Source organism: Sylvia atricapilla, chromosome 1 (genome assembly GCF_009819655.1).
Source record: "Sylvia atricapilla isolate bSylAtr1 chromosome 1, bSylAtr1.pri, whole genome shotgun sequence".
Lineage (NCBI taxonomy): Eukaryota > Metazoa > Chordata > Aves > Passeriformes > Sylviidae > Sylvia > Sylvia atricapilla.
The window spans coordinates 45,551,767-45,622,206 of record NC_089140.1 but is presented as its reverse complement, the minus strand read 5'-3'; the positions used below and the strand labels follow the sequence as shown (position 1 = coordinate 45,622,206).

Below are 70,440 nucleotides of genomic sequence, written 5' to 3'. Positions count from 1 at the left end.
AGGGAAAAACTAATTGGAAGGTGAAATTAACAGAAACTGGAGTCTCTAGGCAGGAAGTCAGAAACTTGTCAGGCTTACTTTGCTTAGTGTGACAATACAGGGCACCTCATCTACGTTGAGTCGAATACAATCATAAGGGTCATCAGACAGCTCAATCTCTTTGGTGCCTTCTTCATCCTCCAGAACACGGACTTTGGGTATTCTGTGGAAACAAAAGGTGCAGAGTCACTGCCAGAACACATAACAAATACAACTGTTATACAGTCACAACTCCAGGAAGTCCCTGTTCTTCTAAATGAGGCAAAATGTTTAGAAGAACAGTATGTATATGTGATCAAAGTATTAACAACTCACTCCCTGAGACTACAAAGAAAACTGTAAGTGGGAAGATATTTAGGATAAGATCATCTTATTTACATCATTCAAACAGTTAAAATTTGAGCTGTTTTTCTCACTATTACACAAGGGGAAATTAGTTTGGAACTTGCACAAATCAGTTCTGAACAATTCTTTGTATGTACAGAAATGCCACAGATGTACAGGAGACAAATTACCAAGACTGAATCCTTTTGTTCTGTGGTTCCCAATCTTGCAGAGAACAGTAAAATTGTCAGGATTTTATCAGTTGCATTGCCTGGCAAAGCTGTGACATCAGTAACAAATACAAGTAGTAAAGCTGTTCAGGAAAGAATAGCACCAACTAAAGACATTTGGAGTGAAGAGAAAAGGTGACATCAGTAAAATCCTTTCTCTAACAAGATGAGAAGATTGGCAAGATACTCTACTGTTCTAAGGACAGATATACAAGCAATATATAACATATCAGGACAAAGCAGTGATGAAAACCCAGGCAGAAATCCAAGAAATGCTTTCTTCTCAGTTGTGAATGATGAGCTCTCTCACAAATGAGATAGACAGGCTCCTTATCAGTTGTGCATAGCCATCTAATGGAAGCTTTATGGGATGATTTAAGGCAGTTTCCTTAGCATAATAAATAAAGTGATTTAAAACAATTTAGTAGAAGATGGTATCTCAAGCTGCCCAGAATGTCAGCATCTTATACCCCCTCATTTATCCAGGTGCCAGCTAGGATGGACTACTGACTGAGAGACTTGACATTACTGGCCAGTAAAACACACACAGAGCTCACTCACACAGAGCTACTCCCTCTTTCACACATTTGCACTTGAAAACAAAATATTTGAAGATGCCCCAAAACAGCTAACTTCAGTAATCACAATCTCGTTTTATTAGTGCTTTTACAGTAGCATTGTGTTTTATAACTAGACTCTGGAGGTTATATTCTTTTATGCCCTCTGTAACAGATTGCTTCCTTTAAAAGAGGAGGACATAGGGACTGATTTAATGAACATTTGCTCCCACCAACACAAAGTGATTTTGATTGATCCTTGGAAGAGTATTTTAGTTATTTGTGGCTAAAAGTCGTAGTGGCGAGTACTTCAAAACAGCTAACCCTGCTCCAGTGAAAACAAATTCCCTACAAGTGCACTGGCCTGAGCCAACCCAAAACTAAGACTTGAAGTAAGCAGAACAATTGTGATGTGCACTCTTTCCAGAAATGAAACTCCAAACGTTTTCCAACTCATTAGAAATGCATCGAAGTCTATTTTCAAGTTAAAAATACTCCATTAGAAGTTGATGGAATAAAGTCACAAGATGACCAACCCTCAAACTACACATGACAGTGGACAACAGTGGACAACACCCTAGTCATGCAAGAGGTGTACGTGCCACAGTGGTGTTTGAAAAGCATATCAAGATTTTAAGAAAATCTGTGAGATTAAGCAATTTTTAACTCCAACCTAAAATAGCTTTGAAACCAGAGCAGTGTTTGGTCTGCAAGAAAAAGTTGCCAGAATTAATACCTGAAAAATGCCTGCAAGGAGCTTTTTTGGCCAAGAACCGATGAGAGAAGTGTAAATTAGAAATACTCCAAAGGCAAAAAGATCAGACACAAGCATCATAGTTGCATAAAAAGGGGGTATATATGGACACAAAAACTATCCAAAGTGAATGTAGCACAAAGCTTTTCCAGAACACTGTAGATTTCCTCTCCCAGCTTGTCAAGATTTATCTTAAGAAATAGCTGTACATGTTTACTTTGCAATTTTTCTTTTTCTATTTTGATTCCTGCAACTAATCAGGGCAGAGATCTGTACAGCAAGACTCAGTCATGTAACAAACAGTTCTCTTTTCTGTGTGTGCAGGTCCAGATTTCACAAATGCAAAAGCAGTCCCACCCTTCCAAGCAGGCCATCATTGTGCCTCAACCACGCTGTGCAGCAAAAACTTCAGTATCTCCAGGGCTGTTGTGTTATAAACTTTGTTGGTTTTGTAACTTGGCTGTTTTCTAGAGACTTGGTTGCAAGCAGGCACATTGCACGGGACTAAGCTTAATGTCCTGACACAGTAGCTAACTGCACATTTTGCAGTATCTACTTCCATCATTAATAAATTCATCCTTAAACATCTGGGAGACATGGGTAAGAAGAAAGTCTGGTATCTTCTATTGTGCATATGATCTTGATTGTAGATTTTAGAACTTGATGAACAATACAAAACTGCGAGGAGCAAATAAATATTCCCCCTAAACCAGTTCCATTGTCATGGTTCCATGCCTGAAGGGGAGAGAACAAGTCAGGTCAGGCATTCAAAGGATTTAAATCCTGTTAGTCTTGTGCAAAATTCTTCAAGTGGTGATGTTGGATTTACTTAGCTCTAAAGCAAGATGTGTCCACAGATATTACAAAAATGCTTAGAGCAAGATTTTAAATTGAAGCTGAAGTTTTCAAATGCCTATCTGAATATCTAAAATTTTGTAGCTTCAAAGAAACAACAGCAGCTTTAGCTCTCTGCTCTTTGTTCCAATCCTCTAGTCAAGGCTGGCAAAGATCTGAAAACATTTAGAACAAAGACGTGGTTGTAAACAGAGTAGGGAAAGCAAGTAAGAGTCAAAGAGGGACACATGTCAAACACACTTCAGAGCACTTAATCTGAAGCAATCTTCAAACTGACATCTTGTCTTGTTTGGAGAATAATATTTTACGGAGAACAGGCAGCTACTCTTAAACAATCTTGTGTCAATCCAAAGAAAACCCAGTAGCTACAAAGGGAAAGGTAGAGGAATAGCGAATGAGGACAATGGGTTTTCACTTTCAATTTCACCTTTTGACTTTCTTAGCTTCTATGAAATGTGCTATACTAGCATTCCCTGCTCAAATGAATAAGAAAGGGTTTTTAAAGGTAAAAAATGAACAGGCTGTGTCATACTGTGCCACATTTCGAAATGATACTCAACTTCGACAAGATGTTTGTCCGTAGTTTAAAGATTATATAAAAGACACAGTTGTCAGAGGAATAAAAATAACTAAGAAACATTAAAATAATTACACCCTCCATCATGTTGTCCATGTTCCCAGAGAAATAGACTTTCTTTTATTCACTTATTTAATTCATTACTTTTTATATGACCGTCTCTCTTTATTCTGGTTCAAGTAAGAAAAAAGACCTAGTTATCTTATAAATAAAGTATGAGCTGTAGATCTGCAAAACAACTCACATGGTAGCAACTGTTTTAACTATATGACTTTTGCATCCTGGCAACTCACACACAGAAATACAGGCATTTCCTCTTTTTACTATGCTGCCAACTCCTTTGTGAGCCATTACATTTCTAAAAGTATTTCTTAATGTCATAAAACCAATCTACTGTTAAAAGTTACTGCTGAGAACTTGATTAACATGAGAAATTTCTCAGTAGCATATACAACTCCTGGTATCAGATGGATTCTCCCCTTATCCCTTTTAAAGTGTTTATAACCTGACATACTGCCTGTCTTCAAAAGCATATTTTCCTCTTCTTTTTGCATGTACTTTTCCAGATCTAGTAGTGTGCCTTGATTCCCTGTAAATAAGCCAGAACTACACTAGTGACTTTAGCAGATCTCTAATTTAATGCTGAAGAACAATTTGAGATCCACTTTTAAAACATTTATGCTTGTAGGAGTTTAGGTTTTGCACCTCTACCAGCTATTTTTGCCAAGTAAGTTTTTTAGCAAAGCTATTCGCTAGGTTGTTTTTCTCAAGGGTGATACAAAACTCTGTACTCCTTTTCACCTATGGATAAAGACAAAAAACAGTAGAAAAAATAGTAGTGAATCTTATTAAAAACAAACACAGAAGACTTGTATCATTCATTCTACTAGATTTTACTTTTTCATTCTTTGAATTAAAGTGCATGGGGCAAAGTTCTTTTGAAAACACATCATCTCCCTTTCCCTACAATCTCTCACTATCACATTTTTCCTCTTGGTTTTAGAAAGAACTGTAGGCTGACAGTTAATGAGAACAAAATCAAAAGTGGAAAATCAAGGCTAGTTACAAATCAGTAGTCATACCAACAGAGGGTTTCTTATTCAGGAGCATCACAGATCAGTAAATACTTATTTCAAACACACAAGGCATCAACACCAAGGCCTCCAAATACTTGCTACAAACCCACATGGTGAAGACTATTTTTTCTGGATCTAGCTACAACAGAAGTTATATTGTGAGCGTGATTGTGCATAACAGGCAATATGACACTTGATTATTAGAAACGGAATTAAAGCAACATTAGTTCATGTTACTTGCATGCAAATGACTGGCTTGTATCTGAATGCAAGCTGTCTGGGGTACTTCATATTTAAATAATCAAGCATTAAAAATGCTTTGCTCACAGAGAGTACCTCTCTTCCACTTCCCATACTACTTCCACCCACATGAAATGAGATCTGTGCTTTACCTTGTGTTAAAGAGAGCTGCCTTCACTGCAACAGAGATAGCATCGAAGATGTTCCCACCACATTCCAATAACTGGGGAAGAAAAGAAGAATCTCTTTAAAAGAAAACCAGGCTAGGGCCTTTAAATGAAGTCTTTATTTTATTTAAACCTACTTGAAAAGGAAGAAAATTAATTACCAGAACAGGTTTTTAAAAAACAAAGTTGTCTTTAAAGCCTAACTATGAAAAGAAACAGATAGGAAATTAAGATTTCAGCTAACTGTATTATACATGCAAAATAGAAGAGCTAATGCACTTCATAATAAAATTAATGATAAAATTTAATAATAGAAGCTGAAATGAAACCACCAGTGTTCTTAATCTTCTTGTGCTAAAGTTCTGAACTAGACTATGACCAGAATACCCTTTATAAACTCATCACATTAATTCTTTAGTGTTACATTAAGCAAATCAATTTTCTATATTTCATTTCCAAGAGGAGCCTTTTTTAAAATATCAGCTGGACAAAACCAACTGGGAGAACTGCTTTCACAGAAGAAACACACTATCATTGAGAACATGGTATGGGAAGCTAGTTATATAAGGTGCAGTTATGAAGGCACATCATGATTTATTCTCTTTATGGGAGTCATCGGCAGGTTTGTCTCATAGCCGAAAGTGATCTAAGGAGAGCCTGATGTCAAAGTCTTCTTCAAATGAGTGTTATCAACAAGCGAAGTGTGTGGAGAGGGAGCTCAACTTCTTCCCTTGAATATCGGCAGTCACAGGGAAAAGGAGCATTGCATACAAGGAAAAAAGAGAGGGCTCTCAAAACCACTAATACTTTCTGCAGGCTGCCAGACAAGTCCGAGACATGTCTGTCCATAGCCTACTGTCACTTCTCTGACAAGCTCAGCTCTCAGCTGCCAGTACCATTTCCTGAGAACACACACACAGAGAGCAGGCACTTGGAACTGCTTCAGCAAGAACATATGGATGCTTCTCCGTGACATCAATCTACGCTGTATGATGAGAACAAAACACGTTCTGCAATCCTGATTGCATTGATTGTTATTCAAAAGTAATTTAAAAATGAGATAAACTCCTGCACAGGGAGCAAATAATGAATGAGATATTCTGTAAAGACAGTTACTTTTTATGGAGACAGACTGAATAGTGCAAAAAGAATAACAAAAAGTTGGGATAGAAAGCTAAATATTAAGGTGATCAGATTATTTCTTTGCAAGCAGCTGCTGGATACAGAAAGGTTAACCTGCCCCTTTCAGTCATTATTGGACTTTACTCAATAACACAATCTGCCCCACAATATCTTTGTTATTAAAACACAGTAATGGGATGTGTCTGCACTGTTTCTAGGCTTGTGCTCAGGCTGCTGTTCTAAAGCCTTACCTGTACTACAGCGGCTCCTAGAGGCAAGGAACACTGCCTGCAGAGCATGGTGCAGCAATTCCTCCACAAGGAAACTGATCCTTTTCTCAACTGTAGCACCTTGTACTGACATCTCCGCATTTATTTAGTTATTTTTAGGACTAAGAAAGTCTGCACAACTGCGAGTTATGGGAAGGAGAGGGGTCTTCTCTGCTTTTAATTTACTGGTATGCAAATGAAAAAGTTACAGGAAAGAAAAGGTAACACATTGTAGACCACACCTTATTCAGAGAAGCTTTTCCTCCAAAAGTAGAGATTCCTAACTACTTTTTAATCAGACTGGGGGAGGAGTGGGGGGGAAATAGAAAACATAAGGAAATCCTGGAAAGTGCTCAGTAGTGAACTGCAAAAATTTCAAGAGAACCCAATGCACCCTGTGCTCCTAACACACTATCAACTGTGACTGGTTATGGAATGATAAAAGATTGCACACTTTGATTCTCCTTGCTTAGCCCAGCAGGCTGCTGGGGCAAAATATGGGGAGAAGACTATACATATATATCAAAACCCAATCAAAAATGCCTAAAAGCTTATTTCTGACATCAATGGGTTGCTTAGAAAAGGAAAGAAATTGAGGGAAACACAGAGAGGGTGAGAAAAGGCCTTTGTGGTACTCCACATTGATAAGCTACTATTTGGAAGTGGAATGCCTTCCATTACTAAGAAAGAAAGCATATACTCTGAAAGGTCAAGGTATATATTCTTGACCTTTGACACATGTCTCAGTTTGTCTGTAAGTATGCATTTTTGTGGTATGCAGGATTGAAGTTATTTTTTTCCAGTCTGACTGTAGAGAATTACAGCAAGTCCCAAGTATACACTGATCACTAGAAAATATTTGAAAGATGTTTTTAATTGATAAAGCTGCATGACTGCAAAACACACTATTTTGAAGTTGCATGTGTCGAATTTTGTTCACACATAGGAGCTGAACATGTATGCTTCAATCAAAGTGCACATAGCTAAATTGTGTAGCAGTGGAGTATTTCCAGGCTCATAACAGTCTTTATGGATCTTTGTCTTTTGGAATGAGAGACTTCCAGACAAGTACCTTCACAGCTGACCACAAGGTACCAGTATTTTCAGCCTTGTGACAGATTTAAGGTTTATTTTCAGTACAATCTGACTATGCAACACAAACACAAATGTAAACAATTTCCAGGAATTCTGAAGGAAACTATCACCCAAAGGACTCTCTGTGGGTGTTGTTTTTATACTCAGAATCTGTCTCCCTCAAATGACGAATAATATGAGTTGCTCCTTACATTAGCTCAAGTGCCATCCTTGCACTACACCCTATAAAAAGTAGAATTCTCTAGGAATGATTCAGGAACAGCAGCTTCAGGAAAACCTGTAGGTGTCAAGCACCTACATTAGGTATACACTATCACAAATAATATACATGTCTACTAGAAAAGGAAACATTACAAATATGTCAAAAATGTGAAAATACAGAGGCCTGAGGTGGAAAAAAAAAAGGTGGGGGTGGAACAGAGTAAGAGCGAAATGTTAACAGTATCTTGTTGTAAGGGTACCAACAGTTCTTCAATGGCTCATACACGAAATCCCTGCAGAATATAACATTAAAAAGACTCATCAAGTTTAGAGTCATAATTATGAATCTGCAACAGATTCTTTATTGGCACTGTAAAAAGAGCTAAATGTAAAATTCCTCACGTAACATAAGCCCTGATGTTCATAATTCTGATACAAATAGTAGCTTGAAAACATGGAGGCTGTTTTTCTCTGTAATGGTAGACACTCAACAAACCTGTCCAGGAAGAATCAGGTTGTATCTCAAACAAAAGCTAAACAGATTAGTGTGTATATATATATAGATATGTGTGTGTATATATATACACACACACACAGAGACAGACCCCTTTATGTAAGTCTTTGTTTATGCAGTGCCTATGTAATGTTAAGCAGCATGTTGCTTAAATAAGCACAGCATTTAATATTCTGTAGCTCTGCTTGTAATTACCCAGTAACTAAAAGCCCCAGTGTGATTTCTCAGAACTAACACTTCATTCTCCATTAAGCCACGCCAAGCTGCAACAAGCCAGTGACTGGGGCTGTTAAAGCACTCAGCAGAGGGGCACACTCCATCATTTTGGAGCTGAACTGTCATACCATATCTACTATAATTAGGCTAATGCTACTGCTTTTTAAATACCTAGTGAACTAATTTTCACATTTATTTAGGTCTTAGACTAAATGTTCCTGTTTTGTTCAACAAAACCCTGTATTTAATTTTCTGGCCATACAAGCTTAACATTTTGCATATTATTTCACAGACCTTAATGGATTGCTGTAAGATCCCTTAACATATTTTCACTTCCAAATCTGACAAACAGAAACTCAATTTTGGACCAATAAGAATTGGAAATAAAGTTCAGGAGAGTCTGACTTGCAGACTTCTATTGAAATTCCCATGACAGAGTGCTTCAAATGCAGCATATTTTGGAAATTGAGTTGCTTCATGCATCAGATTTGTACACATAAAATTCACTTTCCATTACTGTCATGGGAACAAATATTCAGTTTATCTTCTACGTTTAATACATGTATACAATTTTCATCAAAAAAGCACCTAGGCTAAACTTAGCTTTTGCCAAAAAAGTTTCTATTTTACTTTAGTGAATTAGTAGTGATAAGAGTACAAAGAACCAGACAGAGGGACAGTTCTGTTAGGGCTAACATTCACCCATGATAACTTATATTCACTTGAACAATATATTTGCTGTTACATCTATCTTGGAAGAGACATTTATCCTTCTTTAGTGGCAGTTTCCTTGTCAGTATAAGAGCACTGATTTTTATCTGAGACAGATTCGGAGTACTCAATGTTTCATTAGTTCTGCAGTGGAACAGCAGCATCGAGAAGAGTAGAAAAAGAGCAAGCTGAAATTAGGGATTAACTACTATAAGTAGATTCACAAGACAACTGCCATCCATTCTGTGATACATTACATCACGTTATGAGAAGCTTTGTTTTTTAATAAGAAAATACAGAAGGTTACACTAAGTCAGTGTCTGCCTTAGAAACATTTTGCTGAATCTTAGTTTTCATTTCTGTACTTACCAATACATCCACATAGAGAACCCAGCAGTGCTCTTTGGGATTAATACAAAGGGACTTCAAGTCTACACTGTTCTCACAGCTGAATACTCTGTACAGTGTATTTGCTATATCAGTGCCAAGCTCCTCTCCTCCCCGGCCTTCCAACTCAGGAGAATTTGAAGAACTAGATAAAGAAAGAAAAGAATACTTTTACCTCTGAAGCAGCAAATACCCAAAGAGTATTTCTTAAATATAAAGCTTTAGAACTATCTAAGGATTTATTTGTACAAGAATAAGCATCCTATCTGAAAAGGAATTATTTCCATTTTGCATAAGAGAAGGTTTTGATGCAGATAATATACTGACATTTTGTTACAAATACTAATACCAACTAAATCCCACTACTATCTTCAGTTCCCCAGTTATAATCAAAGTAAAATTTCATAAATTCTCTCAGACATTATTTCTTAAGTACTGTCACTTTCTATCACTCCAACTCTTTAAAAAAAAAAAAAAAAAAGTGGAACATCTGTACTAAGTTCACAACAGCTACCAAGACAGCCTAGTAAGAGCTGAATGTTAAATTATTAAGACAGTGACTAAGAAGAGAAAGATATAATGATCTGACAAGTAGAATACTAATTTCTTATAGGTAATGTGACTGCCTGACCTTAATTGGTAATTTCTTTACTGAGTGTATTGTCTGCTAGCAAGCCCTTTAAAGAAAGCATGTCATTACCCTCCACAGCTTATGGAGAACTGCAACTAAATGTCATCTTTTCATGAAGGGAACTGACTAAGTGTGTGGTCTTCACTTCCCTGATTCCAATGTAAAGAAGTCTTTATAAGCAGTAGTGCAAGAAAGTCCTTAGGTGCTGGGGCCTGGTACACAGCTAAGAAACTTCTAACAATAAAAAAAAAAAAAAACCAAAACCAGGTCTACCAACAAAACCCAAAAGCAAAACTAAAACCAAACCAACCAACCAAATAAATAAAATAATAATAATAAAAAAAGAACAAAAACCCCACTCCAAAACCCAACCATGACCAAAAAAACCCCAACAAAAACCTGAACAAACAAAAGCCAAACCAAACTAACCAAATGAAAACCACCCCTACCAAACAAAAATGCCTTGCCTCCAAAGAACAATAAAATAGAGCAGAAATGTCCAGAGATGCATATACAGCAAAATAATGAGCAAAGACTGCAAATCCAGCCTCTGGTTTATAGAGAGGGCAAGAATATTCCTAAGCAGTGGACCTGCAGCAGCATCGCAAATCTTGTTTTAAAATAAACCCGTCAGACCTCCACCAAATTAATTTCTCATTAGAGAACATATCAAAAGAAGTGGTTATACAGAAGTAGTTTTGGTGTGCTCAAAATCTATAATGGCCATGCCTCCATATTCTCCTGGTAGGACACCTTGCAGGGCAAATTGCTCATGAATGTTCTGTGTCTACATAATGATACATTAGCACACCAGGTATACAAAAAAAGCGCAGAAAATTAAGTTTTGGAATATAATTCCTTCACTTTTAAAAAAACCACAACTAAACAACTAAAAATTCACACTAGCAAGGTGTGTTGAAAGAGCTGTGCCAACAATACTGCACAATCTATATGTTTACAAATCATTATCTACTATTATCTTTATTTCACAGTAATTCTCCCAACTTGTTGTTCTGCAGAGTTGATGAAAACTCAGAATGCCAGGAAGACCTACTGGGTTTTATAGATGTTATTTGCTGCTACTAAAAACAGACAGCAGTATACTTGTTTAAAAATACAAAGAAACATTACTGCCAATTAAGCACTGATCTGCGCTTGCAAACTACATCTGCCATGTGAATAAGCACTTCAAGTGTGACACACAATATTATTCAGGCTTTTTAGACACCAGTTTCATGAGACAGGATCTTACCTAAGTATAACTCAGTGCTGAGTCAAGTCTTCAGGTTGTGTTAAACAAGCACTTACCCATGAAAGCAGCTTCTATGCAAGTTAACAAGATCATTCTGTTAAAGTCATACTTATGCAAGCATTGTGATCCCTATGGCAAGTGGCAAACTACAATCTATGCCTCATTATTATTTCTAAACACAGAGTTTTATCAAATGTCATATTTTTGATTACAAATGGACACTTTCTTTGACAGTGAGTAGAAAGAACCCTAGACTCAATTGGAGTATCACTGTACATTTCACTGCATCTCAATTCCGTTATTATTTTAACGCTTCATTTCCTTGCAATCAAAGTGAAATAAAGAAGTAAAGTTAACAGGATGTTATTATAACTGTTTGGTAAATACTGCCACCTAATGCCTACAGACTATTGCAGTGACTTATACTGGGCAAAATTTGGAAACGGGATGTCTTAACACACTAGAAAATGATGAAAGACTTGGCTTATGGAGAATAGAAAGAACTCAGCAGTGGTACAGAATTTCTACACCCAAGCAGCATGTAACTTTCAAGCCTATCAAAATTATTTCAGTGTCACATAGCCTAGAAATCAAAGATTCCTCCTAAAGCATAATGACACTTCTACCACAGATCTCTGCTGAATTTCAAAACTCTTCCTGTTGCCAGTCAAAATCTTTCTGATGCAACAGTTAAACATTTCCCAACTACTGCTCAGGTCATTAATATACTGTAATCTACAGATGGTCAGATCTGGACAAATATATTCCTTGCTTCCCTAATTCCACAAACAAAATCTGATGCATTCAAGGAACTCAGATGTCTGCTTTACTTGTTGTTTCTATTTCTCACAGTTTGAAAGTGATAAATCAGATCAGCCACAAAACTCAAATTTGAGAAAAGCAGACGTAGCAGTCTTCCAACATCAAGGGCCAGGATGAATGCCTTCTCAAGTGATGATAGGCAGTAAGAATACCACACAGGACATAGACTTGTTTTATAATAATTAATTTCTAGGATCACAAATCAGTGTCCCAAAAAACATCTCTTCCAGAGACTCACATTAAAATCTGTCTCAAAATGGGACTAAGTGTGCTCCTCAGATTTCATGTAAAGGACTCAGAACAGAATAAAGAGAAACAGAAGTTTGGAGCAGAGAATTATACACCTGATACAACAAATTATTATTTTCATTAGTAAAGTAAACCACAAAAGTTTCAGAAAATAAGCATTTTAAGGTAGTAATCACTGCAGTCTGAGTTTTTATTATTAGCTTCAACAATATAAAAGCCAAACAGAACACACAGGAACTTCAGCAGAAGATTCAAGGTATCCAATTATGCTCAGTTACTACCACCCAGTGGCAGTCTAGAAAAGCATCAGGGTACTGACAGCAGCTTGACAGAGAACAAGCTGCCCCCACTTCACTTTTTGTCTTTTGCATCTCTCTGGAAGTTAAAGGACACCTTTCCCCATGCCACAAGCATGTGAAAAGTGACTACACTCCTCTGAAGTTCAGGCCCTTGGATTGTGTTGTCACAGAAATGAAAGATTACGTATTTCCTGAACTGACTAGATCCAACTCTCACAATATTGATGCACATCTCCCTCCCATCCCATGAAGCAGAGATTAACAGAAAATACAACCTAACATCAATCTAATAAGTTGAAGTTTTTCTAATATTTATTTACACACACAGAATTGCCACATGTCCACAGACCAATTTTTTAGGAAGGAAATATCTCTGCTGTCAGTAGACTTTCTTCATATGGAGATAACCAGAAAAAAAATCCAAAACAATAAACATGTATCATTTAAGACACTTTATACATGAGTTCTAACAGCAGGACAACATTCAAGACCATATTCCCATCTGATATTTTTAAAGAGCAATTGTAAACAAACCATCAATTCACAGGTGAGCATTTTCCTTTAAAGCTTAAGTTTCCAAAGTACTAAAACGTACTGATGTACAGAGACAGTCTTAGATAAGGCTGATAATGTGACAGATCAATGTTAAGGCAGACACAAACAATTAGGCCAGAAAGATTATCAGATATACATTTAGTAGCTCTCATACCTTAGCTTTAACAATGGTATATTGGTTTAATGTCAGAGTAGCACCTTTTTTTTTGGTTTGTTTTTAATAAAAATGAAAAGATGTCACATGCAAAGCAGCCAAACTGACAATGCCAAGGCTTTTATGAGAGGTCACTAAAGCAATTTAAATCATAAAGAACAGTTCTGGGTAAATCTGAAAGACAGGGATAGTGTAGTCTCAGGCTGCAGACAGTCTAGACTTAACACTGACATGTCACTGTGCTCTCTCAGAGCAACCTGAAAACAAGAGTTCCCAGTTTTCTTCTAGCTTCTTCCATAATTCAAACACTATGAAGACTGTAAGGATAAACAACAGTCCATTTGTAGCAAAATGCAAGAAATCTGATAAAAACAAACACCCTTTTACTTAATGAAAGATGGATTCACTGATAAATATGTAACTAAAATTTCGAATCAGCGTTTGCATCTGAAGTTTAAACTGGGGTTTTTCTTTTTTTAAACAAAAGAAGTTTTGTACTAAACACACTTCAAACTTTTTACCACTGTTTTCACAGACAAGCAAACCATTAAGTACAATTAAAATACAGTCTGTATTGGTCAATTCTTTTCTTCCAATTTACTTTTTTGAAAGAGATTTTCTCTATTTTATCATGGTAAAAACAACAGCTGACATTTTAGTCATGAAGTCCAGTTCCAAGCATGTGTACTTGAACCACTACTCTTTTCCAGCTGCAGTGATGCTATGCAATTTGGGATTGTTTAACTTAACATGTTTTCATTCTTTAACTCCTGCTTCTTTTGGGTTTGAAGGACCAGCAGAAAATTTCTCAACATTCATTGCTGCTGAAACGGTAAAATAACTTGTTTCTATTCCTCAAACACCTAGAGGAGGTTAGTGGAATAAAGGCATAAATTTCTGAACAATGGCAAGACGTGATTAGTCATTTATTCCAAATAAATAAATACTAGATCTATTTCATTCTTTTCTAGTATACTAACCAGTCAACAAAAAATTCCAGGTAACCTTCATCTGGTTTCTCCAACTTCGGTGTCCCCATTTCAGCTTTTATGCCTACCAAGATATCGGTTTCTCCCTATTAAAACAAAAACATAATCATACAATTGGAACTGTAATTACAAAACTATTTATTTGTCTATGGTAAGCTGACATTTCTATCTTTCAATTATAGGATAATTCTATCAGAGTGAACATAAACCCCCTTTTTTTAAAAAAAAAAGGCTTTAGAAGGACAATATTAAGTGTAAAAAGATTCTTCAAACAATTACCATGCATATCACCTTTCTCTAGGTTAAAGAGACACTCCTAATATCCAAGATTACTTCTGTCATTTTGGTTATGTAAACAGCTCTTTCTGCAGCTCATTCTTAATAATGGTGCATAGTACATTTATTTTCTTCACAGTCAATACGTCAGAAGTAGTTCTGCTTCATTTTAAAGGAACGGAAATTTTTGGCTCCCCCCAGGAACTAGGCACAACAGCAACTTCAGCTTTCAAGATTAAATGTTAGATTAGTTCAGACCAAAGGCTGTCCAGGCACTTTACAGTAAATCCAGATCACATCAGCCTGAACTATTTATATATCCTGTCATTATTTCCATATCCTATGGTTTCAGTTACTGCTGTACACACACATGTTATTACACACACAAACCCATCTACAAACACCATCAGCTTAACTAGTCACATGAACAAGCAATTTCATCAGCAAGGTACTCAATCCCTAAGAAATTTACCTACCAGCTTCACTCTTGCAGATCCACTTGTGTTTGATACAACCTCTGTTTCTACTTCTGCACATCTGTAGTCTTCACAGCCTCGACCATCTACACGAAGGTCTTCCTAAGTATGACAGCCAAGATATTGCACTTAAGGGAATCGGTAACGCGAAGTAAAAACAAAACAAGCAAACAAAAAAACCCTGCCACACACCAAGAACTCTGTAACTTTAAACTTTCCTTCTATACCAAATGCAGCAGTGAAGAGGATATAAAAGCAATAGCCTGCAGTTTCACCATGGAATACAAAAGAACCAACTGTACTTTATCATTTATATCTCATTTATGTACAGCTTGCAACAAGCAATCTGCAGGCAGACATGAATTGCACCAAGTCCCTCTAATTCCCAAAAGAAAGCTTCAGATTTCAGAACTGTAAAGGTCATGGCTTTAAATGGTACTTTACCTAACACAACCCAGCTCTTTCCTGGGATAGGCAAGTTCTGTACTTATACATCAGTAATTAGGACCCCAGCAGACAAAAATAATATACCAGCCTTCCAAATGCTTTCATCCATTTGTATTCCACAAACAGGTATTATGCATCCTCTGATACTATACAGCTCATTCCTATAAAAATAGGTTGTTTTCCAGTAAACTTCTGTAAGAATACAGCTCTTTTGTCTTTGGACCTTCTCCTCAGACACGCTTCACTCTTCCTTCCTCCACTCATGTTCCTGCACTAAGTTACAGGCTAAAACTCTATCCAATGGCAATAACTTGAGGAAGAGCCAGGGAAGAGCAAGGAAAGAGGAGCAAATGGGGACAGAAGAAGGCTATTAAGCTCTTCGAGAGCATCCAAAGGAGGGCAATGAAGATGTTGAAGGGCCTTGAGGGGAAGTCGTTTTAGGAGATGCTGAGGTCACTTGGTCTGTTCAGCCTGGAAGAGACTAAGGGGAGACTCTGCAGTTAAAACTTCCTCATGAGAGGAAGAGAAGGGGCAGGTACTGATTTCTTCTCTCTGGTGACGAGTGACACGACACAAGGGAATGGCCTGAAGTTGCATCAGGAGAGGCTTAGGATGGACATCGGGAAAAGTTTTTCACCCAGATGGTGTTCGAGCACTGAACAGGCTCCCCAGGGAAGTGGTCACAGCGCCGAGCCTGACAGAATTCAAGAGGCATTTGGGCAATGCTCCCAGGCACATGGTGTGATTCTTGGGGTGCCCTGTACAGGGCCAGGAGTTGGACTTCGATGACCCTTGCGGGTTCTTCCTTCCAACTCAGCATACTGCGTGATTCTGTGAAAACAAATCCACGTCCCGCTCTCAGCCTGCTTCCCGTTCCGATGCTCGGTGCGCTCTGATGATCACTACTCCAGAGGTTCGCCACCCGACACAATGCTGGAGCGCTCCCTCCTTCCTTCCTTCCTCCTCCCCAGCCCAACCCGCTCCCTGCCGCCCGGCGCCCGCCCGCGGTACCTGGACGCCGTGCACGATGTAAAGCTTCTCCGCCTCGCTCAGCACCACGGACGCCATTCCCGCCGCCTCCCGCCCGCAGCTGCGCAGTGCCGCGCTTCCTGCCCGCCTTCCTGCCGCCCGCCTGCCCTCCATCCGCCCGCCGCGGGGAGGCTGCCGGCTCTGCGGGGCCGCTGTGCGCCCCGGCACCGGCACCGGCACCGGCACCGGCACCGGCACCGGCACCGGCACCGGCACCGGCACCGGCTCCTCAGCCTGATGGCAGAGCGCGGCGTGCAGCCGGAAAGCTGCAGAAGCCTTTCACGTGGAGTAGGCGCAGCGCTCTGATCGCGGTGCCCACTTGGGCACGCCGTATCCCGGAAAACGTCCCGTCCAAGAAGCTGAGAAAACCAAAGCTCCCGCTTTCTGCCAAAAGCTCCTGCAGGAGGCTGTGGGAATATCGCAGTTTCAGAAATGGATCGCGTAGTCATAGTCTTCTGCGTTTTCTCACTTCCCTTGCGGAGTTTTTAACCTGAGAAAGGTCCAGGCGAGGTGCGGTGCGCGGGGAAGGCTGATGCGGCAGCAGGGAAGAACCCAAATGCTTTCCTTAGGAGATTCTGCTGATCCTGTGCCAGAGATCGCTGGGAAGGTGGCGTGGGAAATGTGATTAAAAACTCGCACTATATATTAAAACAATAGTTAAGAGCTGGTGTGGTTTTTTTTTTGTTTTGTTTTTGTTTTTTTTTTTTTTTTTTTTTTTTTTTTTTTTTTTTACGGCCTTAATTGAAAGTTTCGTAACAGTCATTAATGTAAGTTTGCATGCTTTTTTTGCACAGCTGTGTGTAATTTTCAGCGTATTTTAAAAGATGCTGTCTTGACTTCACTCTGATGCTTGCTTGGCTAAAAATGATCCATGGCTCCCAAGGATTACACAGCACGCTGTCGAGTTTATCCAGCTTTCCACAACTCCTTGGCCACTCAAATGTACCAAGCATTGCTGGCTGTACCTGCTTGGGCAAGGTGGCATGATGCAGTGAGAGCAAACTTGAAGAGCAATGGATGGTTTTGGAAGTTTTAGCTTGGTCTGGTCCTATTGTGGCAAGCTGCTTATCAATTAGCAATCGAGGCAGAGCAGATGCATTTCTGGGACTCTTTCCACGGCTTACCTGCATCTAAAAGGAACCACATTTCTGCACACCAGCGTTGTTGTATGGGGATTCCTTACTGCTTCTTGGTGGGGAGAGCCAGCAGTGGAGCCTGGCAGAGCTGGGGGCTTGGGTACCTTGTCCTCCTCATTCACCCTAGGGAGGTGAGCAAGGCCAGGTCTCCCTGCTGGCCTTCTATTGCTCCCATGCATAAAAGGGCCCTGGTTTGTATGTTCTCTCTAAAATAGCATCTGCCAGTGCTGCTGTCCAGCACAGACTGACCCTTCATTTGACTTGCAGTGAGATACTTGTGTCCTCACATTGTGAACCAAATATGAAGTAAGAAAAAATCAGAAACTCCCTGAAAATGTGAGTGAGTTCTTGACCTGAAACAGTGTTAATGCAGATGCACCCTGTAATTTCCACTGAGAGCATAGGGAGATGATATTCTGGCCCTCATCTTAGTTCCTGACTCTCAAGGCTTAGCCCACAGCAGCTAACAGATACAGTTGCCAGGAAATAGTGATTTGTTAAATTTTTCCCACTTCTGCCATCCCAGCTTGGAGTCTACCTAAGTCAAATTCTTCCACAGTCCAGAGGCTCAGTTAGCGAATCTTGTTCACATGCAAACAGCAGTTTTTCAAAGGTGGAAGGAGCCCAGGTTTGGCTCATTTTTCCTCAGGGAGGGCAGAAGGCAACCTCTTGCCCTAAAGAGTACTTTTGAGGACATTCAAATTCCAGGACAAGGAAGTAGTGAAGCTTATCGTACAAGAAGGGATGCCACTTGTTTCTTGGGTTTGTTGGGGTTTATATGCTGGGTTGTTTGTTTGCTTGTTTTTTAACAGAGGCAAAGCAATACCTTTAACTTCACTGTGGTAAATAAATGACATGTGTTGGCCCTTGTCATGGTTTGACATTGGCCAAACACCAGGCACCATGAGAGCCATTCACTGACCTTCTCTTGGTCTCAGCTGGGCAGAGGAGGAGAAAAAAAATTAACAAAGGGCTTAGGAGTTGAGATGAGGACTGGGAGAAAACACTGTGAGGGCAAAACAGGTTCAAATTTAAAAGTATAAAGTAAATTTATTATTAACAGAGTCAGAGGAGGATAGTGAGAAGTAAAATAAACCTTTAAAGCATCATTTCCTCCCCCCAGCCTCTCCCTCTCCCACCGACAGCACAGAGAGACAGGATGTGGGGGTTTTTAGTTAGGTTGTCACTTGAGATTTTTTTCTGTTTGTTCAGGGAGGGGAGTCTTTCCTCTGCTATGCCCTGGGGTGCCTCCCATGGGCAATCTTTTCAAAACTGTTGCAGTGTGGGTCACTCCTCCACCTGGTGCAGTCCTCTAAGGATAGGCTATTCTAGCTTGGAAGCAAGGGCCCTCTTTCAGGGCCCTCTCTCTCCATCTGAGTCTCCCACTGGATCACAGTTTTCTCCGGCATCCCCCCACTCCAGTGTGAGTACTTCTCTCATGGGCTGTGGGTGGATCTCTGCATCCCCCATGGACCTCATGTGCTGCAGGAGGACAGCTTGTTTTACCATAGTCCTCACCACAGCCTGCAGAGGAATCTCAGCTCTGGCGCTTGGAGCACCTCCTCCCCTTCTTTTTCCACTGACCTGGGTGCCGCCATGTTGTTCTCCCTCACATGTGCTCACCTCCTCCTCCTCTCCTCTGACTAGAAGAAAAACTGCTTCTTGTAGGTACCATTGCAAACAAGTTGCACCAATTCAAAGATTCTTGCAGGACCTTACAGCGCTGAGAGGTTGATCTCGTCTAGGTTCTGTGTCAGGGAGTTGCTCGCCATGTTTTCGCCGACCGCTGGCCCGGTGGCCCCACAGCCACTGAGTGGGCAGTGGTGGCCACCGTGGCACTGGCGCTATTTAACGCCTCTCCTCATGTGGGGCAGCCAGAAGGAGAAGCCACTGCCACCACCCCTGCCCTTCTGCTCACAGTACAGCTGGCTAGGGGCGCCCAAGCAGGCAAGGCTTGCTATGGGCAGCACCGAGATGGTGGCAGCCACAGCACATCACCCTGTGCTGGGATGGCCCTGGCAGCACCGCCTTGCCACCCCTGGAAAAAAACTGCCTGTGTGCTGTTTTGATTTTCTTCTTAAATATGCCATCACACAGAGGCATTATCAACCTCTCTTAACTGGGCCTGCAGCATGTTCATCTTCAGAGCCATCAGAGATTGGCTCTCTCAGACATGGTGAAAACTTCCAGCAGCTTCTCAGGGAAGCCACTTCTGGCCCTCCCCCTCTACCAGAAAAACAGTCTGTGACAAATCAACAGAGCACAAATAAAGCCAGCCTGAGGCAACCCCCTGAAATGTGAAAATTTGCACTGCATGATTAATACCTGGGTAAGGCTGCCAAGCTGGAAGCAGTGACTTGACGTGGAAAGTGTCAAGCAAACTCAGCCCTTGCTCTGGCTCTGAACATGACACCTGCAGTGGAGTGCTCTGTCACAGAATCACAGAACGGCCAGGTTGGAATGGACCACAGCGAGTCGTCTGGTCCAACCTCCCTGCTCAAGCAGGGCTATCCTAGAGCATATGGCACAGGATCCTGGAGACAGTTCTTGCCTCTCCAGTGAGGCAGAGTCTATAACCTCTCTGGACAACCTTTTCCAGTGCATGGTCACCCACACGGGGAAGTTCTTCCTCATGTTCAGGTGAACTTCCTGTGCGTCCGTTTCTGCCCACTGCTTCGCCTCCTGGTGCTTGGCACCACTGAGAGGAGCCCGGCTCCATCGCTTTGGCACATCCACACCTCCCTCCTTTTAGACATTTATACACATTAATGATGTCTCTTCTGGAGACTGAACAGGTGCAGCTCCATCAGCCTTTCCTCCTAAGGATGACACTGCAGTCTCCCAAGCATCCTCACTGTTCTGCACTGCACGGCTCTTCCTCGGGTGCCAACAGATTTTGGATACCTCCAAACCTAAACCACCCTGAACCTTCCTAGGGCTCAGAGGTACCCGCTGAGGCAGAACCATGTTCCCATGTCAAAACAAAAAAGTGCGGGGTTTTTCTTCACAAAACCCGCATTTCGCCCCCAGGCACCCGCACGCCCGGGCCATTAAGGCGCAGTCGGCACGGGCGGCCCGCAGCCGCACGGGGCCCGGCGCCGGTGCCCGTCCCCGGGCCGGGGAGCCCTTGGCGAGGCGGGGAAGGGCAGGGCCGGGGACGCGCTGCCTGCCGCCGCCGCCGTTCACTTCCTGGTTCCTCCCGGCGGCCGCTCCACCTCCGCGCAAGGGGCGGGCGGCCGGCGGAAGGGGGGTGCGGGGCCGTGCCGTGCCGCTGCCGGCGCGGGGGCGGCGGGGCGCGCCGGACCCGCGGCGGCGGCGGCGGCCACTGGGGTAGGTGGGTGCGACTGACAGCGCGGGGCGGGGGGTGCTGGGGGCGGGCAGGTATGTGCCGGGGCGGGAGCGCGAACTGGGAGCGGAGAGCTGGGAACCGGGAGCGGGCCGCCGGTGGATGCCATCCCGCCGCCGCCTGCGCCGCTCCGCCGGCTGCCCCCCGGCCCCGCCGCTGTCCCTGGTGTCCCTCGGCCGCGCGGGAGCCCGGGGATGGCGCGGCCGCCCGAGGGCCGCGCGGTGCTCCGCATCCCTCGGCGCCGGCCCCGGGCCAGGGCCGGGCGGCGGGTCGTGTCCCGCAGCGGCGTCCCCAGGACCTGTGGGCATCGGTCGGGAAACGCGTGGAGGGCTCCCGCTCTCCCCTCGCCGCGTTACGGCGCCAGGCTTTAAATGCTGGGAGGATGAACACGTTAAATGATACCGGGCTAAATACGCGGTTTAGGTCTGCTCCGCGGCCTTTCGGAGCAGCGTTGAGTCCCCTCGGCAGGAAATTTAAAGTCGGAGCCTCCAGCGGTTTCGTCGGGGTCCTGTGACCTGTCAGTGGATTGCAGTGGCCCTGTAATTTGCTGATGCGTTGCAGCGATGGGACGTGCTCGCCAGCGAGCAGCTGGACAGCGAGTGGAGCTGACCCTGTCGCCTCTGAGGTGGCCCTGGTCACCAGGCGTGTGGCTGAGGCTGGCCCGTGGCACCATCGGCCGGGTGCGCCCGCGGCTTCGGGAGTAATCCGTGGCGAAACCATCGGTCCTGGGCTGTGGCGGGTTTAGTTGAAATGGATGGTGAGTTTCCTGTGGCAGTAACAGGCGATCCGGACTGGGTTAGAACGGCACCTTCTAAGTGTTACTGCAGTAGTTGTGTAAGGTAAATTTTTAAGAAGAACAAGAGTTCGTGATGGCTCATTAGAAAATAGTCTTCAAGAGAACAATCAAGGAAACAGGCCTTGGGGAGGAGAGGGCAGCAGTCTGGTCCCTGATGGGCTCTTCACTCGATGTGTACCATTGAGGGATGTGGGATGAACAGCAAAGTTCGTTTAAATCTCTTTCCCTTGATCCTGATTCAGAAAAGATGAACTGTGCTTTTCAGCATGAGAGAGAGCGACAGTATGCCAGACTCCTGGCACAGGAACGGTGTGTGTGCAATGTCAGATCTGTAGGAAAGGAGCCCGAATTTAGGTGGTTGTTCTGATACAGTGGAATCACAGAGCTGATACAGTGGAATCACAGAGAAAGGAGGGACTGGTGAGTTACAGTGAGTGACTGCATTGGGTGTCTCGTAGTGTACCTAGTGAGGCATTAGTGAGGACCATGTTTTTCTTTGCTAAATGAGAGCAACAAGTCTTTCATGTAGTGTTACAGGCATTTCAGCGATAAGAGTCATCATAAGGCGAGCCACGCCATTCTTACGTCTTTTAAAAATGCAGCCCCATTTGCAGTGAAGATGTGCTTCTTCAAAGCCCGTGACTCTGTTAGCGTTGCTCTTGGTGCTGCCTCACTGATGCAATAGTGTTTGTGACACCAGTGGGACCTGCTGCTGGTAGTAAGTTGTGTCTGATTGAATGTTCATTGAGATTTCGAAGGTGTGATCCAGAGACTCTTTCTGCTTATAGGCTTATAAAAGGGCAAGTATCAGGTGTGCCTAAAACCCAAAGTATTTGTTGTGACATTTAGGACCTATAGCAATAATATCTGTTGGGTATTCTCATGTATGTTTCTGCTTCCTTTTAATTTTCATTTTAAGTGATGTAGTTACAGACAAGGGTGTCTATTTCAGTTTGAAGTTGCTTGTTTGGTACTAGACAAAAGTACACAAATGTAATTTAATCCAAATAATGGGAGCAGATTGCAAGAAGATGAATGCTTAATTCCTCCGCAGATGCAGGTCTGCTGTGCCCAAGTAGTTACGTCGTTTTTCTGGGCAGTTTCCTTTGTATCAGCAAAGGGGAACAGCTGACAGCCTTCAGCAGTATGTGTATATCCTAGGAAGTGGTATCTCAGCTTTGGTGAATCTCTTTTTCTTACCTAATATGAATTTACTTTTCTCGATGTGAGGATTGCTGTGGACTTCCAACAGAAGAGGAACTAGCAGTGTTGCATAGTCCATGCAGTTTAAGCCTGTGTGTTGCATTATTTCAGGAAGACTTGCTCATGGAGGCAGTTTTACTGTGCAGACATCTCCTATACAGTTGTAACAAGGCATCTCTCCTGTGGAGGAGACTAGATGGGCACGCACAGTGGTATCAGTCTGAAAATGGACTGGCTGTAGCTCAGCCAGTCGCTGCAGATGTTAGTTGGCTGAGCTTATGCTTTTCTCTGATCCCTCTGCAGTGTAGACACAACCTTTTTCTCAGGGCGATATTCAGGAATACAGTTTTTCTGCCTTCGTGACAGAAGACAGCAGATAATGAAAAATATGACACGACAGAATAGCTTGTTGTCAGTTTTTATTTCCCCCATCCTGTGCTTATCTGGTTGAAGCAAACTAAATGTGACCGATTGTACCTGGAACATCATATTTAACCTGTGCACGTAACTGATCTGAAGCTTCGGGTTGTGTTCAAGAAAATGAGAAGTTAAAGCTTTCCTAATTGAAGCTGTGTGTTTCCTGGGTTGTGCAGGCAATAAGGAAAGAAGATAGCCCTTGCCTGGAGCTGCAGTGCAGCAAGTCTGCCAGTAACACTTCACACATTGTCCTTCCGAGAGGGAGTCCAAAAGAGCAAGCCAGCTTGTCTGTAGGGTGTGAGTGCCAAAGACCTCCCCACAGGGCAGCTGTTCCCTGCCAGTGAGGTGCAAGGTTTTAGAGGCAAGGTGCAGCTAGGTGCTGGCTCACTGCACGGGAGCACTGGTGTGTTAACTCCTGTTGCCTGCTTCTGGCTATGCCGCAGCTTGGGGACTGCTCGGGAATGCTTTTGGAGACCGGAGCAAGAGATTTGTCTAGGCTTACAGCCACATATCTCTTTGCACCACCATGTTACAGGGTGACCATCCAGAACTGGTATGTTCAGGAGGGGAGGTGGGAGTGCAAGAGGAGGGGGAAGAAAGAAAGAGAGGATAGGCATGGGAAGGTAAAGAAATCAGAGGGAAGGGTATACAGCAGCAGAGTTCAGCTAGAAAAATATTGGGAAACATTATTCCAGGAGCAAGTAAAACAGCAAGTAGAAAAGGACACAGAAGTCAATGTTAAGATCCTTCAACAACAGAGGAATGTTGAATGAGAGGAAATGCAAGCCCTTGTTGGTGTTTCTGCTCCTGGGCTGCTGGTGGATGGTGTGTTTGTCATGCTCAGCTGTGAGTTTTGCAATAATGCAGAACTGACGGGATGACCAATCTTAAATGTGATGCAGCATGCAGAGGTTAAAAGAAGTGGGCTGAAGCTGAAACAGTGTGAGTCAGTAAAGGTAAAGTACTATGCCACTGAAAAAAAAAAAAAAGGTAAAAAAAGACACATACAGGCTTAGTGGGAAGGCAGTAGTACCATACCATAGATACAGAGCAGGCTGTAGCAGGTGAAAAAGGTAGTAATGTGATATGCATCTTGGTTCTTTGCAGTGGCCACTTGAATTACTGATGTCCAATATGATACAGAATAGATAAGGAAAATATTATATACAGTAGCTGGCCTTGTCTTGAACTCTCTGTATTTTAAAAGATAGGAAAATTAAGGTTTATGCACAGAAACTGTATTTTTAATGGCATCAAGGATCCCTTCTGCTTGCCAGTGCTAAAGTGAGCAAAACAAGAAATGCTTAGTTTGCCAACTCAGATGTTCTTTGCTATGTTTCAAAAACTTTAACCTACAGCAACTTTGAACCTGCAGGTTTTTCCAGTTCTCTGAAGTAGCAGCATATGTTTCTTCTAGTTGTGATTTTAACTTTGCGGGATAGAGGTGATAATTTTTTGGTCCCTGTGTTGTTAATGTGCCATTTTAATGTATGCCCTGTGTACTTTCTGTAGTTGGCTTAGGGATCTGCTGAGGTGTAGCACGTAGATTTAAAATATGAATGCCTTACAGCCTTCATAGCTACATCTTTACCTTCTGCTATATGGTAAGGCAGAATAATAAACTACAGACAAGGGAATAAAATCAGAGAGTGAGTGACTTGTTCATGCTTGTGAAGAGGGGGCTGTAGCAAAGGCAGGTGAGAGCCAGATCCTGTGATAGACCATCTTGAGTGCAAACGTATGTCTGGTTGTTAAAGTGCTCTTTCTGCCTTGAAAGATACTATTTAGAATATTGTTTTTTTACTAGAGGGGTTCTGCCAGCTTCTTACTATGATTAGAACTTTAAAGCTGCAGCTCTTTCCTGCTCTGCAAAACATATTCCTTATGCCATGAAAGTTGTGTGTTTTTTTTAATTGAAACTAAAAATAATACCAGTTTTATAGATTAACCTTCCCCTTTAATTTCTGTCTTTCTTTAAAAAAAAGAAAGTTGATAAAGGACAAATTGAGAATTTGCATTTCCTGAATCCAGTGGCTTGCTGTATTAAGTCCTGAGTCAGCATGTAAATTGCAAAGCTGTCTAGAAGACCAGGACAGCTTCTCCTGTTTTGTCTCTCGTAAGGCTGTGCATTCAGGATAACTGCAATGCTGTGGGAAACATGACATCCCCATCTGTTGTTTTCTGTTTCCTGGTGCAGTCTCTCCTGCATGATTGCTCTTTCCTTCCAATGCTTAACTTTAGGTAGATGGCAATGCAACAACGATGGTGTGTTCTGGATTAATATTTCTCTTTTGACATAGGTTAAGTAGCTTGTGTGTATTTAATCTATTGGGAAACCGTGAGATTGAAGTCACAGAATTTTGCTGTTCCCTTTGCAGCTCTGATAGTTAAAAACGTATCAGTTATTTTGTAATGGTTCGTTATTTAATGACAGTTTTATAAAGTACCTTCCGTCTCTGATGAAAGATGTACTAAGATCACTAACTTGGTGATCAGACCAAGTCTGATCCAAGTCTGACCTCAGTCTTGGTGCCCTTGTGATTTGTGCCCTGTTTCTACATGATGCCCCAATTTTGTCACTCATACATAGTGGTCCAGTGTTTTTGTACCTTGGACAGTAACTACATTGTCTTTGCTCTCCTTTGCTCAGGCTAGCAGCTGACAGGCCTTTTGGTGGGGGTGCAGTCACCAGATAACTCTGACTCTTAGGTCAATCTTTATTGCATTAAAATTTATTTATTTAGTGCATGTCCATTAGTTAAACAGAAATGATACTGATATTAACTAGGAAGCTGTTACCATCTGCCCTGAGAGACTACATACCATGAACATCAGGATAGGGAACCCCCTGTATTTGTAATTCAGAAAACATGGCCTTATTTTCCTTTCAGTTCTACTAATGGAATTCCTCTGGCACTGTTGCAGTTGCTTCTTGTCTACACTGATGTAAATTAGAGGAGGACTGAGAAGTTTGTGCCTTATGTGGCTGCATCTCTTTTGAGGCTGTCGCTCTCAGCCCGATCCAAGCCCTCAGGATGGAGTTTCTAGATATGACAGATGTCTTTGAGGTAGTTTCCCTCTCTCCTGTCTCTCCTTAGGGAGAAGTTCCCTTTGTGTTTTTGCACTCCTGTTCAGATGTGTTCTTCAGGAAAGCATAACTTCAGCTAAATCTTCCCCTCTAATAAGATGTTTCTAATAAAAATAATGGAAGTATGATTTTAGCATGAGCCATTTTTACTGAGGTCTTTTTAATGTGTGACCTCTTTGAAGTAAGAAATAAATTAAAAATAGAAAATAGCATCAAATAGTTGATGTTATAGACAGTTTTGTAAACAATTACTATAAAGCATTGTAATGCAGCCACTTACTCCTCTCATGTATAGAAAAATGTTGTAAATTGGTTATCCTCTGGTTTTATGTGCTTTCTATTCTCCTTTGCAAGGGAGGTAATCCAAGCCCGTGCATTTACCCTCAGGAAACACAAATTTATTTTAAGCCTTGTATTTTTTTAAAGAATTGTTTATGCAATTTTTCTTCAGTATGGAAACGGAAAGTGTTGAAATTGCCTGACTTCAGGAGCCAGAGGTTTCAGGAGAATCTTGAGATGTTTGTGAGCCTTTTGCTAAAAGTAGATGCATATCTGTAACGTAGCATTTAGGGTCTAACTATACTCCTTAACGTGGCCTGAATTTCCAGGAGAAAAATGAAGAAGTATATGTGGTAGGCACAGTCCTGTTCCCTGCTCCTGGGGTGGCTGGAGGAGAGCTGGCAGCGCCGACTTTGCCCTGTGATAATTTGATCTGAGTCATCGGGTGTCCCGTAAGCACAGCCTTAACTTCCGTGCCGCTTCTTCCCTGTTGCCTTTGCCATTCTAACCAGGATTAGGTTTTTTACCCGGTTGGGTTTTTTGCCCGAGTTAGGGCCGGGTTTATTTTGTTGGTCGTTCGTTCGGTTTTTTTTAACCGTGTGTGGAGGAGTCCCGAAAGTATTCCAATGGAAGTCCAGCTCTCTGTAGCAAATTTGAGCCTGCTAATAATAGGTTTGCTTTTTTTAGCTGCCTTTCACAGACCTGTTAGAAATGTCCCATTGACCCTCCAAGGTTTTGTAAACCAAGGGTTGGAAAGTGCCGTGCCGACAGATATCTGGATGAATCTGCAGGAGACAGCCAAAAATTCTCAGCATAGCTGGTCTGTTTTGTTGCACTCCTGCAGATCAGATAAAGCTTTTTAGGCTTTGCAAGAGCCATTAGGAAAATGCATATAAATGCTAGTATTTTTTTATTATCTCTGCCTTGGCAAGTTTTCACAAGCTTGTTAGATTTTGGCTGCATGGAACTGTGACAGGAGAGGTGAAGGTAAAAACCCTTTTGGTTAGAAAGCTCACCTTGTCATACATCTCTTGCAAAGGCAGATTAAATATGCAATATTTTAATCTATGCAGTTTTATGTACAGAAAAATGAAATGAACTTAAAACCTAATTCTCCTAGAGTTTATCTCTCTGGAGCTGGTTGATTTTGTATAAAAGGACATTTGTCCTGCGGCTCTAGATTGCCTACTTTAGCTGTTGTGAATATAGTATTACTAGTTAGGTATTCTTGCTTCCTTTTGATAATAAAAATTTGACTTTAGTGTTGTTTGTCATCTCTCAGGGTACTATGTGTGTCATAAAAGCTGTTCAGAAGTCTTTCTTTAAAAGAAATAAAAGACCAAACTGAAAACCTAAAAAAAGGTTCATCATCTGCCCTGATCTGTCTTCTTTTTTATTCTTTTTCTTTTTCCTCAGTATTGTTTTCATGTAATTTGCAGAACTTGAAATTCACTTAGTTCATATGACAGAATGAAAATGTTACCTCTTCCCGAAGTTCAGTGTTAAAGGACTGTAATAGAGGAAATGGTTGCAATATACATAGTAATTCAGTAGCTCTGCAAGTCATACCCATGTGCCTGACTTCACTAACATGAAAATCAGCAGGTTCACATTGATGGTGGTTTTACGCTTGCTGTAAGTTTTACATCAGAACCTCAAGTAGTTTTCAAGTACTTACTGGGTGAAGGCACACATCAATTGTTTGTACATTCTTAGCACATTCTTTGGCCGTCACAGGCCATTAAAAACCAGATTTTTTTGACATGGCTTATGGCAGATAAAAAGTCAGTTTATATAGGGTGTAATAACAAATTTTAAGTGTTCATTGTAGCAGGAAGTGGAATTTCATTTGTTTTGTTTACATTTCTAACTTATGTACTACATGTTTTTTGATTGTTCCCGTATTGCCAAATGCCTTCCGGATAAAAAAGAGAGACGAGGTCTTTGCTCTGTCATGTCATTAGGCTGAATTGATGTGTGTGTTGTCATTGTATCTCACGCTTACCTAGTGGCCTCTCTTGTAGCCTGACACCAAGATTAAGTCCTTAAGCCCTTTGCCTACATTGCTTACATATTGTTTGCTCTAGAGCAGGAAGAGCTGACATATTCCATCTGTATTTATAAATGAAGTTCATATGCAGCATGATTGAAGGGCAAACCAGTTAAGGCAAGTTACTGCTTCCATCCTGCTATAACCTTTTTTTTTTTTTTTTTTTTTTAAATAATTTTATTATTTATCTGAAAATACCAAACTGGACACCATAAACCAAAACAGATGTTTGTGTATGTAAGAACAAGGAATTTAAAACCCCCCACTAACCGGGTCATGTAGGAGAGCGGCTGAGACTCTAAGCTCCTATAGCTTGACTCTTAAGATAATGAACACTAAAACACATATGTATTTCTCAAACAATGTATGGCGTTTATATACTGATTTATTTTGTTGCCTCATAAGGCCTCTAAAGCAAGCATTAAATGGTAGGGTACATTAAATAGCAAAATTGTCCTCCAGCCATAATCAGGGGCCTGTATGCTGTCCTCTTAACTCACTGCAGAAGTGAGTCTCCAGACTTTCAGGCTAAGGAGGCCTTAGGGCTCCTTCCAGTTTCTCCTTAGACAGTTACACAACAATAGATTTTTCTTATTTTTTTCCCCCAGTTTGGCTCAATGATATTTCTGAGAGAGAGCTGTAGAACTTTTATTGGACTGAAATCACTTCCTGCACTTGCAAGAGCGATTAATTTTTATTTCAGTGCTGAAGTGTGCTGTTCAGGACTAAACCCACAGCTTAATCACTGTGTATTTGTTCAGCTTTCAGTCAGTCTGCTAATACTGACCTTAAGGTGACTTGTCAAACTGATTGCTTTGTTAAATAGGAATTTGCTTTTCTTGGGACTGTTTGATTCCTTTGCTTTGGGATACAAAACCTTAGGGGGAAAAAAAAAAAAAAAGGCTCAGAGCTTAGGCAAAAAATCCTCAGAGTCTGTGCTCAGGACTGTCCCAGCTTGTTACTGCACCTGATGTGTAAACTTTCAATTGAAAATTGAGCACTTAACTTACAGTTTTCTTCCTTACTTTTTAGTGTAATGTGATGTTCTTGTCAACTAACCACTGTTGTCAGGTGTGAGTCTTTAATTATGTCAGTTTTATTTCAAGCTGGCAAACAAGCATAGCAATTTTAATAAGATTATTAAACAACAGCATTGAAGGTTAACCTGTTTCCGTCAGGGGGTGGAAGAACTAAGTCTTAGAAATACTTGTTAAGTCTGTGTGAGTGTATGAATACATAATTGTCCTTACAGAAATCGTGAAAAATGGGAGAAAAGGTATGCATGTACTAGTAGGTATAGATTTATCTGAACTTAGACTGCCAGATTGTTTGGGTAATCACTGTTTATGAAAATTACATAGCTTGTCTTCCTAAATATCAGGAATCATGAGGCTAAATTATAGCTGTGGTTAAAATACTGAGTAATTACAATGTGTTATGTGAATTTTGTGAATGAGGAGTGGGCTTTTTGTTGTGGGCTTTTTTCTTGCCAAAGTAAACGACATCCTCACAAGGACATTTTCATCTTGATATTTCTGTTCTGTGTGATGTGTGTATAAACACAAGACTGGTACGCTTTAACATTAATCCACATGACTTTCTTTAGATTCATAAAATCATCTTACACTAGCTTGGCAGCATACTAAATGTTCAAAGTGGAAAGATAAGAAAATACCTAATTCTCCTAGTTTATTTATACGAGTTGTGTTAGAAAACAAATATTGGAAATGGTCTAGTTCATGTGCTCCTGTGTACCTGGGAAGTTTGTGCTCCTGGCTTTTGCTTCTCACTGTGACCTCAGCAGTTCCAGTACCTTTCTTCGTGTTACCCTCACTCAGGTGCACAAAGCTCATCACTCCTGTGCTTGGATGCAATTAATCGTCCCGCTCATTAGTAATCTTTTTCTTTGGCCATGAAAGAATAATTGTCCTCTTATTAATTTGGTCTTCTTAAAATAACAACTGAAAGATAGTTCTCCTTCTCTGTTGAGATGGGGCAGCAACATCTCCATTGAGATTGGTGTTAGGTGGATTAGAGCTTTCTTCTTGTACTTGGCAGAACTTAGCCATGAAATGTGGAGAAAAGTTTGAAGTCCTAGGGATTTCTGCAATTCTCTCACTATGTTTTCTGTAAAATATATCCATTTTTTAACAATTAAGGACAAAAATAGCTTTTGTGTGAACTTTTTTGGCTGAAAACATAATTAGTGGTGAACATTCTCTCTGAATTTAAATGGCATAGTGAACACTCTTTTTTGCAAAGTCATGAGATTAAGATTACATTTGGAAATAGCAGGAGGGTGATACCTTCCATTTAGGGATATGCAATTCAGTGTATTTGGCAGTAGAATTATCATAGCCATTTTTGTAGAAGGTGTGTCATTGGAAGCTGTAGTGTTAGGAAGTGTTTATAGCACTGAGCAAATACTCTGAGTAGAAGTGTCTTTGGAAGAGGTTGCTGGGTGTGTGAAGAGCTGCTTTCAAAGCACAGCATTCCAGGTGTGCTCCAACACTGAGTGGTGGATAGATTGAGTGCAGGTGGATTGATCCCTTGCCAAAGACTTAGTAGCACCTTCTCTGTTTTCTCAAATGCCTATATTTGGTGGGAGTTACATTGAAACTACGGAAGCAGGACACACACCTGGAGCATTACTGTTCTGGTTCCAAGATGGATCTTACCCTCTGGATAGAAAAGGTGTCTGCAGCGCTGGAGAGGATAGGGTCAGTGTTGGTGCTCTTGCTACGGTAGAGTGGAGTTGGCTGGAAATCATGAAGGGGAGGCAAAACAAATGCCTTTGAGGGATGGAGCAAAGGTGTCAGGAGAGGCATGGCAAAGCAGAAGACTTCCAAGGGATGTAAGACCAGAGAGGGAGGTGAGAGTGGAAGACAGTTGTTGGTGGGAAATTGTGCTCTCCAACCAAGGCTAGAAGTTCCTGTCAAGATCTTTTCTGGGTTGCTTCTTAATCAGTTTGTTTTTGCACTTTTACCCCAAAGCTGGGAGTCAATGGGTAATTGCTAAGTTTCCCAGTATGTGTAGGAAAGACCCTTCTCTTCCCTAAATCTGAAGCAGTGTAAAGGGACCCTGCCAGCTGTGCCAAAACTTTCTCTTCTCCCCTCACATGACAGTGCTGAGTTCTTGCTTCAGTTCCTGTTGTGGCAGCTCCTGTTGGCTCCTATCTGATGACTTTTTCTTCATTAAAACACTTGTTGCCTTTCCACTTAGGGAGGTGTAGGTGGCACACAGGTAGACCTAGTGTGTAATTAAGCACTTCTTAAAAGCACTTAGAGTCTTCTGAGTAAGGAGTGTTCCGATAAGTGCAAGAGTGTGGTTTCCCAATCCATTATTTTGTGTTTGATTTATTTACCTTTTTTTGCTTTCTCATTTCACTTTCTGCAACTTTCCCATGTGATGACCATGCCATTATGCGAACAGAGGTCTGGATGCCTGGCAGAGCAGTGAGCACTGTTTCTGACTCTCTTTCAGATGCAAGTATGGACATAATAGCCTATGATGATTGCTCCACTCCACCGCTTCAGAGATATTGAAAGGACACCTGAATACCTCCAGCCGGAAAAGTGTGTTCCACCTCCTAGCCGCGCTTCCCTGGGAACAATGTGGTTTATTCGAGATGGCTGTGGTATTGCATGTGCTGTCGTTACCTGGATGCTGGTGTTCTATGCCGACTTTGTAGTCCTTCTTGTCATGCTAGTTCCATCGAGAGATTATGTTTATAGCGTCATCAATGGCACACTGTTCAACACCTTGGCTTTCCTCGCTTTGGCTTCACATTTTCGTGCTATGCTGACAGATCCAGTAAGTATACACCTCTCTCTGTGTGTCTCGGAAAGAAACAGGCGGTGTTTTTCTTGTCTGCTAGCTGTTGGGTAACTCAGTTGCTGAGTGAGTGGCAGATTTAAATAACTTCTGTGTGTCAGCCTGCTGAGTGAGGCTGCTGATGTGGTATGCTAATTTTTCATCCCACTCAAGTCAGATGCAAAGTCAAGGACCCAGCGTTAGATTCCTGGTGTGTGAGCAGCTCCTCTTTCTGCACTGGGAAGGAGAGTGTTTCTTTCTCTCTGATGCTGTTTTCTCCCCAGTGGCGGATTTCGTGTTTGTGGCTTGTTGTGTCTTGACAAACAGGCAAGCTGGAAAAGCTGGTTTTGGTTGTCTGCTTTGGCAAGTATTGCTTCAGCAGAACAGAGGAGAACATGTGTCGTTTTGAAAAGATGTGTTACCATCTCTCACTCTACTGATTTTGTTGAGTGTATTGGACAATGCTGAAATAAATAATGGTCTGACCATGCTAAGAGTTGGCAGTTCTTGGGCAAGTTGGGAAGCATCAGAATAGTGAGATCCCATTGTATGTATCCTTAGGACATTGCTTTGAGAGATCAGATCTGCTGCTTTCTCATCTTTCAGTTTGTGACCAGATAAATTTTAGCACCATGATGCTGATTCTGATTGGCCTGTGATTGTTTATTTTGCTTAATAACCTCTGGACAGTAGACTCAATCCAAAACCCATCTCCACTAGTCAGAGGGAGAAAAGGCAAGCTTAGACTTCTCCTGTCTCCTACTTCACAAATGTTGTTGCTGTTGGAAGTGGTGGTATGCCTCTGATATTCTGTCCCTTCCAAATGTTATTTCCCCCTTGAAATCTTCTTAGGTGCTGTTAAGACTTCAGTATAGTCTTTGTTTCTTAGATAACAGCTCTTCCAGAAGCCACAGAACTGCAGAAATGGCTTGGTTTGGGGTAGTTCAAGACTGTTGAATTGCATGCTACTGCTGCTGGGCAGAAGTGTAAGCAGTAGTTCAGCCTCTGAAACTTATGATCACTGGACTCAGGAATGGAGGGTTGCAGCAGTTTGTTAGATAGTTTGTATCCTAAGGGTGGTTGTTAATTATTGTATGTTGTGTGATTTTTATGCTTAGGGACCTTCAAGTCACTGGAATTATTTTGCAGTGTTAGCAGCAGCTCTTGTGAAACAAAAGCTGTATTTTGAAACAGTCTAAGCAAGCGGTGTTGGAGAAGCAGATACAATCTCTGTTGAGTGTAATTGCGAAAAGATATGTTAATTCCTAGTGTGAGGTGGGATTTATGTATGTGGATGGAGAGCCAGTGGGATTTAGTTTCAGTTTTTAATGAGGAATTCAGCCAAATAACATGCAGGAGGGAAGATACAGAGAAGGGACGCACTAACATCTGGCAAACAGTGAGTCTGGGATTAAGGAAGCTTCCAGGATACGGGGAACCAGTGGCATATGTAGGATCAGTGTGGAACAGAAAGCACTGCTGAGGCAAACAAGCAGAATTCTTATTATAAGTAAATGAACAACTCAATTGTTCACAATTGATAGTGTGTGTCCTTGTTCACAATTGATAGTGTGTGTCCTGCATTGCACGAACTGTTTCCAATGGGTCCTTGCTAAAAACATTCCTAAAGTTTTGAGCTTTGCTGCATACTGAAAAAAGAAAACATGAGTTGTAGCATTTTGTGGAAATTTGGTTTGGTATTTTTTAAATTAGTCAGGCCTGTTGGGAGTTTTTGTGGGAACCCTCCCCTCCCCAAAGACTGCTTAGAAAAGCCTTATACTCCTGGTTTAATGTGCAGTTCACTCACTCATGTATCATTCCTGTTTATTGCTGTTAGGAGGTTGTATAGATGTATTAAAAGGAGATTGTTCATCAGAAATCAATTCAAATATTGCATTTCTGGTTTTATTTCAATAAAATAAGCCTTAAATTCACAGAAGTAAATTGTCCCAATGTACCATCGGTGATTTCATACACTGTTTCATGGCTTTTTTTTTTTTTAGCAGAGAAAGTTTCTTTCGTTGGGATTTTTTTTGTGGGTTGTTTGTTTTTGGGTTTTTTGTTTGTTTGTTTTTTGATTTGGTTTGGTATTTTTGTCGATTTTTTTTCTGAACAAATTTTTGTCCCTATAAAGACTGGAAACTCGTGAACTTGGGCTCCTGTAGCAGCAATGTAACGTATTTAAAGAGGTACTTTAAAGTGGAAATTGCACAGCTAAGAGTGTTTCACCTGGTCTTGCTCAGGTGTAACAATTCATAGTGTTCACTGTTTGAATGTTAAAGCCTAATTTAAATAACAAATACACAATGGAAGAGTAACTATAAATACATGAGTTATTTACCAGCAGCTCTTAGTGTACACAATGATACTTCAGAAGAAGCTGCTTCTACTGGCATAAAACATCTGCAGTTGTCAGTTTGTGATAGGAAACATTGACATGATAAATTTGTTGATGTGAAAAGAGAGATGAAGATTCTTAAATATTTTAAGGTTACTGTAAGACTAAAAATGACTAATTGCTTAAGTGGAGGTTTATTGATGTTTAAAAAAAAAAACAACAAAAGCCCCACCAAAATTATGTGTGAGTATGTGGTTCCATGTTTTAAGACCAGATTTAAATTTCTTTTCTGAATCTTCTTGTTCTTTTTGAAACCCTGTCGATCTTAGGGAAGCTTTTATTTCTTTTTCTTCCTTCCCCTCCCATAGTTTTAAGTCATCCTGTTGTTCTTAGCAGCCATAATGTCCACAAGTTAATCTCCTGGTTTGTTTATTTTTTCCTGCAGGGTGCTGTACCCAAAGGTAATGCCACAAAAGAGTTCATCGAGAGTTTACAGCTAAAGCCAGGACAGGTGGTTTACAAGTGCCCAAAGTGCTGTAGCATCAAACCCGACAGAGCACATCACTGCAGGTAAAGGCTTTTCTGAGGATGGCTGTTTCATCAAGACCTCAAGAATAATTCACCAGTGTGCCTTGTTATTTGAGTCTGAGACTGGAGTGGATCAGTTGAGGGATTGGCATACAAATTCTATGTCCAATAGTACCAGACACATTTAAGCTTCTCAGAGGAAATCTCATACCTTTTCTGACAATTTTTCATATGTAGGAGGCCAGGGCTACTTTGTGCAAAGTGAGAAACTCTTAAAATTTTTGTGTGCTGCCTTGGTTCCAGACTTATAATGGACATTCTGTAAATTTTCTTGTAAACATGACTTGGAAAGAGACACTCTATACCAAAATGCATAGAAATCAATAAAATGTCTCCCGAAGGGTCAGTGTCTTTCCATTTTTGTTTTTATTCACAAACCCATTTGTCTAACCGTGTATTCTATTTAGAAGTGATATTTAAGTTAAAACTGAAGTGAAGGTAACTGTATATATTTTTTAAGAGTTCAGACTTCCACATTTTCATTGAGTTACTGTGACTTTGTTTTGTGCTGTGTGATAGATCAGTATGCTTACTGATCTGTCATGTCCTTTCTTTTTCTGGTAGGATAAACTTCCCGGAAGAGAGTAACTGGTAGTGAGCTTTTTAGTACTAAAGGCAGTGAGCAAAAAAAATAACTACTTCCTAAAATTCTCTTCTGCTTTTAAAGCAAGCGAACCTGCTTTCCAGTAAGTAGTTAATAAGTTTGCACTGGTGTCAACTTCCTTACCTACTCAAAACCCAATCCATACAGAGAGAGCTCATACCTGGGCTACTGCTGATTCATGCAGTGGTCTTGTGGGGAGGGAAATACATGGTAATGAGCTGAGCAAACTTGTCCTGCTGTTCGCTTTTTTCCGTATTTGTTTTCAGAGCTTCAGTTTGCAAATGTTTTTCTTTTTTGTTGTTTTTTGGGTTTGTTTTTTAATTTTAATGAAAATCAGGAGTTGGTTATTCAGCAGGAGCAATGTGATCATGCCTATCACTTATTAATGATACTGTAAAATCCCCTCTGACAGCTTTTCAATTATGAATGAAACTTCACATCTAAAATGCTGTCTTGATGATGACTTGCAGTGTAGGTAAATGAAAAAGACTCTGGCTTAACACAAAACCTTGTCAGCATGGTCCTTTTTTCTGTCCTTTAAGGTAAATTTTTAGACATTAAGATTTGGGAAGGTGATCCACTGAGCGCAGATGGTGTTGAGAATTTTCAGTCAAACTTCTTTTTTGTGGCCTAGGGAGATTTGTTAGGCTTTAACACATCAAGGTTGGGCATATGCATCAGCAGGAGATACTGCTAGCTGTATGCCAGAGGGGCCAGGGTGTTTTTGATGAATGTGCTATTTAGTGAGTCCCTTGTGCCCAATAAACTATTCCTGCCAGTATTTGGAAGCTAGGTGGTTGAGTGGGGTAAAGTGTCTGAGTATGGGAAATCCCTGCTGCCTGTACTGTTGTGGTTTCTGTATTTCCTTTTCCACCAGCTGGCTTCCTGTTCTGCCTGTCATCCAGCTGTTTTTGGAACGTGTACATGGAATAAAACTCCCCTCCCAGCCTCCTCTCCTGTCTCTTTCACATCTGTGGCTTGGCTGCTTCAGGTTGTCCCTCTGGGGAAGCATGAGCAGTTGGAGGGTTGCTTGGGTACTCACTTCTCCCAGAGCCCAAGGGAGGTGTGTGCACACCTGCACACAGGGAGGCATCCTCCTCCTTCACCACCTTCCTCACCTTACCCCTTCCTTTTTTTTAATCACAATGAGAGATACTTGTCTTAAAAAGTACATTACCTGACAGATAAATTGCTTTTACTGTACCTGCTGATTTCAGACCCCATGTAGCTCCAAGTAATTTTAAGCTGCTTGTTCTGGCAAAATGAGGCTTTTCTTGTTTCCCACTGCAAGTGGGGCTGACAGGTAGTAGGGCACCCAGGTTTGCCTGAGGAGAAGCAGCTCCTGATCTGGCCCCATGCTGGGAGGCTGGGGCCTGTCTGCCTGGACTTTCATTTAGGACCAGGCCTATAGCAACTCATTTGTTTTTCAGGCATAGCACATATCCTTGGGGATTATCCCTTCCCACCAATTAAAGTGAGTGAAAGGCTGTTCTGACAGAGAGGTTTTCTATTATTTATCCATACATGCTGATAAGTACATGTTTATGTTTTCTTCTGAGTTTCCCTTAAGTGTTTGGGTGTTGAAGTTTATTATTTATATTAAGGTCAAAAGAAGAAGAAAAACTAAATTAGCAGAGTGCTTAGAGCTTTCTGTTTCATTGCTGCCAGAATTGTTCTGGAATGGCCGTTTCCTTTCTGGGTCTGTTGTTTGTTTGCTTTGGGGTTTTGTGTTTTTTTCATATTTGATTTCTGTGCTTGTTTGTACAATGTGGTATCAGGAGACTGACTGCCTTTCGTCTCCTGTCCTATGAGAAAGCAGCAGAGAAAAAGACTTCCTTTATTATGTGAGTTGAAGCAGTTACTGACTAAGCAAGAGAATGATGTTCAGACAAAGTAATAATGTTTTAATTATTTGACTTCCAGCCACATTTTGCACGCTGGCAAGAATTTGAATTTTGATTTTATTACTCTGGTTTTGTGAAGTGCTTTAACATCTAATTTTATCCGGAATGTATATTGTGGTACTGTCTTCCTGACTGACTGCCACAGCTATTTTTTGTTAGTGTGTGGCTTGCCTTGATGTCAAGAACCTTTTCTAATTCCTTATTTAATTTTCTTTTTTTGAAAGTTCCTGTTACCAGCAAATGTTGTCAAATAAACCTTAGTCTGTTGTTAGCAACTCTGAAAAGTATTTTTATTCATTACTACCTTTTATATCTTTGTGATTTCTGTTTGGTTTTAATCTGTGGACATTTTTACAGGCCAAATAGATTAAAACTAAACAAAACCACAGATTTTTTTCTATCTGCCCAAATGTATTGTTCAAACCTTATTTTGGAAAGAACCACTCATGTGTGGCATTAATTTTTGTAGTGGTGGGTTTGCTATTGTACAGTTCTTTTTGAACAGGCTTAGTTGAGTAAGCAAACCACAAATATAAATATGGTGGCAAGTAAATTCTTTTATGTTCAAATTTCACCTCTGAGTCTTTTCCTGAGTTTGTTTGTCCCCCGAACCCCTGTAAAACCTTGTGTTCCTGGAATGCAAAGTGCTGTTAATAAAAGCCTGTGTTCTTTCAGTGTTTGCAAGAGGTGCATTCGGAAAATGGACCATCACTGCCCGTGGGTCAATAACTGTGTAGGAGAGAATAACCAGAAGTACTTTGTACTGTTTACAGTAAGTATTTTGCAGGTGACGCTTGAGGTTGTCCAGTGGGAAGTGCTGAAATGCAGTGCATAGTCTGTGAAGCAGCTTCTAGGGTTGATGTTCTCTTCCTTCGTGTTTTGGGGACCTGCTGCCAGCTTGTTTCACTAATTAGGGAAGAGCCCTCCCATCCACCCATCCATCCACTGCAATGGGAAAAGGCATCACAGGACGCATTTGTCAGGGGTTTTCAAGGTTTGTCTTGATGGTTGTTCAGCACCTATTTTGTAATGTAAGTAGTGTACTGTGGTGTTGAGATCTTTGAGGTAGGGGCCAACCTTTTACATCAAAGAGTGGCTGGTATGGTCCCAGGCCATATGCAGAGTTCCTAAACATTACAGTTGTACAAGTATCTGTGTGGGTTCATGCAATAAGAGCTGTTTCCATATCTTAAGGAGTGAGAAGTCTGCATCCCCTTGGATAAGAATTATCCACCTTTTAATTGCGAGTGGTTTATTTTTGTACTTGAAAACCAAGGAGGTGCTTGACTTCTTGTACTGTATCTGTTGCATCATGAGTAAGAAAACAGGAGTACAAACTTGAACAGTGGATATTTCTGGAAGGTTTGAAATGTGTTTCATGGAAGTGAACTGCAAATATCCTGTGGGAGTAGAGTGAACATTACAAGGCTGAGTTTCAGTGATGCTCTGTTTTATTAATAAATCTTTAGAGACATCTGTAGGTTTGAGGGAGTATGTTGTCATATTACTAAGCAGAAACGAGGAGATTTTCAGTTAAATGACAGACAGTTTTCTATGAGGTGGTTTCAAAGGAAGTGGATTACAGAACAAAATTTATTTCAGAATCCCATTTCTTTCCTGTGAACAAGTGGGTTTTTTTTACCTTGAGTAGTGAGCTAGGTGTTCCAGTCCTCTCAAAAGGATTTCAGTTTCTATTAAAACTTGATATCCACTTTCAAGCAGACTGTATTTAAGATCTAATTTGTTTGAGAGAAACAAAATAAGGGTAGCTGGTTTTGGTTTTGGATATTCGTTTTGACACATAACGGAGTGAAAGAACAGCAGCATGCTCAACTTGCAGGGAAAACCAGAATTGCCTTTTACTGTTTCAGAGGTGTTTCTTGTTACAAAGTCTCTGTCACTTCTGCTATCTGCCTGTCTTTGTCAGTTTGTAGGTTTAGAAGAGTAATTTTTTTAGCCCCATCTTAGTAAAGTGTAATCTATGTGTAACATTGCACATAGCTTTTGTTCTAACTTTTTGTAACATACATTTTTATTACAAAGCTGAGACCTCGTTTAACCCCAAAATTACTAAGTACAAAGTATTAAAGCCTGAGAGAAAGTTTCCATGCCAGTGTCTGCCTTGGGAGAAAGTACTTGTTAAAAATATCGTATTTTCTGAACCTTATACTAGAAAGCAGATCTAGTTAAAACAAATTCACTGTTGTTTCTCTGGGAAACTGTAGTGCTGTCAAGAGCAAGGATGTGAGCCTTGATTTGTACAGGATACTTGTATCCTGTACAAGTAACACTTGATCAGTGTTACTGTCCCCTAAAAATCCTGCAGTACTCAGCTGAGGTAAGGACAGTAAGCTGTGTGGAAGGCCGCTCTGGGACACAGGAGGCTGGGTTTTGGATCCAGCTTTGCATTGGATTCAGCAGTCTGCCTTGTGTTCATTCAGAGCAGTTCATAAGGAGAGAATGAGTCTGTGTAGTTGTGCCAGATTCATGGTGCTTTTTCAGGAGAGATGGGAGAGCTTGGTGGTTTTTGGAGTTGTTTTGTGGTTTGGTTTTATTTTGAAATCTTAGCATAATGCTTTTAAATAAAGTGTTGGGAAAATTTAGCATATTGGTCTTTGAACTCACTTGGTACTTGTATTGCATCCTTTTTTTTTTTTTTTTTCAGATGTATATAGCACTGATTTCCCTGCATGCTCTAATCATGGTGGGATTTCACTTCTTGTACTGCTTTGAAGAAGACTGGACAAGTGAGTATAAACAAAATACCTTATTATAATAACAGATTATCCTTTGAATAAGAACTTAAAATGCAGTTTCCTTGTTTCAGAAGAATGTTATCAAGGTTCTGCTGTGCTATATTGTTGGGTTTTTTTTCTTTTTTCTTTTTTTTTTTTTTTTTTTTTGGTCTTTTTAATGTCCTGGAACTTCATAATTCTTTTTTATCTGCTGGAATCTCTGTCCTGAAAACTGTTCTAATAGTGCCTAGGAAAAAGCTGATATGTGAAGATGCCTAAGGAGTATGTGTGCAATAACCTGGTGTTGACATGAACACAGCAATAATTTCCTGAATGCCAGCAAAAGATAAGAAAAATGTCTATGCATTTTTTAAAAGGGTACTGTGAATCATTCTTGCAAGACTGCCAGGAAAACATGCTAGCTCAGATCCAAAAATCCACCCTCAGAAGAACAAACAATTCCTTTCCTCAGAAAAAAAAATAAACCCAGCAAACCAAAACCAGAGCCCAAGCAGCTCAGAAAAGCAAAACAAAAAAAAAACCTCAGCACTCACTCAGTGAGTTCATTTTTATGGTCAGTCTATGTATTTATTCCTTAAACCACAAATGGATATAGGAAATCCTCAATGTAATGCTGAGTTCAACAGCAAGGTGGCAAAGAATGTGTGTGCATGTATGTACTGCTTGTGAATTTTTTTGGAAAAGGAGGAGGAGTTTTTTCCTTGGAATTTCTGTAGTGTTATTCAATATAATGACTGGTTTTAGTTCACAGTACTACAGAGGATACACATATGAATTGAATTTCACGAGGTTGTTCTGCACTTCAAAACTTTGTAAAACAGCTGCCAGCTGTCACTGAGAACATCTGCATTTGACTCCACTGGCCAGGGCCATAAGGGAAGGATATATCAAATGGCAGTTTCCCTTACCTCTTTTCTCAGAGCCTGTTCCTGTGGGGAAAGCACTTTCCTACCTGTCCCAGGTTTAGGTGGCAGAACAGAGCTGTTAGGAGAGATGGATATGTTCCAGCTGCCTTGTGTTTGTGCAGATTGTGGTACTCTCTGATTATGGTGTATCTGTTTAAGCCTAAGATCTCATTAGAAGTATGTAGGCTTTCGTTGAAAGTCTTAGATGTTGGAAAAATCTGGAAATGTTCTGGCATTTACAGCACTCAACTGTAACTTTACAGCACTCAACTGTGACTTTGGCTTTATAACACTGCTTTCTTCTGCTCCTCCTTTCTAATTACCTTTTTTTTTTTTTTTTTTCTCTCAGCTCTTGCTTGAATTTTCACTATTGAGTATGAGGAAAAATAGGAACTTGGTTTAATCTGACCTTCTTTAAGTCACGGCTTAGAGCAGTTATGAAAGGAAGCACACCCTGGTTTTGTGTTGGTGCTACATATGCTCGTGGCTGCCAGCTTGAGATTTCTAATGAACTTATCACTGTGGAAAATCTGTTAAGTCTAAGATTTAAGAGACAACCTCCACCTGAAATGGCGTCCTAGTTGGTGTGCTGGGGAAACACCAAAGTGGAAAAGAAAGTTGCAGTCTTGAAGTGTTGCAGGAGTTTTGGTGGAATTTTTCACTTTCTTTGAAATTGGAAGGAGTGATCATTTTATGGTTGAATGTCAGAGCTTCCCTGTGTATCTTTCTGGGAATGTTGTTGATATGATTTATTTGATAGTTTGGGTATGGGAAACTCGTGGCTTAGCAGGTGTTTTGCCGCTGGTGCATTAATTGATGTCTACCCTTCCAACTCCATTGTTTTGTCCTCACAGAATGTAGTTCCTTCTCTCCACCGACTACAGTGATTCTACTCATCCTCTTGTGTTTTGAGGCTCTCCTATTTCTCATCTTCACCTCAGTTATGTTTGGGACTCAAGTACACTCCATCTGCACTGATGAAACGGTGAGTGTCTCACACTCTCTCCTTTACCCTGTCTCTCACCATTTGTAAAAACAGTGATGGTCTGTAGGGTTTTAGCTTATGGCACAGGGTGTCCCATGTACCCTTTGAGGAGAGATCCAGCTGAGCTAGCACAGTGATGGATGGTGCTCTCTGATGGTTCCTGTGGGAAGTAGGGTACCCTGTGTACCGGCTGGGGTGCTGTGTTGACAGTGCATCCCATAACGTAGACATAGGTAGCTGGGGTTACTCTGTACAGGGTATTTGTCCCTGTGGATTGGAGAAGCTTTTTTCCTTTAATGAAGTGCTTTTACACTGGTAGTGTCTGAAATTCAACTGTATGTCCTGGTTGTCACTGTTCACAGGTTTATGTGCTGGAAAGCCAAGATGAGTACCTGGGGTAGGAATACACACACACACACACACAGACTTCTTTTAGCCTAGAAGATTTTCCAACGTGTTCAACAGTTCAAAAACTCCTGCCAGAGGGAAAAAGAAAAGGGAGCGGAGTAGGCTCATGGAAGCCTGCTGGTTACAGCCTGCTGCAAATCCACCAAGCCATCCCTAATTTGAAGGTGGCATAGTAGAGATTATATAGTAATATTACAGTCCTAAATCCATGTATTTGCCCACTTCTGTAAACATGGAGCTGGTGACTCCTGGGGGTGTTCCCACATCTGTGAATACTTCCACTCTTCACCAAGCACGCTCAGGTAACTGAATTAATCAGAGTGGCTGGAGAGAAGTGATATCTTAAAAGTGTGACAACTCCTCTTTCCTTCCTTGCCTCCTTTAGGTTTCTTTCCCCTTGTTTGCCCATGGCCAGTTGAAGCTAGAGTAGGTGTTTTGTTGCTGTCAGAGAGCTGTGACTGGCATTATATGCTGTACGGGACCATTGCTCTGAGCCTTTTTTTGCAGTGCTTTCTTTAATGCTTGGCTTCTGCAAGAAGCTGATGTTCCACCTGTCTTGGTTCAGAGGAATACTTCACTGTGCTTTCTGATGGGGAGAGCCCCAGGAAGAAGTACAGTGTGGTACAGATCCTGCTGATCTTGTGTTCATCAGTGAGTGTGTAAATTAGCAATTCTGCCTGTGAAATCATAATTTGAATTTCTCTGTCTTTGGAACCTGTCAAGAAATTCTAGAAACTGCTTCCTATAGCTGGGCACCCAAGTAAGTCCCCAGATTTTCTCTTCCAGTGTAATTTTGGGGACTCGTAGATGTTAAAGGAACAATGCCACATTCTAACATAAAGGAAAGAAATATGGTCTTTCCCTGTTAGGTTGTGGGGTTCATTTTGTTTTGTTTTAATACGTACCAGTAAGGATTCTGCTCCCTGGAATTCATTGTTGGTTTGCTAGCATTGAGCTAACTGTATGCAAGCAATCTGTTTGAGCAGAGGAATATTTCCAGGTGAAGTGCTTCTTGGTGTGCTCTCTTGCAGTGTTCTAATTTGCATTTTAGAGACGGGGCTGTGTATTGCCCTTTTTTCACCTTTCTATTCCAGTCACTGGGAGACTTCATTCCTCACCTTGAGTATGCTGTCCCACCAAGATGGTTCCTTTCTGCCTGAAGGGACCCAGAACCCTGGTATTTTGCTGTTGTCTCTGGAGGTGACAGAGGGTCAGCACAGCTCCTGCAGCTGACCCAAGCTGAGCTGAGCTCCCAGCATCAGTAATATGAGGCACACAGATGTATAGCAGTGCATTACTGTGTAGCGTAGGAGACACATGTAGGTCAGGAGAAACCTTACATTGCAAAAGATGCAGAGTCAAGGAACTGGGTGATCTGCCAGCTGCTGCTGCTGCTGCCTGTGGGAGAGTGATGCTCTCCAGTGACTGCTCTTACTCATGATGCTTCTTGTAGCAGCCAGGCATAAATGGCTTTCCTGAAAGACCAAATTCACTTCCTGGGCATCAGACACAATACGGATTTTTATTTTCTTTTTAATGTTTAACTAGCGAATGTTTCAGTTGATTGCTTGATGGCTTATTTTTGTTCTGCCTCTAACCTTTACTAAACAATGCCAATGATTTCTTCAAATCAGTGTCTTATTTAACCTTCTCTCCCTGCTGTCAGCCCATGCATGTTTTAGCAGTGATTCTAATGACACATGAAGAGGCACCAGGTAGACTCAGCTACACTGAGCCATGGGCACTTCCTGAACTTGCTTGGTGAATCTGGGAGCATTACAGAGATTATCTTTGGGTTTGTGGGGTTTTTGGTTCTTTTGGTTTTTTGTTTTTGTTTTTGTTTTTTTTTTTAAATCTGCAAGCTTGTAATGGTTTCTTCTAAAACTTTTCCACATAATGCATTCAGCCATTAAAGCACATACTTTTTGTTTGGTTTTAAGTGGTGGGATTTTTTTTTATTGACATCAGAGACAATTGGATGGCAGTCTTAAAATGGTTCTGAAGTATGTAGGTCTGAAGAAAATGAAAGCAATTTTATTTCTAAGGAACAGGTTCTAGCTGTAGTATTTTTAAATATAAAACAGTGAGAAGAAAAGGAAAGGCAGTACAGATGCATTTGTGTTTTCTTACTCTGTCCTTTGGATAAGGGGTGACTGAGAGTAGACCTTTCCCCGAATCCAGAGCTACAAAACCTGAGTATTTGACTGAAAATGTGATATTTCTGTTTTCAGGGAATAGAACAGTTGAAAAAGGAAGAGAGAAGATGGGCTAAAAAAACAAAATGGATGAACATGAAAGCAGTATTTGGCCATCCGTTCTCTATAGCATGGCTTAGCCCATTCGCAACACCAGACCAAGGAAAAGCAGACCCATACCAATATGTGGTCTGAGGAATTCCTGACCAGCATTTCCACTAAAATAGAAACATATTACAGCACTACTGTTACAAATTTTCCATGAATGTTTAAAACAAAAAGCAAAATGAACTTTTTTATGTCTATTAAATGGCTGATAATTGCAGAGGAAAAAAAAAGCCCTATATTCCACCATTTTAGATAATTCTATATCTCTGGCTGAAACTGCTGCTGCTTTTTTTTTTCCTTTTTTTTTTTTTTTCTTTTTTTTTTTTTTTCTCCTTTTCTTTTCCTTTTCTTTTTTTTTTCCTTTTTTTATCACATTAACTTTACTGGCATTTGTTCCTCTCTGCTTTCTGTATGGCATAACTAATGTGAAGGGGATCCTCTCTTCTCTGTTATGACCCACCTCTTCTGAGCAATTTCTCGTGCTGTCTCTTGACTGTGATGAGCTCTGTGGATGACATGTGAGTGCCAACAGCCCTACACAGACACCTTTGGACTTCCTGAAGGAGCACATTGCTCTTTCATAAGAGAACTTGGATGGGGAAGCAGATACTTCACGTACCAAAAGGTGCAAGACCAGAAGGCAACACAGCAAGTGAGCCAGTTGACCTGGTGATCACAAACAGTTAAAGTACTTAAACGTTGCCAACAGCAATTCCCACTCCACCCTCCTTTTTCCTTCCAGCCACAGAACTGATTCCATCTTTCTGGTGTTATTTTATCTGTTCCCTCCCTTGTGTGCAGGAAATTGTTGCCCCTTTAGGATAACTATGGCAGATTTAGAAGACTCTTTGGATTATTACATGCCTTACACTTCCAGGAAAGAAAGCAAGCTAATTTTCAAGTGTTTAGAATAGCAGAATCATGTTTTTTGGTGTGTGTTTGTCTTGGTAAATGACTTGTTAGAGCAATGCCTGCTAAACGGTGTTAACGTGAAAAACTGACATGAATGCCCAGATTACTATACAGACTAATATTGATGGGATGTATAAGTGTTCCAGGGTGATGGATTCTATATTGTTAGCATTGCCCTGGTTTAGAGCTTTGTAAATCTTTTCTCCTGTTTATGCATACATGTGTATGTGTGTAAGCACACACACATATATGTGTAAAGGTTTGAAATTGGGAAATATTTATGGTAAGGAGCATGCATGCTGTTATGAACTGTGTGGTGATGAAAAGTGGGAGGGACAGAAGGCATTCCAAAAACGGGTAGAGCTAAACCATTCATAATTCCAGCTGCTAATGTTAATTACAACATCTTGTGTTGAGGCAGGAATTTTATTATATTTTTGATTCACAACTCCCATGGGCTCATCAAATGAATTGCAAACAAAGGAAATATACAAATCAGCTGCATCTGTGACTTCCAAGGAATCTTTTCTTTCCTTGGTTTAAAATATTTTTTTTTGGAAACTGACCTGTTTAGACTGCTTCAAAGCCACGGGGGAAGGGAGGGAAATCAAGGAAGGAGAAATTTAATGGATGTCTCATTTTGGAAGTAATGTGAATGCTGCATCTTTTCAATCTGTCAATGCTTCCATATGGAAAACAAATGCAATAAAACTTTTCCAAAAACTTGTTTCCTGTTCTTTCTTTCTTCGCTCCAAATCTTGGGAAAAATCTGTAATGGATTTCTGAACTTTCACTTCTGTATGCAAGCAAGCAAAAGCATATAAAAATTAATTAATGAGTGTTCAACTTCCAAGTTGAAAAGTGAGTTAATTGGTAATATACTGATCTGTTAATCAGTGGTTTATTTCACCAGCTGGGAGAGGCTGTAACTCTGGTTTGATTATGTGATGGTGTTTCTCAGAGAACGCTCCCAGCTTGATAGTTAAGCTGGATCTTGGGCCATGGTCAGTCCAGGCAGTGAGACATGTGCAGGTGATAATTTGAACTGGCAGGGTCTGGCCCTAAAGCTGCCTTGATGCAAAATCAGATATATTGAGGAGAGAGGCTTTAGTCACCGAGGCAATTAACTAATGAATGCATCTCTCTATAGTTCACTGCTTCAAAAATTGTTTTGATTACAAATTATACATTCCAGTTTGGGTTTATTTTAATTACCATTATTAGCTCCGTGTTCTGGAGGAAGATTAATTACATTGCTCTGGCCTTCTGACCATTGTGGAAAAATGTGTAACTACTGAGTTTTTCTTGTTTCCAACCAAAATGCAAATTGTTTAACAGCATTATATAGTACTGATATTTTCAGTCACACTGTTTTGTTTTTTAAATGAGGCACCATCACAAAATACCAGCAGTACCTGTCATGTGTGTGTGGTGATAAACAGGGCCTTCAGATTTCCTTGCACTGTATAACTTTGTTTGATGCAATTTGAATGGTACTAAAAGTAAGTCAGTATTAATATGAGAAAGGCAGACTTACTGGTTTGCTGATGGAAAGTACATTCTTGGTCATGACTACCTGATTTCAGATGCTGGTTCTGTTTTAGTGTGGCCAAGAGAAATTGAAGGACAAACTTGATCAGAGCACTTCTGTTTTAAAAACTAAGTGGTGCTCCATGCAGAAATGTGTGCAAGGAACTGCTGTAAAAGAAGTTCTGCCTTAATCATGACTTCCAATGGCAATGCTTCCTGTGTTTTCTCCTTAACCATCTCCTTAACCATCAATTTGTCTCATTGCTTGTCTTTTGGTTTGCTCTTTCTTTTCATATCTTAAAAGTGCATTGAAGAAACTAATGCATTTCTTCTAACATTCAAGAGCTGTCCTGCAGATTGCCTCTGGGTCAGACCATGCAGCCCACCATCCTCCTCTGGCACTGGGCAGGAGCAGATACCGAGGGCAGTAGGTGAAGAAGCAGGATATTATCCTACAGCATCAGAGTGGTCACAGGTCAACCTTGTCTAACTGGTCCCCATCTTTGCAATGTCGTGCCTCTTACTTAAAGAGGAATGTCCAGAATTTTATACTTCTCAGTGTATGTCTTTTCAGTATTGGTTCAAAACTGCGTAATTTGAAATAGGGAAAGATGACACTTTCTAAGCACATTTTTGTTAATTAAGTGGAATGGTTGCATGATGGGAAAGAGAAACAGGTGTTGGTTTAATTCAGTACACAAAATTCTCACTTTCTAAGATAATGGTGAGAGATTTATGTAAGTATATTTTTTTAAAAAAAGTTTCATTAAACAGTAATGAAATGTCTTCAACAGCTGTGCATTCCTTCCATCTCCCTTAGATTCTTTATAAGGCATAACCTCATGCCCTACTGACCACGTGGCCAGCAGCCAAAATTAGATCAAGATACAATTATAAAACTTCTGTTTATTTTGAATACATGCTGTGAAAGGATTAGCGAGGTCAGATTGGGAGAGAGAAAGTATGCCCCTGGCTGTTCTGATGAACTGCTCCCTAATTGGCATTAGCACAACCTCAGCCTGACCTTGCTTATTGCCTTGGTTAGCAGATGCTGATAGCAGGTGAGCAATGTTTTTGAGGGGAGGGAATGAGGGGGTTGCTGCCCAGAAATGTTCAAAATTTGTATTCCCAGTCTAGATGGCAGCAGGGATTGAAATGGATTACACAAATGACTGAGGGCAGGCTTGAAGCTTGTGCTGTCAGAGAAGGGTTTAAATGCCTGATGTCTCTCTCCTTCCGCTCTGTGCTACTTGTTTTCCTTCTCTCTAGATGCTCACACAGTAAGTGCTCCAGCCGTGCTCCAGCCAGTTTGTTAATAACACACAGGAAACCTCTGCAGTTCGCTAAGGAACAGCGCACTACCAAAGGTGGTCTCTTGCTTGAGGCTGCCAAAGCCTCTGCCTCCTGGTTGCACAGCCACTGGGTGCTGGAAATGCAGTATCCTGGAGAAAAAGCTCATGGTAGTGCTAGAACACTTTGCCACGGGTCTGCTGTGCACAAACTGCTCCTCTCCAGCTTGCCCAGCAGGGAGGTAAGGTCAGGCCCTGGCTGTGGCACACCAAGTGTGGCATCCCAGGGAACCAGAGGCTGCAAGGGATTTTCCCTGGAGCACTTGAAATGGTACCTTTGCAAGCTTGGGAGCAGGGTGAGGTGCTACGGGCGTGTGCATTCGAAGTCCTTCAGGGCTTAAATTTTTCCCAAATTACAGCCCTGAGGAATCCCAATTTGGTATTGCGTCATTCCTTTCTGCACATTTAGTGCTGTTAAATCAGGAAGGAATGAAATTCACAAACGCTTTGCACGCAGTGCTTCTGTTTATGGTGTGTTTTCCCCTGGGTCCGCTTGTGCTGACTCTGTTACTGCAAACTGAGCTGCTGCTGTTGTTTTATTTGTGAGGCTGACAGTGAGTGCAGCTGTGGTGCCGCTGAGCTGCTGCATGTATTCCTTTCCCCTCACGGCAAAGCTTTGGATGTTTTGTGTGTTGTCAAGGAAAATCTGTAGAATTAGAACGTGACAAGTGTACTGCTCGTCTAGCTCTTCTAAAAGTATTCTTTCTTACAGTTTTAACCTAATTTGCACATTTTTTTCCTTTCCTTGAGTTTATCAAAATTTGGATCCAGTATTCTTGCTTCTCTAAGAACAGACTTCTTTCTGTGTGGTCACTTGTGTATCATCACAAGTGAATCATACACAGCTGCAGATCTGACTCCTCTCTTACATGATACAGAAGATGGGCATAAAAAATTGTGTCCTATTTCACACAGTTGTAGCCTTAAGAAAATCAGTAAGAAAATAGATTTTTAGTTCCCTATTTCTACATAGAGAAAACTACCAGGAAAAAAATGTCACTGCCCAAATTTGATGGATCTGTTCTTTAAGTACAATCAAAATGTTTGCTTTACTAAAAGTGACGTTCTTGGGGAATGATTCAGAATATTGACTGACCAAGGCTCCTGTCCCATTTTGAAGCCTCTGCTTTAACCTGTACAGATTTTCTCAACTCCCAGCAGGTTATCTGGCTTGCATTGTGATTTGTCTTCAACACTTTGGTAAATGGAAGTTGTGTTCTTAAATATTTGCTTTTAACTGGCACAGAGTGAACTTCTAGTGACTAGTCTAGGTGTGGCGGTGGTAAATTCCTGATCACTGGTAAAAGGTGCAGTATTTTGGCTGTCTGAACTATTGCAAAAAACACCCAAACAAGGTGAAATTCTTACGTTGTAACCGTATTTTGTAATTTCTTGGAAGGATTAAAAAAGCTACGTGAGAAGAGGTCCATGTTTCCCAAAAGGCTGGCTTTTCAGAAGCCGTCTCTGTACCCTAAAAATCAATAGCGACTGATGTCAAAATCCATCAGCAAGATTCAGACTGTCCATGAATTTGATCTTGTGTGAGGGTTTTGCTGTTAAATTTGGAGATGAAACTCTCAGTAGTGCAGAGTCTGTCTTCATTGTTAACTCAAACTGGAATAGACCGATCTGGCTATAGGTAGGCAGTTCTGCATGTGCTACAGTGCTTGGTGCCCAAACACCTGCTACAAGTGTGAGACGACCATAAACTCTTCTCTTCTTGCAGGGTATTGAGCGACTTAAAAACCAGAAGCCAACCTGGGAGAAGATCAGTGGCTGGGAAGGAATGAAGCTGGCGTTTGGAGGTGCCTTCTCCCTGGGCTGGTTCAACCCTTTCTCAAACCTGAACTGCAAGAGCCCAGCACCAGGTGAAGCAGTGGCAGCAGCTCCTGCATCTGAAATAATGACCCAAGAAGAAATCGAGCAGTTTCTGGCTCGAGATGTTGCCATCCAAATGTTGCATGAATAAGCAAAGCGTCCTTCTCCTGGAACACCTTTCAGGTGGTTTGGGTTTGTTTTTATATATATAAGTACTTGTGCTGGAGATTTAAGGGTTGTTTTGTAACATACTTTGTAGTGCATTAAAAAATTCAGGAATATTGGTCTGGAACAGACACTACAGCACTTGCAGAAGCAATGCAAATCTCCAGAGAGAGCTTCATAAGTGATGGGGTTCCTAAGCTCCTTGTGTCAACTGCTTTATCAATCTTTTCTTACATGGCCTTTAAGGACAGTTTATAATTGTCAGATAGATTGGCTCCAGTTCCCAGAAATGTGCCATCCTAGGGAGTCTGGTTAATCTTTTGTTCTTACAGCCTTTGGAGGACTAAATATGTGATGGCAAGATTAGCCAGCTCTGAAGGTTTCCTGGAAAAATGCATCCTCTTTAGTCCATCCCATCCAATGGTGCTGCTTCTGGGTTATGAACGTTCCTGGTGCACTGGTCTTAGCAGCGGTGAGATACAGGGCTATGGATGCAGCAGATGGATGAGCGCACCCTGGGTGGGATTCCTTTGGGTTCTGAAGTATCTCCAGGGGTTAATTTTTACCCACTGTGCTTGTGAGACTGATCAGGACTGGTGGTGCTTGTCAGAGGTGGTGGTGGGCTTGTGATGGTGCCAGGCTGGTGGGAGCATTCACCCATGCCTGGTGCAGCCAAGAATGGGCAAATGTTGGCTGGGATGTTGAGCTGCTGGTGCTGGTGGGGGACAGCTTTTCCCCGGGGGTGTGGTTCATTCACATGTAAGATGTGTGGAGTGGGAGCTGCCTGGCTGAGCTCTGCAGGCCAGGGAGCAGGGCCAGGTCAGGTACCAGGTCTATTTTTTGCAGTCAAAGAGAAGGCAATGTGAACACCTTGTGATGGAGGTACTACCTCTCTCCGTTTGCGTTGTCTAATTCACATGTTTCTTTTCTTGGTAGCTAGAGTTAGTAGAGAATGAACAGTGCCTCCTAATCTTACACTGGGGTTTAACATTGTCCCACTAGTTCGTGCCATCATGCCGGGTTTCCTTAGACTAATTTTGCAGCCAGCCCCTGGAGAAGGCTGCTGAACCTGTAGAAGGATCATACTCAAAAGGCATCACTGCAGGAGGCAGTAGTTGCAGCAAAGTCCTGCAGAGGTGTTGCCAGCTGCTGCATTCCGATGCATTTGCTAATGCTTGGCATCCTTCAGATGTCAGGCTACCTTTAATTTAGACTGTTCTTAATTTGTGTTTTTTTTTTTTTTTCCTTCTATCACATCCCTTAGATTAACTGTCATTAAATTTACAGACAACTAGGAATATGCTACTGGTTTCCCCCCACAGAACATGCTTGCTTTTATCTCCCCCTCCCCTGTAACCTGAACCAAAGATAACTGCTCCCTCTCTAAAGGAAGAGAAAGGAGTTTTTGGGACGAAAGCATGGCATTGTGAAAGACCTATATGAAGTTTTTATTATTTATAGGAATAATATCAAGTGGAATTAGTGCAAGGATTTTTTTTCTGTTTATTTTTAACCCCTTAGAAAGCATATTTGTATGCATTAATTGTGTGACATTCAGGGCTACTGTGGAGGGATGAGATTCTTTCCTGGACTTGTCCTCTGCTACAGCAGTGCCCTTTTTTCTGGTGAAGGGAACAAATAGACTGCCTTGACTGTTAGGAGCACAGCTTCACCAAAATCCAGGGGTATTTCTGAATAGTTGTCCAATCCCCTGTTCCCTCTGGATATCTCTTCTCGTCAGCAAAAAGCAGATCTAGAGAACATAATTAGGAATTGTGTATTTATAACCTTTGGGATAAAGGGAAACACCCCACATTTGAGGGGAAATGAGATATCCTCCCTGTCACTGAGACATGAGGTCTTGAATGTCTGCCCTGTGCAGCAGGGTGTTGAGGGAAGAAGCTCTCCTGCTTCTGCACTAGCCTGTGTTCATCTCTGTCAGCATCCCACAGGAAAGGGACATCGGCGTCTGTCAGGCATTTCCTGTAGGGAGCAATGGAGATGTTGGAAGAGGAAGAGTGCCCTTTTTAGCTCATATTTTCTAATTTTGGCTTGCTGCTCCACCTCTGCATCCAGTTAACACCCTTGCCTCTGGTGCTGTGCCTACGGTGGGAATGGTGCTAGAGGGAGGAACTTGTCCATGGCTGAAAATCACCTTGAGGCAGGCATGTAGGGATGTCAGCTTAGGAGTGACCCCCATGTGCTGCATTCCAGGGATGCTTCCTAGGACAGGGACCTTACTCTGGGACATGGCTTTGTGCAGACATGGTTGAAGGCAGCCTAATTTCTCCTCCACTCTCAAACCTGGTTCACTTCTTCATGAGAACAGTTGTCATTTGCTTCTGTTTCCCACGTCTCCTGTTGCGCCTCAGGTGCTGGCATTTTTGTGTTTGTTTTTTTTTTTTTAAAAGAGAAACAGAAAAGTAGTGTGAATGGGGAGGGTAAGAGCCAGTATAGTCATCTCCCCTCCTCCAGTTACAGTCTGAATGAGATAGGGATGTATGACATATCCCTGTGCCTTACACACAGCATGGACAGCCAGCTCCAGCTGTCCATGACATGGCAGGGTGACTTCCTGTGCCCAGCAAATCAGTTCTGGTGTTTCTTGGCTGTCAGTCTCCCTTGTCCCCTTCCAAAGTCCCAGTACCCCTTGGTGTATCTTCTTTCTATCTCAATGTAGTGTGACAACTGTTAGAATTCATAAGTCTTCACTTGTTGGAAAAATCTATTTTATCCACAGCTTTTGTATAAACCTCCTTCTTTAATGGTTGACTGGTAGCTTGAGACCAAACATGGTTTTCATGGAATTACACCTAAGCTCACTGTTTACCTTCCCTTCCCTCTACACACTTCTTGCTCTTTGCTAGAGCATGCCTTCATGTTCAGACCATGCTGCCATAGTCCTGGCTGGCTCACTAGGTCCCAGGAAAGACATCCTGAAGAGCCTGCTTGTAGTGCCCTAAATTTATGGGGCTGTGGAGGATGCTTCCCCTGCACTGCTCAGTGGGACGTGGTCCTCTGAAGATCCCATCACTGCTCTGATGATTGATGGAGTCGTGGCATATGTGGAAAGCGTTCTCATACTTCTCGCCTGGTGTCTTCTACAGCAGGTTTTCTATGCAAATAGAGAATTTACATCTCTTGAAAAAATGTATTTTTTTGCTGTTTGTAACTCCGTTTGTGCCTTTGGTTGCTGTTGTACTTTCTAAAGAACTAATACTTCATCTGCAAGTGCCCCTGCTCCTCCCTGCTCTGTGGACATGACACACACGGACCCTGCACCCTCTCTGCCTGTGGAGAGGAGCTCCCGCTCCCTGCGGGGCCAGCACAGGAGGTGGCCTTTCAGGGACCCTGTGCTGCTGTGGAGCAACACAACACTGTGGGCAGAGGGCGGGCAGGGGTCAGGGCAGCCTTGACCTCCTTCTGTAGCCTGGCAGCCACTTGCCTGCTCCTCTGGGAGTTCCCCAAATCTTTGAAACACAAGAGAGTGGTTAAACCCTTTTTGCCTTTTTATGTCCTTCCTTTTTTTTTTTTTTTTTTTTTTTTTTTTCCCTCTTCCCTTTTTATGGGCTGGCACATAACCATGTAGTCACCATTTCTTTTTTCCACTCTACTGCTTGAGCATTCGCCTTTTAAATAAACAGATAATTTACCCCCTATACTACTGTGTGACCTGACTTCCTCTTTACTTGTGGAAACACTGGCAAACCCAGTGCCACTCTGCTGCTGCCCACGCTGTGGGACAGAGAAATCCCTTGCTGAAGGTGGGCTCTGGAGTTGCTGGAGTGTGCAGTGCAGTGGTGGGCTCCAGCTGTGCACAGCTGTTGTCTTCTCCAGTGTGACTTGGCTGGAAGATCTCCTGACATACACTGCCATCAAGGTTCTTCCTGTAGTCGAGCAGGAAGGGGGAAGAATAGGAGTTGTACATTTCTAGGGAAGCGCTAGTAATGAATGTTGGAGATGGCACCTCTTCCAAAAATGCCTGAAAACCCCCAAAAGAAGTGGGATAGGAAGATGTATGAAAAAAGGTGTTTGGGGAGACTGTAGTGGGTTTCCTCTTTCTGAGCTCTAAAGACAAGGAAAGGCACATACTGGTACATTCCCCAGATGGTGAGCAGGGAGGAAGAGGGAATTGCCCAGGAGGGGTTTGCTTGAAATGTTCATTGAACCGCACAGCAGCCCTTAGTGCAATGAGGTCCCTGTGTGTCCTTCCATGTAGGACCACAGCACTGCTGCCCCTCCCATGCTCACACCCATCTCTGGCTGAAGCTGGTACCAACACGAGCTCCAATCCCTGGTTTGAGATGGCAACATCCCCTTGTGGATTCAGAGCCATCCCAGTGTGACAATATCATCAAACACAGTCAATCTTCACAATCTTTATTGAATCACAATTAACTGCAATCAATGCAACTGTGCCCTTAAGCCAGTTTAATTCCCTTTAGCTTTATGGCATTTTGCTCTTTAAAAGTACTGTGCAGCAATTAAGAAGGCAAGAAGTGCCCAGTGATGCGATACATTTAACAAGGCCAACTTCTGCATGCTTGCAAGGTGCCGATCCTACTCGATGATGGTGATGCCCTTCTCTGTAGAGATCCCTTTGATCTGGTTTGAGATCAGCTTGGCTACAATTTTCCTCTCTCCTAGTCTTGTCGGAGTGCATATTATTTCAGACTTCATGATCCTGCCAGGCATTATATCCCTAAGGACAAAGGAAAAACAAAATAGTCCCAGCATGAATTAGGGTTATTTGCCACTTTTGAATAATTTCTCTTAAAGAAATAGTCACTGCATGTGTTTAGGGTGAATGTTCCCCTTCTCCCATGACCAATTTGCAGCAAAAGGGGCAGGGTGATACTGCCTGGTGGTCCTGGTGCTCCTGGGGAGCTTCCCCAGAGCTCCCTGTACTGCTGAAACACCAAAGATTCAGCTCTGAAGGAAGCAGCTGTGTTCACACTTGTCAGGCAGCACACCAGGAGCATGGGGAGAGCTCATGTCTGCCCCTCTGCCTTGATCCTGTCAACTGCTGTGTGGGTCTTTCTGCCCAAATATGGTGCAGTTTCAAACACAGCTGGCAAAGATCCCTCCTCCTCCAAATCCCCTAACCGTTTCTTCAAGGATAATAAATAAAACCAAAAAACCCAAAAAACAAAAAAACCCAACCAAATACCCAACCCAAACCAAAAAAACTCCAAAAAACTACCACCAGAGCAGAGTACTGCCATGGTCATTTCATTGTCTCATCTCCTTACCCCATATCAAATGTTGTCATCTTAAATATGCCCAAGCCCTCCACCAGCAGCTTGCAGTTTTCCAGGATCACATTCAGCTTGTTCTTGAAGATGAATGCACAGGGGAAGTCATTGTACAGTTTGGCTGTTTCTGGCATCTGGCAGAGGAGGAGAGAAACAAACCCAAAGACTGGGGATTAGAGGGGTAATAAAGATCCAGAGCTGCTGCAGGTTTGCTCACCACCAGCATGGTGGAGGACAACCCCTTCATATCCTTTTCACCCTCCCAAAGCACTGTTTACCCAGCTGGCTTCTCAACATGTCTTTCCTTCAGGAGGGAGAGCTGTGGCCTTGGAGGTGGGCCCTGTACAAACTGTCCTCTCCCATCCTCTTTCCTCCAGCAGTCCCTGCCTTCCCCTTTTAGATGAGGCAATAATAAAACTTTCATTTTATGGCTGCTTTGAACCTTCAAATGAATGTTGAATAGCCAAATAAGATGCCAAGAACTGAGCGTCCCAGGAGGCAGCTGTTTGGGAAATCCCCCTGGGAATGCTGACACTACCATGGGGCTGCAGTGAGCAGAGCTTTAACCCTTGTCCCCCAGGAGACCAGCTTTCAGCTGCCTCACCTGAACAGTGATGGGGGGATACTGGAACCTCATTGAGGTCTCCTTGGTGAGTTTGTCCTTTGTTTCCCTGACCTCGGCAATGGCAGTGACAAGGATGAGCACTTCATCTTCCACGGAGGACAGCGTCTTCATGTACGCATCAGGGGCTATTTTCAGGGGGATCTGCATCTCTGCAGGAAAGAAAACACAGCTCGATGCCTCATCACAAGCCCAGGAATCGGGTGGCAAAGTCAGCTCTGGTGGCTGGTGTCCCAGGGTATGGCATGAGCCATATTTGCTGACACCATCCTGCTTTCCCTTCTGGCCTAGTCCCTGTTGGGGGGAAGCCCGGGTGGGTGGGTGGTACCTGCCTGTGCAGCCCATGGGAAGGGTGGCTGGGTCCCACCATCTCCCTGCTCAGACAAAGCACTGGCTTGGATTCACATCCAGCACCTCAGCAGCCCTCCTCCCTGGCTGCCCAGGCACTCAGGAGGAGGCAGAGAAGAGGAGGTAGGGTACATCTAAGCCTGCACCCCTGAGGGTTTCTCCGCCTGGTATAAAATTGCTGGCTTTCCTTTCACTTCAGATTTTCTCTTTTATTGCCTGGACGACCTTCCAGTAGCTCAGAAAAGCGACAATGTCAGCAGTGCTGGTGCTTGAGCATCGTTTCAGCTGCAAAGCTTTCTGATTTCTGGGAATAAAACCAAAAATGCTTTTCTTTTTCTCTAAGTGTATGTATGAATGCGTACATGGGGCTACCTTTCTGTCCTGCCCTGCTGCATTTTGACAGCAACAGTATATGAGTGAAAACACTCAACGCTCATCAACAGCAAAGTGGGGTGGTTTTTTTGGTTTTTTGGTGGGGTTTTTTTGTAAGTGAGTCATGCTAAGAGTCAGGGTTGTTTAATTATTTATCACTGATTAGTCTCTTGTTTAGTGAATTTCAGTTACATTTCTTGGGATCAAAAATGCAACCCATGTTGCTCAAAGATGTGCAAAGCACGGCAGCAAACAGCTCCAGGGATCAGCCAGGCAGGCAGTTGTGAAGTAGGAATTTGCTTGGGCAAAGAATTCAGAAAATAACACTCACCACCACCCAAATTAGAGTGGCAAACACAATAACAAGAAAAGGCTGAATTTTTCAGCCATCTAAATCCTGTGAGGGATCTGATCCACACGGATGCACACAAAGCTTGTACTGACATCTTTGATGTTTAGGCAGTGAGGACAGGAGGGATTCTTCAGCACATCTCATACACCATGAAAACCTCTGTCTGCCCACACTCATGTATTTCTAACCACCTCCCTGAAGCTGCAGCAGGGCATTCATATTTTGGTCTCTGCTACAGAGGGACCTCAGGCTGTGACCGAGACTTCCAAATGCAGTTAAGAGGGAGGTAGGTTCTAGGCAGGCAGTATCTGCTCTTCACAAAGTACAGAGCCATGCACTGGTCTAGTAGTCAAGCCAGTACAAACCCCAGATTGCCACAGTAAATGAGTCTACAGAACACAGCAAGCTTTCTGTGCTTACCAGATGGGCCTTCAAGATTGATGGTCTCCTTGGTAGTTCCAAGATTGGCCTGAACTTTTCCAGTATAGTACTGCAGCTGGGAGGAGCCAGTAAGGTCAATGGTCCAGTTCCCAGGAGCAGAGACCTTCACAGTGATGGCAATTTCAAGGGGATTGCCAGGATGCAGAGGTTCTGTATTCTTTATCTCAATGTGGAGCCCAGTCTTGGTGGCTGGCTCATTCAGGACCAAAGGCTGGGTGTTCCCGCCTAGCGTCTGCACAGTCGAAGCATAGCCTGAACGAGGCATCAATCCCGAAGGACGTATAAAGCTGTAAGCTCTTTGCATAGACATCCTTTCCTCTTTGGAGCCTGGATGAAGAAAAATATGGGTGACAGCTGTATCTCAGTCTCCTCACCCAGAGCTACCTTCCCTTTATTTATGCTTTTGCTAATAAGCAGAGAGGATGTCAGAGCACCTCCAGCCTCTGCTCAGGACAGCTTCTTGGTTTATGCTACCACCAAATCTAACTGTAGCATTCTGAACTGGAAGAATTTCCTGGAAGAGACAATTTAGAGGATGCATACTCTTAAATATTTCAGCCTGATATTTTTGCCCTCTTCACTGAGAAATGTTTAACAGTCTAGGATAACATGGCTGGATCTTGAGACCTGTGGGGAGGAAATGTGGGGGTTTTTTTCCCCCAATATGGTTTGGGGAATGGAAAGACAAAATGGAGAAGAATGAAGAAATAAAGCAAAGGTCAGCCTGACGACTAGATTCATCATTCAGCCAATTTCTTTCACTGCCTGCAAGCTTGCTCGTGTCCCTGAAGAGCAGCCTATAGGTGTCACTGCGGGCATGAGGATGCCCGGGAGCAGCGCTGCCTCCGGAGGGTCTCCAGGCTTTACGCTGAGTTTGCCACTGCAGCTACTCCTGCAGTTTTCTCCCGGAAACGACACATGCTGTGGGGTGACCTGCTTGGTCGGGGTCTCCTCTTTGGCACAACGTTAGGGGATGGGGGCTGTTACCTTCAGGGTACTTGTACTCCCGGGTGATGTCTTCCCGCCTGTTCTGCCCCACGGCTTTTGTGCTGATCTTCTTGCCGATGTCTTGGGTCTCCGTGGCAATCTTGTAGTACTTGTCCCTGCCGTTCACCTTCCTGACGAGCCAGTAGACTCTGTCAGCGTTCACCTCGGCATACACAAACTTGCTGTCGTAGGGCAGGTACACATCTCCTTCCTTGACAGCCTTCACCGAGCATGGGCCACACTGGAAACGACCTGCAAAGGGCATTCGACACCAGCTGATTCTCCAAACAGGAGCAGTGACTCCAATTTTTGCTCCATACTCAGACACACTCAAGCAGGAATCTGTGGCCATGGCAGTTGATACTTAGCAGTAAATAGTCCTCCAACTCAGTAATGAACTCCAAAATCTCTCATTTATCCCATAGCTGCTTGGGAATTTTTTATAGATGACCAAGGTCTGGTAGGAGCTTTTGCATGTTTTCCTTCACTTAGATAATTTTAAGGTTAGAAAGCCACAGCTTGGTGTGATAAAAGGAACAGAACATAAGATGCCTTGTCCAAACAAAGGCAATGTGTTTTAAAGTAGATAAAAGAATGTAGAAGTAGCCACACAGGATGCTAAATGTAGCTGGAACCAGTAGATAAACAGATAGTGAGGGATATAGTGGGTCTTCTGGCAGTGTTATGTGACAAGAAACAACAGCATGTGCCCTAAGAGAGGTTCAAGGCAGGTAGGTGATCTGTAATGCTGGTGTACTTAGTGAGTATGACCATCAGGGAGCCCTTCAGACAACCCTCCAGGACTATCAAAGGCCTTCCAGGAAAGGGCAGATGCATGCAAATTACTTCTAGGAGAAGTGATTTTTATACATTAGCCAGGACGTACAGTCTAATGAATATGTATGATCAGGATGGAATAAATACCTTGTTGTAAAGTTTCATGATACACCCAATTAGAGGAGACATCCTCCAAGTGTCCAGCGTGCTGCAATAATGTATACCTACTTTCTAATGCTTCAAAATTGTATTAAAAGTTTCTTCCTCAGCCAATTTCAGTATCACGTTATCAAGTCAACAGCATCCAGACACCTATGTTTGATCTCTAGGCAATATTTCACTTTCTGCACTTCCCTGAGGATTAACCTTTTGGGTTTTTTCCATCTTCAAATTCCCTGAACCTGTGCAGGGAGTGTAGTCACCAATTTTGGTGGTCACTCCTCTCATCTACCAATGAGCAGACTCATGACCCCAGTGGCTTAGATGTGCTCTAACCTCTGAAACAACTTTCATGTACCCACAAAGCCAGTTTTCTGCCTGCCAAGAAATGCTGTTCCTTCCATTCTGGGCTGAGGTGGCAGGAGTGAGACCTGCTGCTTTAGAGTGTCACTGCCCCAGTGCATGAAGTTGTGCATGGGGAGTACCTGGTTTGCTGACTGAGAAGCATGTTTTTCACACAAAATGTCCCTGCCTCCCTCAAGAGTTGCAGAAGAGTCTTTTTAGGCAAATCCTACCTTGGCTTTGCTCCTGAGGGGTTGAATCAATTGCCTGCCAGCCATCAAACCCATTTGGAATGTCTGATCTCTTCATCCAGACATCATTCCACACGTGGAAGTTCCTGCGTGCATTTGGGTTGGAAAGAAAAGGAGTGAGTTGTTAAAGCCTGAAGAGTCACGATCTCCTCCCTTAATCCTTTAGTAAGGGCAGATTTAATGGGTATTTGCAGGTAACCCTATGAGCCCTGGCTTTCCCCCTCTCTCCAGGGCAAAAATCCCCAGGCAGTAGTGAAATTCTCAAAGGAATTGCTGGGGCTGGGAAATGGGGCACTGCAAGGCAGCACAGGGCGTAGGAAGCGCTATCCCCATTTGGCAGTACCAGACAGAGTCGAAGGATATGTTCAGCTTTTCTCCTTTCTCGTTCAGGTAAATGTCAACAGTCAGGTTCCCCTCCGTATCGTGGGCCGAATCGAAAGTGCTCACACAGCGGGATGGCACCCCCAGGCATCGCATGACTGCAGCACACACAGACAAAACACAAGGTCACAAAATCCCTCACACTGATGGGCATCCTCTCACCTCACCCCTCTGCCCACCCAGGGTCCTCTAGAGCAGGTGCCCAGGACTTTGTCCAGATGACTTTGGACATCTCCAAGAATATAGGCTCCAAAATTTCCCTGGGCACCCTGTGTCAGTCCTTGGCCACCCTCACAGTGAAAAAAGTTGTTTTCCCAGATTCAGATAGGCTGTGCCTATCACCTCTGGTCTTGTCATTGAACATCACTGAGAAGAGCCTATCTGTGCCCCACTCCTTCCAGTCAGGTATTTAAACACAAGGATCAGACTCCAAAAGCCTTCTCTTCTTTTGGCTGCGAAGTTCTGGCTCCTTCAGCCTCTCCTAACAGACAGACCCTGCCACCTCTGTTGCTCAGAGGCACAGTAACTTGGCTTACTAGCAGAGTAATCAGGGTGTCAGAGACGGGAGGCGGGTCACTGCTCACCTGTGTTGAGGACTCCTGCGAAGACCCAGCACTGGCCGTATTTGACTGGTTTCTTTGTTTTGTAGTACTTCTGCAGAATTGTGACACTCCCAATCCAATCCATAGGGGGTGTTCCACCGATGTAATTCCCTGACCAGCTCCCCAGCACGACTCCATTGTCATCATTGGCATTAACCTGTGGCCACACACACAAGCAGAGGAGAAAAATAAAGGGATGAGACTGAATGAGGCTTAAACTCCAGGGTCTCTGCCTGCCCTGTGGCTTCCCAGGTGCTCCACAGCCATATGGGACCCATCAAGGTTGCTGGTGCTGGCTGAGGGCTCCTCTGGTGAGAAGACCTCCACCTGGATATCTAGAGGGAGGTGGCACCTCTGTTCAGGGCAGTAAAAATTAACTCTGCATCTTGTATCTTAAACCACAGGGCTCCAAAAGGGTCCCACCACAGAGTGCAGTTACCTGCCAAGAACACAACCCTTGTGTTGGCCCCACCAACACAACTGATGAGGAAGGACAACCACTGGGGCAGCTGCAATCTTTGGAGATGGGAACATGCTGTGTTTTTGTTTGCCTCTTCCCTTCTCCCAAAAATGCCTCTGTCTCTTTACTTGCTGTTTCCCTAAGGAATCTGTTTCAGATGCCTCCTGAAATAGTGTTCATGGTCCCAGGGAAAGAAGAACAAGTAAGGAGGAGAAAAGATATGGAGGGGCAAAGCACTTCACTGAGAGAGGCTTACCAAAGCAGACATAGCTCTGGACACATTAGCAGGATCCCTTCTTTCAGTCAGACTGAGCTTGCTTTTGTCCAGCAGATACATGCAGGCATCCAAGATGAATTCCTCAAACTGTTTTGAGGGGAAAATGGAGATATTTTTGTATGCCACTCTAAAACTTGATTTCCTTGTCACTGTAAAGCATGTACTTGGAGGAAAATGTATGACTAGCTCTAACTTCTAAACTTCCTTTATGATATTGAGTTCCTAAGGCTGTGGGGCTTCCCAAAGCTGTTCTCCCCAAAAAAGGGTTAAAATGAAACCGAGGCTTGGAAGACAAAAGCCTGTCTCATATGTCTTGCAAACACAGTTGGAACCTGACCCAGCAATCTTTACTCCTGTGCACAAAAGTCTCCAACGTCATATCCCCACAACTCTGCAAATTACTCACAGGAGTAATGAAAATTTAAGATCTCCCCTGATATTAAGTCTATTGACATAGGTACAAAATAAACCTTGGAAGAAAGAAAGGTACGTAAATGCTAATTATTACAGCAAAGATTCCTAATTAGCAACTGCTGATAAAGCTCCCTGAGGTCCAGTTCAGAAAGATGTCAAACATCTGATCCAATGAAGCTTGTCAGAATATCAATATCAATTCTCATTCCTTAGCAGCAGAATAAATATTAGGATAGGAACAGCCCTACAGATGATGCCCTTTGGCTCCTTTTGTGTAAAGGCATCTGTGTGAGCACCTTTGCTGGGCTATGTGTGTCCTGCAGATACATATTTTGCAGATGTCCTGCAAAAATTGTAGACTTACAAAACAAAACAAAAAACAGAAAAAAACCCCAGATCTGAACTTTTTTGGCAGGGGTTTTTGTCTGGATAGGGTGCAGGATACTCTGCTTGGATGCCTGTGTACTTTCTACAGGGTGCAAATAAATCTGCTCTGGCATCCACTTCTTATCTCTAGCCCAAGCCAATTTGACATTCCGCTCCTCTGGGGTTATCTCAGAGGCAGTGCACAGGAACACCCTTCCTGAGAGAGTGGCTGATTTTTGTCCTGCACACAGCTGTCACTGAAGGCACCATTTGAAAGGTGATAGCCTCTGCCAGTAATTTTAACCTTTTTATTCCCGACTGTGATGCAACAGGTAAATCAGATTTTTTTCCCCATCAGCCCTCTCCATGTCTCATGAGGTGGTTGAGAACACCTACACGTGCATGAGAGCAGGAATTCCCTTATGGGAATTTTTTCAATCAGAAACACCCTGTCCCCACTTTCCACATCCTTTACCGGGGGTCACATGATCTGACTATAAATGTGCCACTAAACCCCGTTCTCCAGCTGTGGGTGGGGAGCACGTGTAGGCACACAGATTACTCTAAGGTGAGCCCTCCCAGTGAAGTTGGCAGGGTCATTCCAGCACTTTGAACTACTCACAGGCTTCATGCCAAAGGGATGAGGAAGGGTCATAGGGCTGACAAGACAGCCGTGTTTTACCTGCCCAAAATTCCAGGGCCTGTCATAGATGCTGTATGCAGATCCAACATAGATGTAGCCGGTGTCATTGAGCACATATTCCTTCTTCTGTGCCTCATTGGCCATGTAGACAACATCATCTGGAGAAAAAAATCCCAAACCCTCAGACATCAGGTGGCTTGCACACCCTATATGAAATTTTCCATGGAAAGCTAAACTGGGGTAGCCAAGGATCTGCAATATTCACACCAACAGATGATCATGCAGCATTCAGCATTCACTTTTTTTTTTTGCTCTAGTTATGAAAGAATTTCCTGTAAGACTAATCTTTAACTTCCCCCCGTAGGTCCATTGCTATGTGACCACTCTTTAATTATTGCAAAAATCTTATTTCTGAACACTGTAGACTATGAGATAGACAGCAGAGAGAGCTGGGAAACTGATGCCCACCAACCACACAATTTTTTATTCTGGTTATTTTTTTTTTTTCTGGATCTTAAGACAGCCCAGTTCTCTCAGTTAATCTTTGGCTGTCTCAGGGAAACAGAGAGGGATGATACAGTAGTGCAAGCAGATGTGACAGATGTCCCTCTGTGTCCTGGCACTGGAGAATATCCAGTGAGGAGCTGTCTTACTGCTATTGCCCAGCTTCTCATTGGCTCCATGAAGATGCTGCTTACAGTGTTTTATGGAGAAAAAACAATATATGTAAGAAAGAGAATAGGGAAAATATGAGGCAAAATTCCATCTGGGACAATCCCTGGTAGCAGTAATTATCACTCCCAGTTGCAGGACCGCTCACCTTCACACCAAGGATTGAACAAAAGGTAGATGACACCATTTTCAGGCTTGTAAATGTTAGTGCCAGTCTTCACGTGCAGGTTGTATTTGCCCACAGGGGCATTGGGTGAGCTGGTGACAGACAACAGGCACTGAGGAGGAAAAAAGGAGAGATGGCATGAGGGACACCCCACCATGGCCACAGGCGTGGCACAAACATGGTGCCACAGAACCAGCACGAGTGGCAAAGCCGGGGCCATGGAGGTCCCTGCAGGGAAAGAGGAGAAGGCAGTGGGATAGGGCGAAGCCTGCCTGTGCATGGCGGGAGCAACGAACCAAGCAGGACAAGGCTGCTGCCCATCTAAAATCATAGGCCTAAGGGGAAGCAGGACAGGGGTACGAGGATGCTTTGCTCTGTAGCTTCTGATGGCCTTGGTACTGGCCATTGAGGCCCTTGCCCACAGGCTCTACCTCTGTGCCATCCTTCTTGACAACGGAGATTTTCCACCCATTGAAATCTTCCCGCTCTGGTTTCAGCGACAGCAGGCTCCCCCTGTTTTTCATTGGATTTTCACCTAGAAACAAATCCAAGACAACATGTGTGAGGGTTGTACAGGCCTGCAATGCCTGTGCCAGGAAGAGGCAGCTGGATGCTCCCGGGGCTCTCTGGCTTTGCCTGATGGCCACGGAGGGACTCCTGCTTACCGATGCCAAAGCGCAGGGACAGCTTGTCGTCAGCCCTCAGCTCCCTGTTGAGGCTGACCTGCACCTGGAAGGGCTGCCCACGCCGCACCACCAGGTTCTTGATGTTGTACCCATCTGTGTGGTGCTGCTGGGTGTTCTGGCTCTTCAGAAAGTCAACCCTGGTGACCTTCAGACTGGAGTCTGGAAAGAGAGAAAAAACAAGAGATTGATGGTAATTTTCTCAGTAAAGACGGTTTTCTTCTTCTTAATGCAGCCTGTGAGTCACCAAAGCACCTAGAGTAACAAGTTATCTAGCATAAGACAATATTATAAAAAAACCAAAACCACCCAGAGGTCTGCTCTGGATGGATTGCTGTAGAACACGCAACACAGAGCACTGCCCCCCTTCATGACAACTGCTGCTTTTCCCATTTGGCTTCAGCAAAGCTTCAGCTTTACTCCCCAGCAAGAATTCCTTGCAAGTGCTTTGCTCCCATTCATTCCTAACACAGCAGCTGATTTTTAAGACACCGCATTTAAAACGAGGGTCTCCTCTCCTGCAACTCTGGATGGGAGCAGGGCCAGGCAAAGCCTCAGCATCTCTGTGCCCAGTGGCTTGTGGTTCAGAGCTGTGGCATAGGAGTGGAGCTCCAAGAGGCACAACCCAGTGATACAACTGAGCAAAAAGAAAGCCCTCAGCTTTGAACGATGATGGAGATTTGGGGGTCACTGCATCAGGCTTTGGCAGGCTGCCCAGTGGTGGCAGGAAAAGCCAGAGCATTCCGTGTGAACAGGTAGGGAGTAACAATACCTCATAAGCACTCTTCTCATGAGTGATTCAGATGAAGACATGGGAGAGGCAAAAACGGGTTACGGTAACTTTGAAATTAGCAAGTCAAAAGCATAATGGTTGAAGAGATTAATTCACCAAATGTCTTGACAGATTTGCATGGTACCTGGCAACCATGCAATTTTCAGTATCAACAAGAGCCATCCCAAATGCTGAAGAGGCTGGAATCTGCTGGTAGCGGGTGTGGTGTGAGAGGTGCCACATGCAGGGCTGGTGCCAGGGCAGGCTGAAATCAGTGGCATGCCTCCTCCTGCAACCTGTGCTGTGCAGTGACTGTAGCCTTGAATAAACAGAGCTGACCACCCATGGATCCCCACCAGATTATTACCTCTGTGTATTTCTTCTTAGTAGATATATAAAACATATTTATCGTAATTACATAACAGATCTAAGTGGCACAACAAATAGACTTAAAATTGACCAGCATCTTTTGTTAACCAATGTAATCTTTGAGTGCTTTTTGTTTATTTGCTGCATGCCAGTTGCCAGCTTTGGGCTGATGTTTTGAGCAAGGGGGTGTGAGTGCATTTATGTAAAAAAATTCAGCTGGAACTAGCTGCTAAACCATCTTGAGGACAAAGAGGAAGCATCTTCCTCAGCATTAAGAAATCTCCAAACACTAAAGCTGCTCAGCCTTGTTCTTTATGGAAAACTCTAGAGCTGGGCTGAGAAGATACCAGAAAGCTCTGGTCCTGGGAGAGGGCTGCAAAGGGATGTGAGAGTTGAACACATAGGATAGCTGTGGGAAAGGGCCTTAGGAAATCCATCCTTCCAGCATTTCTTAACTTAGGGACTGCATATCCATCCCATTTCTGGACATCATCAGTGCTGTCAACCTCTGTTGAGGATGCACAGGGAAGATTCACTAACAACAGCTGCCCTGAAATATTGCCTGACCGTGCTGAGCACTGTGCCAAAGGCCTGTCTCCAGTCAGCACTGCCCATCAGTTGTGCTGCACTTATTCCTGTGCAAACACACCTGTGATACCCTCTGATCTGACTGGCACGGTGTCCTGTGCCAAGGAATGCCTCAGAGCCAGCCAGTGGCGCACCCATCACCACATCCGAGGGGGCTTGGCCGCAGCTCGTCCTCCCTGGGCAGCCCTCACCTGCTGCTTTTGTCTTCCCGCCCTGCTTCCTGCCCTGGGCACGGAGCTGGGCCCCCACACACCCTGTGTCTGGCTGCCTGCAGGCACCTTGGTTTGCCAACAAGGAAATTAATGATTTATAGAAGAGCCGAGCATACCTAGAACTCGCCCGCTCACAGGACAGAGGCTCAGGCTGCGAGAGGCATTCCTGTCTGTGCTTGCTCCTGGGCCAAGCCAGAAGCAAATCCAAACCCCAAGTGCTGTCAGATTTCTTTTCCTTTTTTAATATAAAAAAATTCAAGGCAGTATTTTCTCCCCTAGTTCCATGGTTTGTCCTTTATAGAGCTCCTTCTTATGCTAACCCACAAGCCGCACTGCATTGCTGCCTGCCTGGAGAGATGTTCAGAGCTTCAACAGAACAGTGATCAAAGATGGGCATATGAGACTTTGCCACTGGTAGGTATGTGGGTCCTTCTTTCCCTTATGGTGAGGAGGAGATGGGGTTTAAAAAAATCTATCAGTATGGAGCAGGGTATTTGTGATATGTCTGGCTTTAGTGGGAACAAGGGCTGCTCAGAACGACAGAAGGGAATTGGGATGAGAACTGTAGTTTTTCAAGAGAGAGCATAATTTGGATACCTGCTTTTACTCCTGATTTTTTTCCAGCCTCCAGGCAAACACTCATGCACATCCCAGAGATGTGAGATCACATCTCAAAGATGCTGTTGTCCAAGACTCCTTGGAAAATTTCGGCTCATCCACACTCAGAGTACAGAGGTTTGAAACTGAGGGACTCAGAGCGGTGTCAAAACATGCCTCCCCTCCTGAAAGCCATGGAGACCTGCTCCCAGCTCTGCTGCAGGCACCACCCAGCCCACTATACCCCAAACCCCAGGGGTTTTGGGCATTCTGGGGCTGGGCTGGCCAGTGGTGCTGGTTCAGCAGCTGCTGCAGGAGTGACCCAGGCACCTGTCTAGGTAGCTGCAGGATCTCCTGACAACAGGGCAGGCAGGACAGCCATGGGGCAGAGCTCAAGCCCCAAAATATCCCCCTTTCGGTTATTTTGAAACTTCCATCAGATGATATCAGACATCACTGAAGAGCAACAATCTACATGATAAAGTAGCCTCAAAGAAAGAAGTTCTTTTAACACTGATGTGAAGCAATTTTAAAAGAGCTGCATTTCCTTCCCAGTATCACTGACATAACCAGACGTCTACAGGTTGAAGAACAGTGATGAAAAATAAGCTGAGTCTTGCAGTTAATTTACCAATCCGTCAAAAGCAGAATTTTCACAGCCAGAGCAAACTAATCCCTGTCAGCAGCACCGGCACCAAAACTTCTATCCTCAAGGTGTCACCCAATTAGAGGGGTGAGAACCCCTGAAGCTGCTATCCTCCCTGCAGGAGGCTTGCCAAATCTCACACCTAACATATCATATAAAGCATTAAAAACTCACCAGTGTCACTGAACATGGTTCTTGTTAGAGTTTCTACCCGAGATGCTTGCAATGCCAGCAGCTTCTAAGCTCCTGAGTAGTCTCTGCCACTTGCTTCTGAGTGTGGAGAAGGAAGACAGGCTGCCCTTTTTATCTGTGTCTTGCTCTGAGGTGTCAGCAGGTCCACTGCCAAGGGGTGGTGTTTCAAGAAAGGAAGTTCCCGTGGAAAAAAAAAAAAAAAAAAAAAAAAAAAAAAAAAAAAAAAAAAGACTACAATTCCCTCTGCACATAGTCAGACAAAAACAGCGAAACTTAAATCCCGGCTCACATGGAAGGTGAATTTGCACAATCAGATGACAAGTGGACAGACCCTTCAATGACAAACAGTAAAATCATGGGCTACGTGAGTAAGAATTCACCTGTGCCCTAATATCCAGGTCACCAGGACTGCAGCTCCAGGCTAACTTTACAAGGAAGCCCACAAATATTCAACCCTTAGGAGAACAGAGTTCCCCATTAGGACCAGTCTAACATTCTTTCAAGTTAGTGAGGTTTTTGTCATCACATTTGGGACAGAAATACTTGGAGCTGTGGGCTAAAATCTAGCATTTTTACACATGTGGGTTGAAAAGCAGAAGGATCCTAGCACTGTCCCCATCCCCATAGGATGAGGTGGATGTCAAGGGAGATAGCCCAGTGGGAGCACTGAGTGGGGAAGAGGAGAATCAGGCTATGCCCAGGAAGAGAAAGAAATGTGGTGGAAAAGGAGCTGTTTGCTGGCTGCTCTTTGCTGACAGCTCTGCCAAAGGTCTCTGCCTTGGTTGAACCCCACATGCCCCACTGCCACCCTGGTCCTCAGGGTGACCAAAGATGGAGAGGTGAGTTTACACCACAGAGAGGAAAGCTGGTGGTATATAGGCCACCACTGACATGGGCACAGTGTCCAGAAAGAGATACAAATGTCCCCAGGCACCCAGAAACGTAAAGCTGTGGCCCAGATGTGGGAGCAGCCTCAGCCTCCTGATGCCTCCCTCAATGGCAGCAGCCCAGGGTGCAGCAAGATAGAATTCTTTTTGCAAGGCTGCCACATCTAAATGTAGGTTCTTCCTGAAGAGGATCTCCCTGTGAAAGCCTTCAAAGGCACCGGCTTTTCTCCATTGGTTTAGGTAAGTAGGTATTTCCTTTAGGAGGACTGTTTCCCTTAGTGTAAATGAGGAGCTGAGTTAGCAGATGCCACCCTCAGAGCATGTCACTGCTTGCTGGCAGGTGTATGTTGGGTGTCCTTACTTGAGAGCATGACTAGGGCACCACAGGGCACCGAGGGTTC

General features: G+C 42.8%; 3 protein-coding genes across 5 annotated transcripts in view; 1 reads left to right on the top strand and 2 right to left on the bottom strand.

Moving 5' to 3' along the window:
* The window catches only part of EXOSC7 (exosome component 7), a 20,250-nt gene extending 3,661 nt beyond the window's left edge, over positions 1-16,589 (bottom strand). Inside the window, exons 1-6 of the mRNA XM_066321531.1 lie at positions 16,496-16,589; positions 15,038-15,139; positions 14,277-14,371; positions 9,317-9,479; positions 4,805-4,875; positions 79-202 (exon numbers count right to left, since the gene is read on the bottom strand). Of these exons, the coding sequence (XP_066177628.1) occupies positions 79-202; positions 4,805-4,875; positions 9,317-9,479; positions 14,277-14,371; positions 15,038-15,139; positions 16,496-16,552 (612 nt within the window). The 5' untranslated portion in view covers positions 16,553-16,589. The remainder of the gene's footprint in view (positions 1-78; positions 203-4,804; positions 4,876-9,316; positions 9,480-14,276; positions 14,372-15,037; positions 15,140-16,495) is intronic.
* Positions 16,590-20,894: 4,305 nt separating this feature from the next.
* On the top strand, positions 20,895-54,865 carry ZDHHC3 (zinc finger DHHC-type palmitoyltransferase 3). 3 transcript variants are annotated; one of them, XM_066321442.1, is made up of 7 exons: positions 20,895-20,979; positions 32,312-32,641; positions 35,425-35,549; positions 38,751-38,847; positions 40,741-40,822; positions 42,591-42,721; positions 50,950-54,865. In XM_066321442.1, exons 2-7 carry the CDS (start codon positions 32,336-32,338, stop codon positions 51,190-51,192), a joined length of 984 nt encoding a protein of 327 aa, XP_066177539.1. In that variant the 5' UTR covers positions 20,895-20,979; positions 32,312-32,335; the 3' UTR covers positions 51,193-54,865. The 3 variants fall into 3 exon arrangements, with proteins under 3 accessions (XP_066177539.1, XP_066177548.1, XP_066177557.1); XM_066321451.1 differs by having other exon boundaries at positions 20,895-20,983; XM_066321460.1 differs by lacking the exon at positions 50,950-54,865 and adding an exon at positions 45,361-46,429.
* A 705-nt stretch (positions 54,866-55,570) lies between these two features.
* Positions 55,571-69,356, bottom strand: TGM4 (transglutaminase 4). The gene is made up of 14 exons (XM_066321430.1): positions 69,135-69,356; positions 65,759-65,938; positions 65,525-65,628; positions 65,076-65,205; positions 64,295-64,413; positions 62,812-62,919; positions 62,078-62,252; positions 61,456-61,591; positions 61,095-61,198; positions 59,584-59,835; positions 58,576-58,923; positions 57,066-57,235; positions 56,459-56,595; positions 55,571-55,908 (listed from the first exon to the last, which is right to left on the bottom strand). The coding sequence occupies exons 1-14, from the start codon at positions 69,148-69,150 to the stop codon at positions 55,767-55,769; spliced, it is 2,121 nt and encodes a 706-aa protein (XP_066177527.1). The 5' UTR covers positions 69,151-69,356; the 3' UTR covers positions 55,571-55,766.
* Between the last annotated feature and the right edge of the window lie 1,084 nt (positions 69,357-70,440).

Excerpts from the sequence above, each read along its gene's own strand:
- TGM4 (XM_066321430.1), bottom strand. Across the intron at positions 61,199-61,455 it reads ATATCCTTCGACTCTGTCTG|GAACTTCCACGTGTGGAATG; the intron begins GTACTGCCAAAT and ends AAATGCACGCAG. Across the intron at positions 55,909-56,458 it reads ATGACAACATTTGATATGGG|GGATATAATGCCTGGCAGGA; the intron begins GTAAGGAGATGA and ends CTTTGTCCTTAG.
- ZDHHC3 (XM_066321442.1), top strand. The coding sequence starts at position 32,336 with ATGATGATTGCTCCACTCCACCGCTTCAGAGATATTGAAAGGACACCT. Across the intron at positions 35,550-38,750 it reads GACAGAGCACATCACTGCAG|TGTTTGCAAGAGGTGCATTC; the intron begins GTAAAGGCTTTT and ends GTGTTCTTTCAG. Across the intron at positions 38,848-40,740 it reads AGTACTTTGTACTGTTTACA|ATGTATATAGCACTGATTTC; the intron begins GTAAGTATTTTG and ends TTTTTTTTTCAG.